Source organism: Centruroides vittatus, unplaced genomic scaffold (genome assembly GCF_030686945.1).
Source record: "Centruroides vittatus isolate TY-2023 unplaced genomic scaffold, ASM3068694v2 contig_1218, whole genome shotgun sequence".
Classification (NCBI taxonomy): Eukaryota; Metazoa; Arthropoda; class Arachnida; order Scorpiones; family Buthidae; genus Centruroides; species Centruroides vittatus.
The window spans coordinates 212,998-282,188 of NW_027120780.1; the positions used below are offsets into that span (position 1 = coordinate 212,998).

The 69,191-nt window shown below is 31.2% G+C and overlaps 4 protein-coding genes across 6 annotated transcripts in view; 2 read left to right on the forward strand and 2 right to left on the reverse strand.

Moving 5' to 3' along the window:
• The window catches only part of LOC136987392 (uncharacterized), a 14,545-nt gene extending 2,572 nt beyond the window's left edge, over positions 1 to 11,973 (forward strand). The window contains exons 2-6 of one of the 2 annotated variants that reach the window (XM_067285133.1): positions 173 to 238; positions 2,985 to 3,070; positions 7,289 to 7,406; positions 8,888 to 8,946; positions 11,866 to 11,973. In XM_067285133.1, the coding sequence (XP_067141234.1) occupies positions 173 to 238; positions 2,985 to 3,070; positions 7,289 to 7,406; positions 8,888 to 8,946; positions 11,866 to 11,971 (435 nt within the window). In that variant the 3' untranslated portion in view covers positions 11,972 to 11,973. The remainder of the gene's footprint in view (positions 1 to 172; positions 239 to 2,984; positions 3,071 to 7,288; positions 7,407 to 8,887; positions 8,947 to 11,865) is intronic. The other variant, XM_067285139.1, reaches the window with a different exon arrangement.
• Positions 11,974 to 20,363: 8,390 nt separating this feature from the next.
• On the reverse strand, positions 20,364 to 21,762 carry LOC136987474 (uncharacterized). The gene is made up of 3 exons (XM_067285212.1): positions 21,697 to 21,762; positions 20,664 to 21,608; positions 20,364 to 20,578 (listed from the first exon to the last, which is right to left on the reverse strand). The coding sequence occupies exons 1-3, from the start codon at positions 21,715 to 21,717 to the stop codon at positions 20,486 to 20,488; spliced, it is 1,059 nt and encodes a 352-aa protein (XP_067141313.1). The 5' UTR covers positions 21,718 to 21,762; the 3' UTR covers positions 20,364 to 20,485.
• A 975-nt stretch (positions 21,763 to 22,737) lies between these two features.
• Positions 22,738 to 60,515, reverse strand: Pgd (phosphogluconate dehydrogenase). 2 transcript variants are annotated; one of them, XM_067285083.1, is made up of 12 exons: positions 60,404 to 60,515; positions 43,730 to 43,805; positions 43,321 to 43,465; positions 43,034 to 43,253; positions 42,901 to 42,967; positions 42,696 to 42,830; positions 42,503 to 42,628; positions 42,365 to 42,428; positions 29,876 to 30,006; positions 25,598 to 25,731; positions 23,054 to 23,276; positions 22,738 to 22,993 (listed from the first exon to the last, which is right to left on the reverse strand). In XM_067285083.1, exons 1-12 carry the CDS (start codon positions 60,418 to 60,420, stop codon positions 22,874 to 22,876), a joined length of 1,458 nt encoding a protein of 485 aa, XP_067141184.1. In that variant the 5' UTR covers positions 60,421 to 60,515; the 3' UTR covers positions 22,738 to 22,873. The 2 variants fall into 2 exon arrangements, with proteins under 2 accessions (XP_067141184.1, XP_067141179.1); XM_067285078.1 differs by lacking the exon at positions 60,404 to 60,515 and adding an exon at positions 43,873 to 44,069.
• Positions 60,516 to 62,843: 2,328 nt separating this feature from the next.
• On the forward strand, positions 62,844 to 64,021 carry LOC136987381 (uncharacterized). Its single transcript, XM_067285123.1, has one exon. The coding sequence runs from the start codon at positions 62,896 to 62,898 to the stop codon at positions 63,670 to 63,672; it is 777 nt and encodes a 258-aa protein (XP_067141224.1). The 5' UTR covers positions 62,844 to 62,895; the 3' UTR covers positions 63,673 to 64,021.
• Positions 64,022 to 69,191: the final 5,170 nt, after the last annotated feature.

The window sequence follows — 69,191 nt, forward strand, 5'->3', positions numbered from 1 at the left end:
TGATGGCTAGATGGCTTAGATGTAAATGTCGACATCTTTACAATCCATTTTTATTGTAATATAAATAATACAAAAGCTATATTATGTAATAATTTATAAAAATTATACTAATTTAAATAAGTTTATATTATTAATTTTAAACACATTTTTTTAATTCAAAAATATTTTTCAGGGTAAAAGACAAAAAATTTTTGGTTTTATTGGATGCATTACAATGGGAATTTTATGTTTTTGTTTGGTAAGATATTTTAAATTTACATTATATGTATCAATAAACAGATAAGGTTTATCAGAATTTTTTATTCTTAATGTTTTTAAAATTAACAATGTCTTCATATTTCATTACTTTCTTAACTAAAAAAAATGATAAAAGTAAATTGAGTTATTAAAGTGAAGGAATATCAAATAACATAAGTAACATATTATTTCAATTTTTATTTATAAATTTTAAATATGGACTAAATATAGTCTTAATTTTATGCATTTTTCTTTATAACAATTGAATGATTTCTTTAATCATGGAGTTATATCATGATCTTAACTAAATTAAATAATTTGATATTTTTTTCCTCATTGTGGAATATGTTCAACTATTATTAAATATTTAATTTATATTTATTATAATGTAAAAGTTATAATTTATATTAAGTTTTCTTCAAAAAGGAGTTGCATGGAAAATGTTATACACTCTCAGCTCTAAGATTAAGCTATAATTTTAGTATTGAGATGTTTTTGAGCTGCAATTGAAAAAATTGTAGACCTATAAATTTCCATCATCTGTCTGTCTGTTGATCTGTATGATAATATAATGAGTAATTGCTTATTAATTTAATAAGTAATATAAATATAACAAGTAGTACAGTAGAGCGTCGATTATCCGGAAGGTGATCAACTGAAATGTCGGTTAACTGAACAGTCAGACTGTGTCATGCTGAATTGAATGTTTTTGATACTAGATTAACTTCTAAAGTATAATTTTTTTGTTTTTATATTTTTCAATATATTTATTTTGTTTGTACAAAATAAAGAAATAATTTTAACAATACAATAGCCACAATTATTATTATTATAAAAAATTTGGTTAGGCTTAACATCGATGAAAATTCAACGCAAAGAGACACACAATGGAGAAAAATTTCAACATGGGATATATTAATATACTATTATTGGGATATACTAATATACATATTAATAATGTATTTTTTCGTACATAATCGGTTATCTGAAAAACTGATTTTCTGAACAACCCCAGTCTCCAATTGATTTGGATAATCGACACTACTGTATAACAATAAGTAATTTCTCATTAATTCTATTTTAGACATAAAAAGTTTAATAATTTAACATAAATTAACAAAGCATAACATAAATTATAGGATGGACATTTAATAATGAATTATTTTATATTTCATTACTATTTTATTTATACATTTTGTTTACATTTTGAACAGAAGAGAAAAAATAATATTAATTTTTATGAGAAATAGATATGGTGATCATAAAAATTTTAAAATAAAAATATAATATACAGTATATTAATATATTGTGTTTTTTTGCATATAAGGATTAACCACTGATTTTCTTGCACCCCTCTTATTCAACAGAATTATAAGAAAGTCCTTAAGTCTGGCAGTTGCAGAAATTTTTTTTCACTGAGTGGCCACAGATAGAATTGGGTTTATCTGGACTGAACAATTCTTGGCATGCCAATAATTTTTTCCAGCATGAAACCCACAGCTTACCTTAAAAAGTAAATATACAAGTCAATGAAGATGTTGGATATTTTAAGTAAATAGAAAAAAATTTTATTGAGTAGAGTGATACTATTGAGACACACTACATAAAAAATGCAATGAAGAAAAACTAACAGTATCAACTATTTTAGTAATACAGCTGACCCTTGATAATCTGACGCTTTTGTAATCCGACATGCTCAGTAGTCCGACGCACCTCTCGTCAAAGTCACCGTAGTGCCCATCCCGTTACGTGTCTGCTTGCACAGAAGGATGTCGTGACATGAATCTCCCCACCGAATTCTTACATGATGACAGATATTTCTTGTGTTTTCCGTGAGCAGTTCTGTACGTACTGTATTATTTATGCCTATACATGCTGTATGTACATTTATTGTCTTCCATATTTCTTTTAATAAACATGTTTTAGTTAACTGAAATGGGTGTTTCATTTCCATATTAACCTAGGCAGCATTTTACTCATAAAATGTAGGAATATTGTAGGCTACTGCTAGCAAAACAATGCCAAATATGTAATCACTTTTGGTAATCTGACACCCCTTTGCTCCCATACCTGTCGGATTATCAAGGGTCAGCTGTAATAAGAAAATGAAATAAATATTCTATTTCCAAGACATAAATCTCTGCAATATAAAGACTTACAAGCAAGATTCAAGTTTTAGTGGAAGATCTGCTAAGTTTATCTTTCCCAAAGCATCATCTAGCCACTAGATTAAATAATAATCTTTTGAAAATTTCAGCTGGCACTTGAGAAAATTTTGCATCATAGATTTGGCAATTTTGGTACATAAATTTAAAAGAGTTGCCCTTCACTGATGTACAGCAAGTATTCATTTGCATTGTCTACATTATAATTGTTGGTAATCTCTATGTTGTAGGATTTTTCTCTCTTTATTTACATTTAATCATAGGTCTAGCATGTAAAAAAGATACAAGTGTTGGTGATATCAAACACAAACACCAGTCCACATTTAATATAGGCTTAATATATATTTCTAGCAGTCCGTAGTTCTTTAGAGACATTATAGGCATGTAAATAGTGCTCCTTCACCATATTGTTGAGTTGTTATCACATGACCTTAGTTAATCTGCAAAGTCATAAATTTGTCAATTCTGTGGAACCGAGCATGTTGGAAAATTCATATATAAATTAATTAAAATTAAACAAAATGTTCATGTTATGAAATTATAAGTGATACAAAATATTTATGAAATTTTTTTTATTTACAGGCTGGATTATATGTTCCTGTTTTGTTATTTAAAGCTAGAAAATTTGCACTGTTATACACAATGGGAAGTTTATTTGTCATAAGCAGGTAATTATAAAAATAAGAATATTTGTCAAGTTTTATAGCTTAGAAAAATAGTACAATATGCTAATTCTTCTAATAAATTGTTATTTAATCATAGATTCCATAATTACAATATTTATTTTTTCATAAATAATAAATGGATATTCCATTTTAAAATTTATAAATAAATAAATTATATATGCATTTGAAATATTGAATTCCATTTCAGATTTATTTTTTCTGCCAGTTTTTGGAAATTTTATTATTTGTATATTTGAATTTGTATATTATGAAATTTATTATTTGTATATTTGAAGAAGCTATTTTTGATGTAAAATTGTATGACAATTCTATTATTCTTGTAGGGTTAAAATATATCATATCATATCTAGTTTCAACAATTATTGTAAATATGAAATACATTTTAATTTTAAATATTTTCAATTTGTATTTTCTTTTGTTATTAGAATTAAACTTGATTACTTATATAAAAAAGAGAAAATACAAATAAACAAATCCCAAAATAAAATAAATTAATAACTAAAGGCTGGATTTGTATGTTTAAAATTGTAATATATTGCACATATGCATGTATTATAAAAATGCCAGATCATTTTGCACTGTTATATGCATATAAAAAGCCTGAAATGCATTATGCATGTTAAAAGCAGCAATAATACTCATATATGCTAAAATTTTGTAAGTTGAACTGCATACATACTTTACTTCTGTCTGCAAGTCATACTAATATCTATTATGTCACACTTAGATTAGAATTGATAAACATGCAAAAATAAGTGACAAGAGATTTGAAAATTATGACATCACAAAACACATATTGAAATAATGCTTTATGTAGGAGGTGTGCATTTAAATCAATTACAAATAAAATAACATGTTCAATAAAATTTCATAACTTTCTATGTTATCTAATCAATCATTAATGAATATATTTCTATATATACAATTTTTTACAAGATATTTGAGGATAACTGGATTAACCTAGTTTCTTTCTTCTTACATGTCACTGGTCTAAAGTAATAATATTTTTGTTTTTAGCCCTGTATGAATGATAAGAAGTGAGTAAACACTATTATGAAGTTATTAACAAATTATAGATTTAACATTAAAGTTGATATTAATGTTTAGTTCCAAAATAAGAAATTATATGTTATATTTAATTAAACATAACATTTGCACAATATTTTGAAAGATTTAAATTTAATAATATTAATTTTATAAATATAAAATTTACAGAATACACTCAAACCTGTTTTTGTGCGATCTATTTTTGTACGATTTTTTATTTGTGGGATTTTTTGTGTGCAGTATATGAATTTCAATCAAATTGGTATACTGCACAAAAATAATTGCACAAAACACATTACACGTATAAAAAATCGCACAAAAAAAAGACCGCACAAAAACAGGTTTGAGTGTAATTCTAATTCAAGTAATTCAAAGGATTTTGAGAATTTGAAAAAAAAAAAAAAGATTTCCATATCAATGCAAAACATGTTTGTTTTTGAGGGGCTTTAAAAAAGAGAAAAATGGTAGAAATTAAAAACATTTCAATTTTTTATGCTCATCTGTAATTGGATGGAAGAGTGATATTTCTCATATGAACTGTGTATGAAGAAAGATTTACCTCACTGATATCAGAAACAGGCTCTACATCATTTGAACAAAATAGAATTTGCAGTCATGAAAATAAGCTATAAAGTTTATAAAGCACTTAGTTAGTTCTGAAACTGGTCAAATCTGTAAAATATGCATTAAAAATCCATTATTGCATATTTTATATGCACTTTTGAAAATGCATATAAAATACTCATTGTCAAACAAGAGACCAAGTAAATCAAATTAAGGTTGTTACCTTAATTTGATTTACTTGGTCTGAAATATATTTATATTGAGGTTTCAACATCACAGCATTTAAGAAAAAAAAACCATGCACATGCAAATCTAGCCCTTAATAGTAATAATTTAAATCTCTGTTTAATTATAAAAATTTAAGACATTCAAAATATAAAACCCTATATTATACATCAGCAAAATTGTAATGTACAGTACAACAAAGCATTTCTTAAAATCATCAAAATATGTACTATATTCAAAATTAGAAAGATATTCAAACATTGTGTGAAAATCTAAATTCGGTAGTGAATGAACAAAAAATGGATATGATACACAATTTTGCCATATCTGATAATCTGAGTACAACTTATTAAAAAATATATTTTAATAAATTTATAATATTGTCCAAATAAAATAACTAAAATGTTTATAATAATGTTTTCTTTCAAAATGGATGATACAATTTTAATAGATTTTCCATCCTTTTTTTAAATAAAATTTATGTACAATAATTGATTTCCTGATTCTCCTAGGTTTTTGAAAAGTTTTTCAGATGAACAAAGTTGACTGACAGAATTAGAATATTTGAAACAGATTGTGGTATGTGAGATATAATCAGTTAAATTTTGAAAAAAATTACAAAAAAAGCAAAAAATATCAGTCACTAACAAGAGAGGAAGTTTAAATTAAAAAATTAAAAAAGAATATCTCATGTTATTTTTAGAAGTTAACTTAAAAGGGGGAAGAGGTTTTTATATGGTAATTAATTTTTGTTAAAAATATACCATTTGAAGTTTTTTTTGTTTATACATAAATTATAGTTATCTTTTCCATTGTTGTTGTTGGATTTTGCTTAAGCCCATTGCTCTTTGCTATTATGATGGATGTACTAACAGGACTGAAGGTATCATGATCTATGATCTATGATGTATGATGATGATGATGTTTTGTGTGCTGAAATAAGATAGGAAACTGAAGAGAGGATGGAGGATGGCACTAGAAGATAGAGGTTTGAGATTGAGTGTATCCAAAACAACATGATATTTAGAGTGGATGATTTGGGAAATGATGAACAGCATGTTAAATATGAGATATCAGAAACTGTCTAAGATGGGAAGATTCAAGTATTTGGGTTCTTTCATGGATTAGGATGCAGGTAGTAAGAGGTAGGTCAGTCATAGAATACAGGCAGGTTGGCAAGGTTGGAGAAAGGAGTCAGGTTCTTAGTGATAAAAAATCTCAATAAGATTGAAAGGAAAGGTTTATAAGTTGGTGGTACAGTCAGCCTGTACCACCAACTTAACTTACCATACAATCAAGGCAGACTTTACCAACTAAGAAAAATGCAAATAGGCTGGATATTATTGAGATGAATATGCTGAAATGGGCATGTTGAGTGACAAGAAGAGATAGGACCAAGAATACCATGGTGAGAGGGACTTTGGAAGTGGAAAAAATCTCTAAGAAAATTAGAAAGTCGAGATTATGGTGGTTCAAAATGTGGAAAGAAGTCTTTTGGATTGTCAGAAAATGTATGATGGAGATGGATCTTCTCGGGAGAAGAGGTAGACTGAGAAGACAATGGTTTGACAGTGTGTTTGAGGATATGGTTGGAATTGATCAGAACTTGGTAGAGAACAGAGTGAAACAGAGGAAAGCGATCTGCAGCAGTGACTCGACAAGAGTGGGAGTAATAAGCTGAAGACAATTAACATCTATTTATAAAATTGAAGAATTAAAATGAAAGATTTTCAGATTCATTTTTAGGCTTTTTATTTTTATAACTTGTATTTACAATAATATGATTATTACAATTTACAAACAAAGTATGTAAACATTTTAAATATAAAGTTTAAAATATTTGAAATATTTGTATTCATATTTGAATACAAAATAGTCAAAGTAAATAGTAATTATCCACCAATAAATTTATATTTACTTAATGGGAAATACATTAATTATGATTTAAACTTAAAATTTAATAATTTTTCTTTTTCTCTCACTTCCTTTTCTTTGTGTATTTAATAAAACTTGTGTAATAGTGTTTCTGGGAGCCACTCTCAACAAGAGATACTTTTTCAAGTAGAGTTATGCATATAGGAATTTCATATAGTGAAAATACCCACAATACATATTCCTACATGAAAGAACCTCTTGCTTGAGTGTGGTTTTTGGAAAAAACTACTACATAAATTAAGTTTATTGAATATAAAATTTATTATCTTTTGACTTATTAGTGTTTTATCATATGATAAATTTTATAGAATGTTTATTGATTTAAATATTATTAAAAAGATGCAATATTAAATTAAAATCATGAGTTTGTTTTTTCTTAAATTAATAAAATTTAGAATAAGCTACTTAAATATCACTTTTTTAAAATAGTTTCTCTTTCCTATGGGGACCTTACTATCATCTAAAACATCTTTTTTCTAAAGAAAGGTTACCATTTACAATAACATATTTTGGAACAATGTTATTAACTTTATATGGTGCCCTTTGGGTATGTATTCAAAAATTTATTTTCTCAAATTTATTAGTAATTTCATTACTGATTTATTTTTAATAATAATATAACTTTTTAAAAATATATGATTATAAAGAATATGTAATTCATTAAAATGATAAATATTTATTTTACTGATTAATTATAAACAGACAAACATAAGATAAAGATACTAATAAGTTACGCATGACATTCAAATGTATTGCTCATATTTGATTGAATAATTTCTGTTTATAACAGATTTAATCAACCCATTATATAAAGTTTGAATAGTTATAATTCTGATACATCATAATAATTATATAGGAATTAATTGGTTTGAAATTTAAATCTTAAATACACTTTCTTTTTTTAAAAAATACAGAAAATTTATTGATATGAACATGATAATTATATTTTTTATTCAATTCAAATAAACAAGAATGTAATGTTAAAATTAAACATTTGTTTGAAAGTTAATCTAAATATTTGCAATGAATTTTGAAATGCTTGCAATTTTGGCCTATTTACAAGCAACTCTTCTTACTCTGTGATTTATATCATGCTAAAGATATATTTTATTATAAAATTTAGTAGTTTAACTATGCAATTTTCACTCTAATATACATTTTGTCATTACTTATGTGTTGCATATAAAGTATATTTTAAATGTGCAATTTAAAATTAAATTCACATATTTCATTATTTACAATATGTTTGGATTCTCATTGCTTTATCCAATTATTTTTTATCTTCAGCCAGTTAGCAAAGCATTAATATTATAATCATTCTCTATGATAAGAGGAGATAAAATTATTAGAACTGGCTATGCTTTATCATTAAGCATCTATGTACGTTATTATGTTTCTTTAATTACATCAATAAAAAAAACATGCAGCTAACATAATTTCTTTTCTAGATGTTAGAATATTCCAGGAAATTTGTTATACAGCTGGATAAATAAGCCAATGACAATGTCCATTTCAATTATTGTGTTTAACATGGCTGTGAGTCAGAGTCGGGAAAAACGTGACAATTCCGACTCTGACTCCAGCATTTTAACTTTAATTTAAATAAAAAAAACTAAATTAAAGAAAATTTATTTTATATATAATAATTTTTTAAAATGTTTTTGTATTTTGTTATAATTCATTTATTTTAAATACAAAATGCAGCAATTTAATTTATTAAATATGTAGTTTTATTTGTAGTATTTGTGTTTAGTAGTAAAATTATTTTGACCCCAATTGAATTTGAGTATTATTGATTCATTCCTTTATTATCCCCACTCTAAATAAGTACTATGTTTTTCTGACTGAGTGAGACTAATTGATCAGAGTCTATATTTTTCTTTTCTGAACAAGGCTGCTGAAGTAGCTAGATTGCACACTTTTTAGTTGTAATAACTTTTCTGGAAAGGTGAAATTGAAGTGTTAAACTTACACTTACAAAATTATAGACTAAATTAAAAAGTGAAATTGATAAGTTGTGTTTTTCAGGCCAGAAGTACCTTATTAACAGTTATTTGTGCTGTGTTTCAAGTTATTGCACTTTTTTGGTAAGTTCTTTGTCTTTTAGTAATTGAATTGAAAATAATATATCTTAATAGAATTTAAATTTTATTTAACTTTATGTGTTTATAAATTAACGAATTAATGAACAAATTAAAGGGTTTTTAAGAAATTATTTTGACTGACTCAGCATTTAAAATTCCATTCTTATCTACTAAGTAACAACTTTAAACACAACTTTCATCATGTATGATATGATTATCAGTTTTCATTGAGTATTTATTATTTAGCAAAAGTTTTGATTCTAAGAATGAAGTTTAGACTATTTACAAAAAATTTTTACATTTCTTGAGTCTTTTCTTTTAATCCTTTTCACTACTCCAGAAGTAACAGTTGTTATGGTTATTTTGAAGAAAAACTTTTTTTACAAAGGTAAAAAATAGGTAAACAAATTCACAAAGTTAAAATCGATCCAGTGTCAGCCTTTTATTTGAGGTTCTGACACTTTACAATTAAAAACATAAAGAATTCTTCTCACCATATTCTCCTTTTCCAATTTATAACTGCTTCAAGCCCTCTGGTGGTAGATACGAGTTTTTTCACATCATTTGCATATGGTACAATATGCACCAGAGGGCTTGAAGCAGTTATAAATTGGAAAAGGAGAATATGGTGAGAAGAATTCTTTATGTTTTTAATTGTAAAGTGTCAGAACCTCAAATAAAAGGCTGACACTGGATCGATTTTAACTTTGTGAATTTGTTTACCTATTTTTTACCTTTGTAAAAGAAGTTTTTCTTCAAAATAACCATAATAACTGTTACTTCTGGAGTAGTGAAAAGGATTAAAAGAAAAGACTCAAGAAATGTAAAAATTTTTTGTAAATAGTCTAAACTTCATTTTACGAAGAAATAATATCCTGAGTTAACATTGAAGATTCTAAGAATGTTTTTCTATTCAACATAAATTATTTATTCTTCAATAATTCATATAAATAGTGAGATGTTAATGAGTGAATAACAAAATTGATGTTAATATGTAATGATGAATTGAGTGATTAATGTTGAATTTGGAAGTTTTTCACAAAATTGCAGAACTTATGGTTAAAAATTACTTTTAAACACTACTTCCTTCATATTCTGTTTTCAAATCTACTTTTGAACTGGAAATTTTTGAATAACTTCGTTAAACCTGTTTTATTTCCATAAAATTTGAAGTTTAGATGTTGGCATAATTCTGATGATATCATATTAATCATGAGATAACCCTATATATTTTTGTTATTTTGTAGATTTGATAGAAATATCTTATTTTTTTTAATGGGAAAGTGGTTCACTTGCTCATTATTATGTAAAATTGTACAGTAATGAACAGGATTGTTCCACATTTCATTTACTTAGTGTCAATTATTTAAAAATGATTAAAAATTCAACGTTCTTTGTAACAAATGAAACTTTACAGGTTGGAATTTAAAGTTATTAAGCTGATTTCTTAAAGACTGAAGGTTTGCAATCAGTTTATAGATTCAAATTCAATTAGATTCAAGGATCTCTTTTTCACTTTGATGATCTGGTGTTATAATTAGATAAATATCTGAAGTATAATTTGTTATTTTAGTTTATAAAAACTTTTAGTTTACTTTTGTGTGGTAATTTAGTTCACTTTTGATGATTAAAATGAAATAGTGTTGAAAAATAATTTTACCAAACAGAAAATACAAAAAAAAGAAAAAAAAATTAGGAAAATAATTAAAAAGAGAATTTAATAAGCTTGTTTAAAATGTTTTAGATTAAAACTTATTTTTAACAATTGTAATTTTATTTATGTATTATTAAGTTTGCTTCTTCAACTTTGATTTTGTATTATTATTTTTTAATTTTATCATTATGATTTTTCTAAAAGCATATACCGTATTTACTCGCATATAAGACGAGGTTTTTATTCATTTATCACAGCTTCAAATTCTTAGGTCGTCCTATACACACGAACGAAAGATTCTTTGCGTTTTTGCAAATAATTTTTGTGAACCGTGTATTTGCATTTTTACCGGATGCTTACCCTATTGTATTTAAAAACATAAGTATTTTATCTGGGTCGTTTGAATCGTTCTTGTATATTGTCAGGAGTAAAGATGAATAACAATAGGAAAAGCAAAGCTTTTGAATTGAATTCCAAAATTACATGGGAGCCCAATATAAGTTTTAATTCATTCCCACGTGAAAACAGATGATTATTCAGAAATTAGAATTCATAAGTGTACTCATAAGTGTAATTGACAGAGAGTAGATTCAACTGTTAAGAATTGGCAAAAAAGGTTCCCAATCGTCCAGCTTTACACGAACAAATTATGTCGATTTTACAAGATTTTTCCTTAAAGTTTAAAATTCCAGTAATTTTTGCAGGACAATGTGTGCATTTATGTTCATTTGATATTTTACTTGTGATTAAACAAAATAAAATTAGAATTGTTATTAATAAATCTAATTTTCTTTATTTTGATCTTTAAAGTCACACCTCATCCTATATGCGAGGTCGTCTTATAAGCAAGTAAATATGGTATATTTTTATTTTAAAGACAGAACTTGAACATTAACTGTTAGATTTTTTGGGGGGATAATCTAGAAACATGTTACTATGGAATTCACAATCAAAACTTAAGCGTTAAAAGTTAACCAATTAACAATTTAGTACATAAATACTTATTGATTAGCTTCAAACTTTAACTCTAAATTCTTGATTGTGAATAGGGGCATCAGTTATCGTATGTTTAAGTTTCCAGAACTCTGCACAAACTCAAAGTAAAATCACTTACTCATGAAACTTTATATATTAAAATTTTACTTTTAGCTTTAAAAATTTATAGAAATGTGTATATAAAAATTTTGCTATTTTGTGTAATTTTCAATATAAAAAATTCTTCATATTTTTTATAAATTTTCTTAATATTTTCAATTATTCTTGTTTAGGTATGTTTTGAGTTATATTCCTGGAGGCCAGAAAGGAATGAAATTTTTTACGAAGATATTTACAAGTACTGTAACAAAGACAGCAAATAAATCATTACCTATTTAAAATTTTGTATGTTTAATTTCTTTTTAACATTTAGTAAAATATATTTTTTTAATAAATGTACTTGATATATTTTCACAGCGAAATAATGTCTTAATAATAATCTTACAACTCTACTTATTTTACCTAAATCCATTAACACTTTTATATTTCCTGTCATATATTTAAAAACTGTGAAATTGAAACTAGAATTTAAGTGAAAAATATTTTATTATTTAAATTCATACTTTCATACAAATTTGATTTTTATTTCTCTGTAAAGATAATTAATAATTGAGGGACTTGATAGAAAAGCAGCACATTCCAAATGAATATTTTTGTTTCATTTCATTTCAACACACTTTAATATGCAATATTTTACTAATTTGGGTGTACAACCCATGGAGAATGTAACTGAACTCTGAAAGTTTCCTAGAAAACTGATCAATGATGAATAAATCCAAATTTGTTAATAACACATTTTCTGTACTTTTGCAGAATGTGCCATTTTTCCAGTAATACCCTCAATTATTGTAGTTACATAAAATGATGACAATTGAATTAGGAAACAGTAAATTCTATGAAATAATTTATTTTGGCTGGATGGTCCAGTGGTAAAGGTTATCCACCTGCCATTCTGGAGGATTTGGATTGAGTCCGGATCAGGTTTTTAAAAATTTTCATAAGGTGTCTGATCCTGATATTTAGATCACCAGGTGGCCAAGCAATTAAGGTATCAGCCTACTACTATATGGGACCTGGGTTGGAATTTGGCAGTTTTAGCTAGAAATTTTTTGGAAGGGTTGGTCTGTCCCTGATATTTTAGATCCCATTCCTCACAACTCACTCACCCCTATTGTGGACCTAGCAAACCACGAGTATGATAGCACCAAAATGACTTTTTTGTTTTAACAGGTTGGGAAAAGTCAAAAATAAAATAGATTCTGATATGTCAAGATCCATTTCTCATCATTCAATCTTGGTTTCATGCAAGTCTACATGGTAGGAAGAGTTTAAAAATAGTTAATAGTACAAAAGTATAATTATTAATTAGCTGCTATCAAAGTACCAAAATTATGTTCTTAGTGAATATTTACAATATACTAGATACCATGCCAGCATTTCTATTAGAAAATATGAAGTGTGCAATACTGTAATGTTGTATGCAAAAAAGCAAACTTTTCAGGAGGTAAAAAACACCTTTTTTTAGTGAATGAATTCATTTCAATTTTACAATAAAATGGTAAAAAGCTCATTAGGTTACAAATTCTCTGGAATATCAAAATGATGTAAATATAAGCTGTAATGTTTTAAGTGCCAAAAGTCATGTGATTTGCACTTTGGTGTTTTAAATGTTATGGCTTTAGATAAATTCACTTCAAAATATAGCCGCATACAGTGCCAGTATTGCCACAATATTTTCTTGCAGCAGAAAACATTGTGTTTAGAATTCAATTCTTCAATAAAATCTATTTAGAGAAACATGATATGTACAACGTTATTGCATTGCATGTTTCATATATTGTAAGTATCAAAGTATCGGAAATTTAAAGTATAGATAATTATAATATGTATGTTTATGTATTTAATTAACTTTTGAAAAGTTTATAATTTTATTTATAATAATAGATATAATTTGACTTTTTTGATGTGACTTGTTGAATTACGACCTACCAAGTATTGTTTAGTGTACTTTCATTCTGAGAATCTAAAAAAATTATTTTTGACCAATGATTTTCTATTTTCACATTTTTATTTTATTGTATTGTATCCATATTTTCAGAGTCATAGGGTATTTTTTATCCTAAAAGTGCTGTACTAGTAGAGACATTGTTCTTCTCGAGGTGTGTTGTATTTCAGAATAGCAGTGCCTGTTGTTCATGCATAGCAATAATCAAAAGTTTAAGCAATGCACAGAATGTGTCCACCTATTACACCGAGAAACAGACATGGACAAAGGATGAAGTACAAGCACATGGACACTATGCAATGGATTTGCCACGTGTCCTCTATGAGGGGGTACATGGCACATCTGGTACAAAGATTCATAAACAACTGCTGGAAGTCTAATGATCAGATGTAATGCCAGTGATGCAAATCGACAATCAGACTGAACGAGGAGGCATCCATGTTCCAGGCTGAACTGGTTCTTTTGGGAGAGTTCCTATAGATCCTACTCCATCTGGGTCCCGAGCTAGTCACGGTATATTCTGACAGCCAGTCATCACTTTAGGCCTTGAGTGAAAGGTACAGTACCATTGAGATTGATTGGTACTGATCAGAGATACTGAGGGCGAGGCACGTGTGACAATTTGACCTGAGGTAGGTTTGAAGCCACATCAGGATCCCAAGCAACAAGCGTGCCCATCGTGGCCAAGGCAGCAACCAAGGGCCCATTTATAGTGGAGAAGGTAGAACCTCCATCAAGTTACATAAAAGGTACTGTACTCTACTGCAATGATCAATGACATACTGGCAAGAGTGCTGGAACTAGGGATTGTAAATTTACCGAATTTTTCATTTACTGGTAATTCGGTAAATGAAAATTAAAATACCGGTTTACCGGTAGATTACCGATAAATTTTTTCTTGAAAAATAAAATTAAGGCAATAAAAAATATGTCATTTTGATTTCCATTTCACATTTTTATTTCAAAGATATAGAATATAAAAATTATAAAAATTAAAGTGTTATTCTAAACAAACTATAATAATAACTTTTAGAAACAGAAATAAAATAATACAAAAAAATAAAAATACAACAGAAATAATATATAGTACCTAATACCATTTTATTGATTACCATTTTAAAAAAAAATAACTTTTCAAGAAACTTCAAAATTAGAAGATAAGACTTTAAATAATTTATCTAATTTTTGTACAAAATAATCCAGATTCTGAGAATATCCTTTCTGATTCAACACTTGTTAGACGAATGGTCATTAAATAATCAAATACTATTTGAATATACTTCCCCTGTACTTTTTCTTGGTGGAAGTACTCTAATTCTTTTTTACTATTTGTTTCCAATCTTTCGTGTTTTTTGCTTGTGGAACCGACACTTCTTGACATTCTGTTTTTTGTTTGATAAGGTCATAGAGTTTCTGCTTCATTGATAATTCGACATTAGGTGTAGAAGTATCAATATTTTCGTTATCTGACTTTGAATTGGAATTCAAATCAGGATCATTTAAGTGCCTCTGACTACTATCAACAATAATCGAAAGTATTTCAACAATGCTTTTGATTATTGTTGCTTTATTGTTTATATTAAAAATGTCATAATTTTCTTGACCCGACAAAACAAAATTAGGGTCTGTCAAATAGTGTAATATGTCTGAATAAAAACCTCCTTCTCTCCTTTATGTTATATATTAATGCTTTTTTCAGTTCAACACTTAAAAATGTATTTTGGTTGGTTAATTCATCCAACATAAGTTTCAAAGTAACATCGGCTACATATAAATTAGTCTTTTCATTGCAGAGTGTTTCAATGGCTAACTTAATGGGTTGCAGGCTTGAGATTATATTTGTAGTAATTTTATTTCTTTGTCATTGAAATCTAAGTCCAGTTTCAAATCTATTAGACATTTTCGGACAGCATCTTTAAGTAATAAAAATCTTTCCAGCATGTTTAGTAAGCTATTCCACCTGGTTCTACAATCTAAAATTAAAGAAAGTTCTTTTTCAATAATTTCTTTGACATATTTTTGTAGTAATGTATTTTTGGTTGGCGATTTTCTAAAAAGTCTTACTATCTGCTGTATTTTTGTAATTAAAGAATTTAATTCTGCATTTTGTAGAGTAAGTTCGGTACAGCCAGTAGTTTCTTGGTTTATTTCAAAATTATCGTATTCAATGTCCGAATTATCAGAATCAGAATCTGTAGTAAGTTAGCATTATATTCATCATCATCCTGTACATCTGATGTGCTTATATTGTAAAGAACTTTTATGATTGCAATTTGCAATCCATGCACAAGACATAACTGATGGTTTTTATTGAGTAATTTCATCGTTTTCTTCATGACAGCAGCTCTGTTCGATGTTATGCAGACAATATTTTTCAAAGAAATTTGAAATTCTTTTAATTTATTTTCTATTAATTCTGTGCATACCTCAGCAGGCGCAGGTCCATAAATTCGACTAAATCCAAGATTACCAAGAAAATAGAGTTAGAATAATACATATTTTGCACAATTTTAAGGCATAATATTAGAATCTTGTAATAAATATTTGTATTTAATTATTTTAAACAGTTGTTAGAAGTAAAAAATTTATTTAAGGTTCAAATTTTAATGTTATTTTACAATAATATTGCATTAATGTCCTGTCATACATAATTTGGTGTATTCAAAATTGCTATTAATTTAAAAAATACGTGAAATATTTACGTATTATTATTTTTAAATATTAAAAAAAGATATTTACTTATTCTTTAAGAAAAGCGTTGATTGTAAAGATTTTAAACCTTTAAAAATTTCAAAAACTGCAGAGCACAAATCACATAAGATAACTAGCGCTTTCTGTACGATTTACAGTGCCTCTCAAACCCAAGAAAGTTTAAATTAAAATTAAACAAAAAATATCTAACATAAAATTAATACAGTAGTGAACCGAAAATCGGAATCAATTGGGGACGGGTTGTTCAGATTAGGGATTTGTTCCGATTACGGATTATGTACGAAAAAATATATTAACCTGTCCGATGTTCAAATTTTTTCTCCGTTGCGTGTCGCTTCGTGTTGAATTTTCGTCGATTTTAAGCCTAACGAAAATTTTTATAATAATAATCGAGGCTATCGTATCGTTAAAAATTATTTCTGCATTTTGTACAAACAAAATAAATATATTGAAGAATATAAAAACATGAAAATTATACTTTAGAAGTAAATTTAGTATCAAAAACGTTCGATTCAGCACGACACAGTCCGACTGAAAATCGTGCCGATTACCGGGGTTCCGATTTACGAGTCTCTACTGTAATTAGGTATATTGTTGCTTACACTTACCTGTTTTTTTTATTATTTATTTTCAATGTCCCTTTAGCCCTTTCAAATATCTATAAACACAATATTTTCTACATAAAAATTTCTAGTATGGATTTTTCATTTACCGAATTACCGGTAAATTTCAAAAATTTACCGGTAATTCGGTAAGTTCCAAAAAATCATTCGGTAAACTTACCGAATGATTTTTTGTCAATTTATCGGTAAACCGGTATACAATCCCTAGCTGGAACCTCAGTGCAGTAGGTAGGTCAAACTATGCCTTTGTGCCTGAAGTTGGCCAAACTCTGATCAGTTGTAATTGGACACTGAACCAGGTCCTTAAAGGACAGAAAGTTTCCCCATTTCAAGTCCAAATTTGGACATGGAGATGGTTGCTGTTCCTATGGGTGTCCCCACGGTGACGCGAGGCATTGCGTAGTTGAGTGCCCCCTAATGGATGACTTTTGTAGAGGGGCTACAAATAACAAACTAGAGTAATATATATATATATATATATATATATGAGAATGAAATGTTTGTTTGTTCTCTATGCATTCCTAGGACGTTCGACCAATTGGTACGAAACTCGGCAGTTACGTTTACATACTGTACATGCAAGGAATGATCCGCGATAATCCGTCTCTTCAGCGACAGAGAGGCGAAATAAGCATGAAATTCTGTGAAAAATCCCAACGTTTTGCATTAAATTTCACAATAAAACTCTGACAATTTGTCGCGAGCGGTTTTATTTTCAGTTCGTGCGATTAAGTGATTTATTTCAAGAGTTTTTCTGAGTTTTGCATCGTTTGCAGGAATTTTATTGGTAAGTTTACACTACGAAGTTTCTAAATTTACGTATTTTTGAACGTTATTAAGACGAATATCGCAATTAGTGGCAATGATTTTCCGACAGCTCCATTTAGACAACGATTGATGGGTTTCGTCACAGAGACGACGAATGGGGTCTTTCCGTTTATTTTAAGAGATGCTTTCACCATCTTTATTGTTAATTTTCGTTTAGCCCAAATTCAATTGAATTGTTGAAGATTTGTAATTGTTAAAGCAAAATGGAAATTAATAAATACATTAATCTGTTATTCCTCGCTATGGTTTATATACACATTATATCCCATGTGAAATTCAAACCGCTATACTCTAACCTTTAATTAGAATTTCTCTATTTTCACAAATATTTTGGGTTATGGCAATCGAAGGAATTATATAATTTGTATAAACCCATCTTTTAAATTATATATCGAACATAAAAAATCGTTGGAAAAATTAAAATTACTATATTTAATAATTAAAGATTTTATCATAATATTGATCCCTGACTTTGAAATTTTTATTATAATTAAAACGATCATTTTCTACAATCTTCTATCATAAATCTTTATTGCATTTTAAAATTAATTTTACATAAAAACTTTTTATATTTCTTACAATTTAGATGAAATTAAGACAGTAGGAATATTTTTTTATTTAATGAAGTTCTATTGTTACAATGGTCGCTTCTTTTTCATTGCAGAATGGATAATTTCAGAGTTAAGAAAGTGGCACACTTCAGAGATAAGCAGGAAGAAAGCGCCTCGTCCTCCTCCACCTCCTCTTCCACTTCCCTTCGACTGATTCGGGTGCTTCCGAAAGATGTTGAGGAGAGCGGAAGGCAATAGTCGCCTCCACCCGACAAGAAACGGGCGGTTGTCTTATCTCCGAACGAAAGCACCTCGTCTCTGGTGGAATACCTGGGACGACGATACCCGGAAGTTGAGGAATGGACAATGGAGAGACGGTCGCGCGAGGTAGGACTCCACGACAGGAGTCGAAAGGGATCCCGAAAAAATCCGTGAAGAATAAGAAGCCTTGGTGGAAAAGGTGTTTTTTTCTTTCTGCAGAAAATAAACCTTTTCTCCGCCGAGGTTTTCTTCCACCGAAGTCGACTTTGCCACGCGGAAATGACCTTTCACCCGACTACGACTTAATGAACTGGACTCGGCTTTTCATCTGGCTTGGTTTCTTTCCTTTCCTTTCCACTTTACGTGCAGACACTTCGGCGTCGTCCAGGAATTCGTTCTTCCACTTCGATTAAATTAAAGTCCATAGAATAACGACGGTGTGATGCCTATCGTCGCAAAGTGACGACGAAAACATAAGGCAGTGTTTCTCGAGTTTAAAGGCTTGTTTAAATGACTATAACCGGCCAAGACGTTATATTATGCAGACATTTACACTGTATTTAAACCGGTGTGCTACTGCTAACAAATTTCACAACAAATGGTAGAAAGTGGGACTCGTATGCACTACAAGTCGACGTTAAACTTCAATATAAAAAAATCAAAGAAAACACGTTTTAGTCAGTATATGTGCAAACATGAATAATAATGACTTCAACAATTAAATTTGTAAATAGAATTATTAAATATAAAAATTTTTCAAAATTAAGACAAAACTTAATACGAAATTTAATAACTGAAGATTCGATATTTATTAAAATAATTTTAAAAAATTACACATTTTTAGATTTATTTATAATTCTAGGAAAGAAAACTTTTTTGCCTCCGGACCGAAATTTCCTTGCGTGGAAACGGGTTCACTGAATTCGAAAATGACTATGAAAATGCTCTATCGCGCAAGTTTTCGATGTTACAAGTATATTTCAGTATGTAGGGAAATATATACAATTAACGTAAGGTGACGTACAATGGACTCTGTTATTTTCACCGTTGCTTTCTCTTTTGAGAGTCCAGCTATAATCCATGAGCATGGCTGGTCCCTGCTAACGAAATTTAATTTTAGAAATGGCCTGATGTTTCCCCTGTTCATCGATCCTATCACTCAAGTTGATTGGAAATATATCGAGATATGACGTATGGTAACACCATTAGCTCTGACACTATGAATTTCTGCGAAATAACCACGAATTTAGTCACCACAGCTTTGAATGAATGCCAAGTGACTAATTCGTCAGGTTTCAGCTTTCACTCAAAAATTTTTGAAGGTAAAAAACTTGAAGGTAAAGAAATTCACTCCCATCGTTTTCCAAGCACGGCGAAGTTTTTCGTTAATTTGTTTAATGACAAAGAGGGGAAGAGGAATGGCTCTTTAGTGGCACATATTTTATATTTTTTTCTCTAGGTATGTATTCTTGTTTCATTCCCAAATCTCTATTATCACAGTGTTTGTTTGTTTGCAGACCGTTCTACAGACGCAAAACCAGCAATTTTTCGTAAACACTTTTTGAATAATTTACAATATTTACTTTAGTAGTATGTTAACAGAATTGAAGAGTTTCATAGCAATTGGTGAACGACCTAGGAGCGCGTAGCGAACATTCTCATTTATAGATATAGATTTAAAATAACAGACCACGTTTACTTATATTTCCAATGATTTAATATCATAGAATTCAATATTTGTAAATCTTTTGTAAAAGTGTTTTTAATTACAAAGAAAAACAAATTTTATATAATTTCATTAATCTGTTTTGATTCATTTCTTAAGTATATTTTAATAGCTTTCTGGATAATCTTCCTTGTTCATTTTCTTTCCTCACGATTGTGTTAATTCGTACAGCTTCAAAATTTCACTTTGATCGACCGATTGTTTACGGGGCTTTGAAATTCGTTCTCCTTTCTTACGTATCTAAAAATTGTTTGTACGAATTAAATTTATTAAATTCCATTAAAACAAACAAAGAAAAAAAACTATCAAAATTGACGTGATTTACCGGCGATGGGGAAGATTCGTCAGTCGATACGGATTTTGGATAACGTTTACATTTGCGTTTGCGATAAATTTTCCTATTTCTTCCTACCGAATTTTGCTGTCGAGTTTTACTAGTGGAAGAAATTTGAGTTTTTATAAGTTCTGGACGAGGAGCATTCAAATGACTCTTCGCTATTGTCTTTGTCTCCGATGCTATTCGTTTTGATGCTCGCGCTTTTGAAATTTCTGAATCGGAATCACGTTTTTCTTGTGCTTTAGATAAACATTTTTGAACTTGCTTCAAATTAGTCGAAGATGCTTCAGGGCGGAGTGTTACCAAAGAGTCTTTATCGCCGATAGGCAATGGCTCTTGTTCCTGTAATCCGTTGCGACTTTGGCTTAAAAATTTATTCTTGCAGTTTTGAGTATTTCCTATATAATTACCCCTACGAAGTTTTTGATCAACGTCGTGGTTTTCAGAAAACATTTTTGATTTCGTACGATCGCCTACATATTCGTACTCGTGGTCGTAATCGGTATTGCTAAGAGAATCTCTTTCTGTATATCGCAAAGGAATATTGCGTACATCTTCGACCAAATTGTCAGATCTACTCGAATGAAAATCGGAAATAATCGAGTCGAATCTACGAGAAGATTGGAAAGGGGTGAACGCGGCTCTAGTCCAATGTCCGGATGCAGTCCTCCTCCATTTAATGCTTTCTATACTCTCCCCCCTACTGCTTTCGTTTAACGAATTACTACTACTGCAGGAGTATTCCCATTCAAAAGAATCAAAATTGTCTGAATCATGGCTTAAATAAATTTTCGTGCTGCCTACTTTAAATAAATTCCATTGATTGCCATCACTTTCTACAGACGATTCGTCGTCGAAAGATTTGATAGATAAATACGAGTAAAATTTCTTTGTAGAGTCGGCTTCGCTTCGAATTCCCAAAAATGTTAGTATCTATTAAAATAATAATGTGTAAAAATAACCAACAAATATCGAATAATAAAAGTGTGTTTTAATTAAGATAAAAATAATTATGGCTTACTTTAGAATTTACGTTTCCCATGACTTGTTTAATACGTGAAAGAGCGTAAAAGAGCGACAATTGTAAAGAAACAATAACTTTAGAATCAATTATTATTCACAGCTTTTCACTCAAAACTCAAATTTTGTTATATTTACAACGGTACCTTGATTGCCACTCACCCGAAACATCGCCAGCTTCTATGTTATCGATGGCGAATTCTTGTTCGAAGGAAGGTCACAACTGAATTCGAAATTTATTAACCAATTTCAAATCGCGGGCCAAATATTTAATTAAAAAAATAACAAAACATGCTTGCAAATTTTACTTTATATCAGAAAAATATCGATATCAATTATTTCGTTACTATTATCTAAATTGATAATAGTAAATTTAAGGCTACAACGTCTTTTAGGGCTACGTGGAGATCGATTTTCAGATTTTAGTTTTTATTTAACATTAAAATACAGGTAAAAATCTTGTGGGTACCGCTTCCAAACACCAAGCTTATCTTTAGAAAAGAAAAACTGAGTAGACGGTCAAAAATTTTCTTAATTGTCATAAATTTTTATTTGGCAATATATCCAAACGCGTTAAATTATCGGGCTATAGGCTAACTTTTTAATAACTAAGTTATTTAGTTAAGAGATGGCGCCTAACGTCCATCTAGTAGCAAATTACTTACTTGTCAGTAGAATCCAATGAAAAAGAAAAATCTAATTTGAATTGATACCGATGAATTTCCATAACGGTCATCGTGAGGTGTAAGAAAAACATTGTGGGAAACCGGCTCGTTGAACAGAAGATTAAAAAATACTTTAATTTTGTCGCACTTTGGACAAATGATCACGTACTTTCACTATTACGGAAACCACAAAACTCGCTAAAATTTCTCTAGTAAGTTTTTCAAAAGATTGCCACTTAGTTTTCAAAATTTATTGGCAGAGAGATAATACTAATTAAGCAATCACTTTAACAGATATAAAGGTCCAGATCCAATAATAGGCCCTATCTGTGTTTCTTACATTTAAAAATTTGCGTATAGAATATTTTTAAACAAAATACAAAAATACATCATTTTATTTCTCCAAACATTTTCATATATTTAAAAAAACTAACTCTGAAAAATTTCTCTAACAAAATCAAATAATTTTCAACTAATAACGTGATTCAGTAAACAATAATGGATATGCTTAATTTAGGCATTGTATGTAGTGGAGGCAACATTTCCTCCGTGACCCGTCCAATTGGTATGAACGAATTTTCCTGGACTGGATAAAAGCTCGTAGGTATGGGCGCCGAAATAATCTCTCTGCGCCTGAAATGACACACATAAATAGAGGGTAATTTATTTTTACTAACTCATTGAAATGCATACCTGTAGAAGATTTGCGGGAAGCTTCTCGGATCGAATTCCGTCGTAGAAAGCTAAGGCAGTGCTGAATGCGGGTGTGGGAATTCCCAATTTGACGGAGGTTGCCACTACTTGACGCCACGAATCTTGGCAATCTTGAATTGCCTTTTGGAAAAAGTTGTCCAGTAGAAGATTTGAGAGATTTGGAGACTTGTCGAAAGCACTTTTAATGTTACCCAGGAAAACACTATAAATATTTGCATTGTAAATATTTAGATTTATTTTAAATATTCTTAACTCAAGAAGAATGTGTAAACAAAATCCAGAATAAGAAGTTTCAAAATAAATTCTTTAACATTCAGAATAAATAATGCACGTAAATTAGTATTAAACTGAAAAATCATTTGAGCAGTTTAACAAAATCAAATCTACTCCACGGTTTTCAGCCTTACTAGAACCTTTTAAAACGTGTGAAAATTAAAATTTAACTGATACCGAAGCCGTTCCATTGATCTCTGTTCAGACACATTAGGAGCGTTGTCTTCACCAGCAATATACAGTACAGTACGCATTCCACTATCATCCAAGCAGAATTTGTTTTGTGGAACGCTGCTACATCTGGCTGACGTGAAACACAATCTCCATTCTGTTAGTGCTTCAAGAATGGGACTAGTCACTTGAAGCACTTCGAGTTGATTCAAAGTTTAGACGATGCGATGAAGACCTACGACCGCCCGCGAGGGCTTATGACTATTGACACCAAAACTTTCGTCGGGAATTTTGCGTGATGTTTGATCTTTACTTCTGGCATAATGTCCTTTCTTTTGCACAGTAACCACCTTTATCCTGGATGATTCTGAATGTCCACGAAATAAAATAAGACTCGTCGTCCAAAACAATATGCAGGTTGTTTTGGGGTTAAGTTGTCCTTTGTTCGGAACCTTGTTTGATTTTTTTAAAACTGCTTCACACTGTATCGGGTGCAGAAATCATTTTCCTAGTAACAATATTCTTTTACCCCATGAAAGCACGCGATGCGATAATTTTGAAATTTTGACCTAGCATACTAATAGTGGTAACGGTTTGTTTCTCATTTTAACCATTTTTCTTCCACTTTCTTCAGCTCTATGTACAAGTGGAAGAGAAGAAAACGCATAATTATATTATATAATGTATTTTTTTTTTGTTTTTTTGGAATGCCTATACCAGGGGTCCCCAACCTTTTTGTACCTAAGAGCACATTCTAGAATACCGGCTGGACGATGGGCACCATTTATTTTTTCAAGGTGAATTTATATTTGGACATAGTTAACAGCGCCGGATTAAGCCTCTAGCGGGCCCTAGACAAAATTTAAATTGGGGCCCCATTTAAATAAGTTGCTTCTAAACAAATCTTACATAATGTGACATTAGCATGGGTGACACCCGGTGGTGGATGTCGTGGTGTCACCCAGGAATATTTCTAGATGGTGCGAGAGATTTCGTGGCGGAGATTACTTCTGACACACGGATGGCTGTTGACCTTTTTTTTTTTTTTTTTTTTTTTTTTTTTTTAGTTAACGACTGCTGAAATTTCTAGGTCACTCCAAGTTACGGGCCCTACACGTTTCCCTACTTTGATTTTATGCTATTCAGAACGGACCGATTTACTTCATTTCAGGTATGGGAAATTGAATTGGTGCAGATTTGGCGGAGGGGAAAAAGAGATCGGTCGCATTTCGCTTTGTGCTTTCATCTGTGTTGGACGCCATTTCTACTTTTTTCACTTTGAATCATTCAAAGTGAAAAAACTTTTACATAGCATTTTATCGAAAACCGAAATATTTTTATTTTTATCGTGGTCGCACAGTGGCGGGCACACGTAAAACGATTGGCGGGCGCCATGGTGCCCGCGGGCATAGGGTTGGGGACCACTGGCCTATACATTTAAATGTTTCACAGTGAAAAGTTTATTCTAGAAATTTGATAAAAAGGTAAGATTTTCAATGATTTTTCTGCGTTCGTCTAAGGTTTCTGGAAGGTTTCTAAAGGTTGAACAATTAAAAAGAAAAAAAAACAAGAAAAACACCGAATCGTGGGTCTGAATAAATTCTGCACGTTTGATTTTGCAGGAGCAGGCACAGAAAAAAGTTATTTTGGATTTTTAATTTAAACGTCCGCATCATGGGAATTTGACAAATTCTTTTAACAAATTGTAAGTTATCTTATTTAATGATATACAACGCTACACATAAGCAAATGACAAAAATCAGGATTCCCCATTATCCCAATGTAACCAGATGTGTTACACGTTAGTAGACTAATCAACAGTTTGAAGAAGTCATTTACAATAATTTATGCATTGTTCCTCTAACAGAGATGAGAGATTTGTTAAATATAAATGATGTATGTGACTAACATGTAATCAAATAAGAGAAATTTAAACTATTCATTTTAAAAATGAATACTTCTAAAGAATAATCAGAAATGATGATGTCAGTGTTCAAACTATGGAAATATTTTTCATTTCAATTACAGAACGATTGAATTTTTACGAATTCGGCAGATAAATGAAATATATAAACGTACCTTCTGATGATGCATCCGCCTCGCCACATCAGAGCAATTGCACCATAATTAAGATTCCAATTAAAAATTTTTGCAGCTTCTTTTAACAACATGAAACCTTGTGTGTAGGAAACTATCTTTGACGCATAAAGAGCCTGACCATAAAATATAATAAAAATAAATTACTAAATGAAAACATAATAGAATTTAATGACAATGTTCTCGTAATATTTGATCAATAATAGATTATCAATCGAAAACATTTCAATAATATGTACATTTGACTACATAAAATACATGATGTAATTTATGCATTTTTTATCATGTAACATTTATAATGACTAATAGTATCATTAAAAAATTTAATAGATATATTCAATTTTATATATACATTAAAGAATTTTATTTTATTTAATATTTCATAAGATTATTAAAATATTAATTACATTATATTTAGAAAAAAATAATAATAAATTGCTTCTAACCATCAACAAAGAGCAATTTTGAAGTATTTGTTCAACTTTGAATACGTTTCATGCTAATTTTACCACTCGACTTAATCAAAACATAATGTAATCTATCGATTTCGATTGTTATCCGTATCTGACATTATCCAAAAATGGATGACAAAGCTTAAAATTCGTACTTTATTCACTCTATTTTGGATAAAAAGGGAAGAAAATTTAAAATTTGACTTTATCCGTATAAAGTAAGGTCCTTCCAAATGCAGGTTGGATACATAAAGGATTTTAAAAAAATTAAATAGAAGAATTTTTAATCAAGAAAAGGGTACAAAAGAGGGGGGGAAATGTTGCCAGTTATTTCAACAAATTTAGCTTAAAACATCGTCGCTTTAAAGAAAAAAATAATTACTTTAATTTTTTATAAATAGATCTTAAAAGATGTATATCAGGGGTTGATAATAGTAATAAGTAGGGTTTCTTAAACGGGATCTCGGTTGTTTTTTTAACCCAGGAAATATCCCGGGTTAATCTTATTTTGTGTTAAAGCTGAGGAAATTTTCCAAATAGAAAGTATAATTAACTCAAACTGTCAGAATATTGATACATTTGTATTTATTAATTTTAAACCTACTTATTACATTTTTTGGCATGTCACATTGTCAATAATCAATACGTAGCCTATTTGTGGCAGGACTCCAAAAATTCTTTACTTGTCAGAACCTGTAATATCTGGAATAATTGTGCTTATGCTGTCTTAATTTTTAACCATGCCCAGTAGCTTCAATAACTGCGTAACGCCAGGTTGTGAAAATTGGGCAAGGTTACAAACAAGTACGAAGTCTGCGAGTATGAAGTTTTTCTTCATAAACCTGATTATTAAAGACAAACGAACTGCCGAATTATCGGGCTATAAACTTGATGTTTCTATTAAAGCAGCCGAGGCAGACAAATCAAGAATACTAGAGAGCAAAAGAAGTACTACAATCTTGAAAATGAACTAGAAATCTTCCAAGCTACAGGTGAAAAAACACAACATTTGTCTTCTCTTCACTGCATTAAAGACGATTCCACCCACATGAATTGAATTGGAAAGGACATTCTTGGTTGTAGGCTTTTCATTAGTTAAATAAGAACCAGATCGAGTGATCGGAGTATTGACCAACTTTGCTTTTTAAAATCTTATTATAAAAATTTACAATAATATTTTGTGTTATGTTTTATTTAAAAACGAAAATTACTTTTTAAGTTATAAGTTTGATCTAAGTTCCTTTTTTTTTTTAAGTTTTCAACTCAATTCAAAGCATTTTTATTGTTGTTGTTGCATGTAGTTTCCAGCAAACTTTAATAAATTTTTTCTATTTGTGAAAATTTCTACGTAATTCAAAGGTAATTTTTAATATATAACTTACACCGCATTATTGATGTTATTTTGGAGGTTGCAGAACGTGTTAAATTAATGAAAAAATTTAATACGATTAAAAAATGAAAAATAATTATATTTGATTTCAAGATATTTTGTATATCTTAAAAATAATTACTTCTATCCCGGGAAACAGTTCACTTTTATCCCGGAATCCCGGGACAAGCAAAAGATCGGGAAATGATAAACACTAGTAATAAATACAAAAAATCCTCTGATAACGCGTTTATTTGATTTATTTTTCATCCATTTTTTTATGGCACTTAATCTCGAATAAAGGTATTCTGATAGTATGTTTTTGCGTGATACTGTGTATATTTGAACGGACTTTTGACAAGACTGAAGACAAACACAAAAATGGTACTTTATTAATATAATACAGTTCTTAAACTTCTGGAGTTTACAAGTGCGATTTTAATTATTCATAAGCATGAAAAAATCATCACCAAATCGCCAAATGGCTTGAAATCTGGGTGATAAATTACAAGGCTTGTTACTCATTAGATGTTGTTGCCCATAAAAACGCAACATATATCAAGACTGTAAAGGTGAAATTTAGACATTTAAAAAAAAAAAAAAAAAACATTTTATCGACAATTAACTCAACAACGATTACAATTTAGTCTGGTAGGTAAACACCGACAACTATCGATCACATATCGTCATTTGTTGGGTTTAGCTTAAAAACAAGCTTTAAAAACAATAAAACAAAATCTAAAAATGTTGATTTAGTTTTTTCCCCTTAATCGCCTTTTATCAGAGACAAAAAACTTACGCCAAGGATACTCAGAACAGAAAAACAATCATTTATTTTTCAAAAAATAAGCTATGCATTTCGGGTGATTTTTATATAAATACTGTCGCCCCTCTTCAGGCTATAAAACAAAAATAGCCTACATTCTTTTAGAGTTTACAAAGCATTATCATCAATATAACTTACAACTGACCTTTTTTTTCACTTTTACAAATTTCCTGTTCGTACGCCATCAATTAAAAGTCGGTTATCTCTGACGATATCCCATCATGCGCCTTCTATTCCGATTCCATTATTTAAATTAATAGTATTATTTGGCTGTACAATTGCCACATGTTCTTTAAATTTACGCAAATACATATCTTTCTTTATAGAGGACGAATCGTCCATAAATGGTGGAACCGCTACTTGGATGGAGTTGATCTTGAACCAATTGTAGGAGGTCTGTCCGTTGACTATCCTCACCAAACGCCTTGCAGATAAGATCGTGAACATTCGTTGCGTAGTGGCCACTTTTGAAGTGATAGAACAGCAGCATACAAATATGTTCTTCCGAAAGTTTCATATTGTCAGACATTGCCAATGCGTCTATTTCTAATGAAATGTGTGATGAAACGCTCTTTGATTACTCTATTTATATACAATTCTAGAACATTTTTTCCAGACTTTTCTAGAAAAAATCGAAATGTCTAAATTTCATCTTTACAGCCTGATACATTCAACTACCTAAACAACGACGAATAATTCCACATAATATGGATAAACTTCGAATTTTAAGCTTTGTTCTTGCTTATTCATCGTTTGTGGATAAAGTCAGCTTAATTTTAACTTTATCCGAATAAATACTTTATCAAATCTCTTGATTAAATCAAGTAACAAAGTCGACATTAGCCAATTAATGGACTTTAGTGGTAACATATGGCAGATCGGTTCGCGCACTTTGCAAGTTTGTCTCTAAATCGAGTTCTTAAATCAAATTGTTCCTTATACAGTATCCCTAAACTTCTAATTTCGAATGATTCTACGTACAGTACAGATAGTAAGTGGATGGGTTGTCTACTCTTTCAAATCTGCTGATCACCACTAGCCAAAAGCGTAAATCTCGCGAGATTTACGCTTTTGGCTAGTGGTGATCAGCAGATTTGAAAGAGTAGACAACCCATCCACTTACTATCTGTACTGTACGTAGAATCATTCGAAATTAGAAGTTTAGGGATACTGTATAAGGAACAATTTGACAAGATTGGAAAGATCGAGAGCAAGAATAGGGAGTTGGGGTTTGGACGGAAAGAAGGAAAGTTGTCTTTCCTAACCGGCGTGAAGTGTCTTGTGGAGGCAGTGGCATGCAGTACTGTCGGGTAAGGAGGGGGAATCGGTGATTTTCTTCCCGGGAAAAGTTTAGGGCACGCAATGCTTCCTACCTCTTTAAATTAATTATTTTATTTTTTCGTTAGTAAAAATAATAATAATACTTTTTAAATTAATAAAACAAACATTTTACCTATTTAATTTATTCAAAAACACGGCAAAGAGACCGCTCTATCCAGGTCTCCGTATAAGTTCTCTGAGGAGCGGTTTTCCACACATCCCAATGCCAAACGTGCTATTGCATTTTATACAGCCTTAAATCTACCACCGATTATTCAAGTTAAAAAACTAACCTTACGAATATGTTCGATAAATTCCTTTTTATCTCCATCATATTTTGTGTTCTCGGGTCCTTTTAAATGTTTACTGGCTTCCACACGTTCGTTTTTAAGAGATGACAGACATCTCATGAATACCGCTTCCCCTGAAAAAAAATTCAAAATTCATATCAGTCACTTAAAATGATTTTCTTTTAAAATCATACACCGCATTACGAATAGGCTACATCTTTTACGCGAGTAAGAAATTAATTTGAATTCGTTAAAGAATCTTCCCTACAACCAGAACATTAAATCTTTTATAAAATCACAAGATAAAACGCTTTACTAACACACAAATAATACAAAAAAAAAACAAAAAAAAAATCAAAATTAGTCTTAAAAGAATCGAAATAATTAATTACTGTTACTTTATACATATACGATTATCACTTTTATGCAAATGAAATGAAAACTCTTTCATCTTTATATATAAGCTACTAGAAGAACAACGTACACAGATGACAACGTCAACAAATAAAATAAAACTTTATGTAACTTGTTATTATTCATACAAAGCTTTCTCGATTTTTAACTGTACGATTGGAAAAATATTTCACAAATAATTAGCATTTTATTTGATAGTGAAACAAGTGAATGAAATTTGAAATTTAAAAATCTTGTCAGTTGACAGAAATTATATATCCAATAGACAGACTCTCACTTTTAAAATAATGCGTTCTACAATTTCCCTATAGGCTCGGTATCACAGATTGGAGTTCTATATACCAAGTACATCAAACATATCTAATGCCCTAATGGGAAAGATGCTCTTTTATTTTATAAAATTGTAGTGTGTGACAACCATTTTTCTTTATAGTTTTGCATGTAAATATTTTTATTCGTTCGATTTATTGTAACCATCACTGATAAGTTTGATATCAATTCTACTTAAATTCAGAAATTAACAGTCACTAAACGGGATGATTTCTTTTCGTCGAAATGCATCTGGCGTTTCCTCTTAATTTCCTCCAAGGGCGATTCAAATATTTTTCAACTACGAAAAAACTTAACTGATGAGCTATTTTTTTATATGGGAATAAACTAGAAAAAAGTTTAAACGAAAGGAGGAATATAAAATATAGAAAAACGGGCTTTTGTGGCTTGTTTAAAGACAATCACAAGAAAAAGTTTTTTGATATTTTTAAGATATCCAAGCAAGGCATTAACGCTTGTGTGTTTTGTACTTTTTATTGTTTCTTTAACGATAAAAGTTCGAAAGCGCAAATTATAAGAAATACTTAGTATTTTCAGTATATTGTACCGAATACAAAGCAAAAAGTAATGAAATTAACCGTTTTATAAGCTTAAATATGTTAAGAATACAAGAATAAAAGATTAAAATAACTTTCAAAAATATTTTATATTTGGAGAAATTATCAATTATTTATATTAAAAAATATACTGCATTTTTTAAAATGAAATACACTTAACTGTAGGATATCAAATAAAAATATAATGATAACCAGTTTGAATGAAAACAAAGAAATGAAAACGATCGCAATATTCCATTGCCATGTATAATAAATGACAAATTTTTAGATTTAGTGTTAATGAACCTTTTGTCATAACTGAATAATACGAGACACATGTTCAATAGACCTTCTCTTTTATGACTAATTTTCTTTTGTTTATGACTGCATGGAAGTATTTTTATGGGACTATCTTAATTTATTATTATTTAATTTAAAACTGTATTTTCACAAAAATGTCAATTTATGACACAACCTGTGAGAAACATAAGGGCTCACTTTACAACGGCTTTCCAAGAATTGGTTATTAGGATAAAAGCGGGATTTATAGCCTACTATATTAAACAGTATATTTACCTGTTTCTTAGCGGAATAATTATATATAATTAAATATAAAGTTTCTCATAAATCCGAAGTTATTTAACAAAGTTACTATAGCCTGATCAGAGAAAAATCTTTTAGTATTTAGTTTAGTGTAGTTTAAAATAGTTAACTTATTTTACGAATCATCATCAAGAGACAAATTCGTTGATAGAAACGTAAATATATAAATTCTTTTCTTGACAAATTTACTAATTTCGATGGAGTAAAATCATGGAAAAAATGAAATTATTACTAAATAAGCATCCGAAATTGCCCAACTTCCCTTACAAATAATATTTTCTTTATATTCCAATATCTGCATTTTCTGAGAGAGATTTTCAAATGTTTGAATTAACTAATTACACTAGTTATTTTATTTTATTAGCTAGAACACTGTCTGATGAACGCCGCATTATTCATTCAATGGTCATCAGATTTTCTGGAAAACTCAAACTTAAAAACCTAATTACTTCTGCCGGCAGTCATAATAAAGCATTATTCCAAATGAAAAAGAAAATATGCGTAATAACAACAAACATTAGCGAATTTAACGAATAAAAATAAATTCAATTCTCTTATAAGAAAAACAATTTATTAAATACAGGCTGGCACAAGTCAGTTAACAGAGAGATTTATTTTCAAGATTTTAAGAATGGTTAAAACAGATATGAAACATCTACATGTTCATAAAAAGAGACACAGTATCTTATATGGTTAAATTGGGAATTATCAATACCACTTTTTAATGAAATATGTGTAATATTATACGGATATCTTCCCAGATAAGCACACTGAAGGTCTCTTCTGCAAAAAAAGCAGGAAAAAACTTTTACCTTATTTAAATGTGATGATTAGTATAAACACTAACTATCAGTTATTCAGTTACTACTTATTGTAACATCGTCACAAATCCGGGCAGAAATTTTCATCACATTTTTAATTTATTTCATTTAAAATATATGCTCTCTATCTCAAATTGGTAGTGGCTTACCCCTGTACATCATACTTTTCCTTTAACAATAAGAGCCGTGCCGGTCATCTATCTAACACCTTTCAAGGGAAATTTTTGAATTGACATAACATGACTTCTTGTTTTCATCAGAAGTTTGTATATAGCTAATCAGAGCATCCTGTCCCTAAAGTTTCCATATCTCGTCTCGTCTTTCATCTATCTAACTCCGTTCTTGAGATTAAGGAAGGAGACACAACGGGAATTTATAGGTCTACAATATTTTTCAAATTGCAGCCCAATAAGAAGCGGCGATGGCCCGAGTTCTCTAGATCGTTGATTCTGCATTTCGCTGTGTGCATGGTCACGATTTGGAGACTCGTCGAGAAGTATTTTTGTGTGTTTTTCGCGTTCTTCCATTTAAATGGAAGATGCTCTCCTTCGCGGGTGATACAGGACCGTAACCGATGCTCAAAACCAGCGACCACATTCACCAGAACTTCATCGGGAATGGCTTGAATCTCAGCTTTGATAACTTTTTCGAGTTGTTCGAGATTGACAATAGGATTTATCAGAACCCATAGGATTGAGGTCCGGGGAATAAAGTGGCCATAAAATTCCTCCTCTGCCGCTCTCTGGGAACCGTTTAGCGATTACCCTTAACCCCAAATGTGATTGTAAGATGTTGAAGACATCTTCAGTTCGATGAGGAGGAGCTCCATCTTGCATGAACCACATTTCGTTGACGCTATCCTCATAGTAGGACCTGGGAAGGAAGTGGTCGGTCAAAATGCTCTTGTAGATTTCACTATTGACTGTTGTGGTCACGAGAAAAGGTTCGATAACAAAATCTTTGCAAGAGCTGCCCGAACAGTGAGTCTCTTAGGAAAAAGAGGCTTTGCGACGACAAACTCGGGCTTTTGGCTTCCCCAAAATCTGTTTTTCTGCTGACATATCCCTCGAGATGAAAATGAGCCTCTGACGAGGCTCATTTTCATCTTGGGGGATATGTCAACCTTTGGCCCAATTTATGGACAATGACGTTTCGATCATCATCAACTATGGCTCTTGCTGCCTTGATATTACCCTCTGACCTCGATGATCGTGGTCTGCCTGTCTGGTCTCATCATCATCCCTTATGCTGCCCGTTCTCTCAAATTTCTCGATTAAATTGGTAACCGTACCTCTTGTTGACTTTGGCTTGTTTTTGAAAGTTATCGACCATGTCCACAGTAGCACAGTGGGGTTTTCATCACATTTGTACCAATGTTTAACCAAAAAAATAAAAAAATGCGTTCATCCACTGAATACTTGCTCATTTCTAAATGTTTATACAAATTGGCATGTCAGCACTAAACAATTACCTTTGTTTACAAGATGACGGTCGCGAGATATAAGTGCTCTCGGACAGGTAGTTAAAAAGTTATCGTCAATCAAAGTTGTTAGTGACTTTATTACAGTGGCGTGCCATGACATTTGATGATAGGGAAGCTGTGTTTCTGTAAGAAGCCGACTTAAGGGGCAATCAATTAATTGCGCATCAGGGCCCGCTCGTACTCGTTTGTTCAATAAGCCAGTAAAAACCGTATACTTCTTTAAATGTATTTTTAATAGATTATCTGACGTACTTAATAAATAAGAAAGTTCAATATAATTACCTCCGTTATTAGATTCAATAAATTCCCTATGGCCCCTAAATGCCAATTCTTGCTTTGAGAAAAAACATATAACATCTATTAATTTAGATATATCTATTAATCGTAATTATCTTGTTATAATTTTCAATATTTATTTTATATTGTCCACCAATGTTAAATTCTATTCCGCTTTGATTTCCAAATTTCTTCAATTTTACGAAAGAATCGTCATTCGTCATAAATTTTATCGTCAAAATGTCGAAATTCTTTTGTCGACGTATTTATATTTAATTTAGGCATTGGACTTTCTCTTTTAATAATGTTTTCTTTTTCATTATATGGTCTTGAGCCAAAACTTTTTTAAAATAAATTTTTGAATCACTAGCCACGATATAAGGGCTAAAATTAAAATTATAAAAAAAATCTTACTTGGTAAAACAAAATGTGTGATGAATATACATACTTAGTACAAAAAATTCTTCAATTGTATGAATATACTTTTAAAGAAACTTATAATTAAATATAACTTTGTGAAGAAACGTACATAAAAATAACAAAATATTCTTTACTTTTTAAATCTTAAAACAATCCACTTAGTGAAATAGCTCCCTACGAGTGGTTAATGAATGGAATCAGAGACGTCCTAGTAGGTATGCGGCGCGCGCATGCACGCAGGTTGCCAAATCCCGAGGGTGCCGATACCGATCAATGTCAAATGCCTCTTTTGACGCATCACTAGTACATCTCAAAAGGACGCCACAGGGCTGTTGTAAATTTTAAACGTTTCTCGCCATAGATGTAAATATGTTAAACTTGATAGTAATTTGTTTTCCAACTACTGCAATTCGTTTTAGTACCAGGTGTACACGGAAATCAGTTCCCCACTGTACTGAACTAGTAATTGGTTCGGTTAAGCTTTTGCTTAAGTAAAATTCTGGATCTTTCAGCAGGGTTTTATTCATGTCCCCATTCCCTAATCTCTTAATTATTTAACTACTTCTTAGTAGAAATAAGTCGAAACCAGTTACTTTGTACCTGAATATCTGTAGTCTTGGGAAAAAAACATTGGAGAGACAATTTTTATGACAATGGATATATAAATCGTAAATTTAAGGAAAATAAATTCTAGAGCTTTTTTTTGTACCATTGTATGTCTCATTCATTAAATTTGGTTGTAAATGATGCTGCCAAAGTAACAGTTAATTTTTTAACATTATACAAGAATTGTACACGTTTTTTCTGCATCCTCTTACAGATGGGACATACTAAATCGTAATATCACCGGTTTAACATTGAAATCCGTAAGTAATATAAGATGGGAGAGCAGAATAAACGCGGAATAAATATATCAAATATTTTAATGGAGTTTTTTTTTTAAACTCCTGTCAACTATACAGAACTATCATAAAAACATACCAGTAAATTCCTATCAGTTGGGTTAAGTTATAAATCTAGTCTAGGGTGGGAAACCTTTTTTATAACATGGGCCAGAATAAATTTTACGTTCTTTCCGCGGGCCGTAGTAGTTAATTGACGCCTTCTTGTGACTGGTAATTTTTTTAGTCTGCAAATATGAAATAAATAAATAAAAAGTTAAGTACTACATTTATTTCTCTTATTGTTTTCGAAAATTACAAAGAATTGAAAAAATAACTATTAATTAGTTATTTTTCTAATTTAATAATCTATTAAATATCTCGCGGGCCGGATAGAAACTTTTCGCGAGCCGTAGCTGGCCCGCGGGCCGGGGGTTGCCCGCCGTTGATCTAGTCTGCTCATGATTCACATAATCGGGCGAGGGTGGCCGAATATCTAGCAGGTGGCTAACAGCCCAGAACCACTCCGGGATATAAAATTGGATGCTTTATGCGTGTGTTGCTTCTACCAGCTAAACCGGGTGAGGTTGGTGCTCTGTAAACCGCATGTGCCAATGCCTATATAATCTGGCTGATTGGAAACTGACCCGGTTTCGACATTCCTTCCGCCACTGAATTATTCGAATATACAATAGCAATCTTATTGTTTTTTTTTCACATGTAGTATAGAAATTTGTAAAAGATACATAATGCAGTTATAATAAAATATTAATTTTAATTAATTAAAAGTACTTTAAAATATGAAAATTTATATTTTATAAAATACAAGGGAAGGTCATTGGAAGGTGGAAGCGGCGCTTCCATCGCTTCCAATGACGGCACGCCACTGCTTTATTATATACAGGGTGTCAAATAATTTAAGAAAATTTTGTATTCTTATTCATTGACGTGATAAATAACTGGTTTATGTTAGGGCTTAAGTTATAAAAAACGTTTAATCTCTATAGATTTTATAAATTATTAATATTAACCCATCTAATAAGTTTAAAACTGCACGTAACGGCTGTTTTCAGTCTTTTTTTAATTATTAATTATGTACACGTGAGCCTAATTCAGTGACATGTCGAAATTCAGACTAACCACGGCCGAACCCCATCCGAATTTTCAAATATACAGTACGTGTAAACTGATATTTTACGTACTGTAAACTCCAAATGCACTGTAAATCAAGTTTAGGTGTCTTCACCTTAGACACTTAAAACTTGATTTACAGTGCAGGTTCTAGCCAGTATTTCAAAAGGAATGTAGGAATACTCAGAAAGATTCAAAATATAATTTACAGAATCATTATATTTAAATAAAAAATACAATTATTATAATTTCAAAATTAAAAATTACGAATTCTGAATGAATTCATTGAAATCATCGTTAGATCATCAACAACGCAAGGATGAAACAACAAAGTTGTTATTGAAAGGGGGTTATAATATCCATTTTTCGACGGCCGAATCTGGATTTTCGACGCTCTTTACTGTGATAGAAAATTTGACGGGCTAAAGGAGTACTTTTTGTTAGAAAAGTACAGTTTAAGATCGATAGAATAATAATTGTCTTTTTGTATTGTCACATTTAAAGAATGACTCTCTCCTGCTATAATTTGTTGTTAAAAGATCGTGATATTGCTTTAAAAAAATGTGTACTTATGTATTTTAATTACCTTTAAAAAAATTCGCAACTTATGAATGTATGTCTTGATATTTCAACTTATTTAAATAATCTATGTTTGGTGTTATCCTCGCTAGATGGCAATTAATTCATTTGTAATAAAATTAATTGAAAATATTATTTAAGGCTGAAGACAGCTGTCACGAGCAGTTTAATTTTGAAAAATTTCAAAAAAATTATGCATTTATTAAACCTATTATATATTTCTCAAAATTCGAAAATATGCATCGACAATTTGAATAGGCGCGATAACGAAAACACCATGGCTTCATTATAAATGAATTTAAATAAAATATGTAATATCTAAACTTCAAAAGTTCATAAATAGGCACAAAATACTTTACGGACCATATACTTCACCGTCAACCTTGAAAATACTTTAACCTATATAACCTATATATTTGCATACAATAAAAGGGTATGTCTTATCGTTGTTCAAAATCGATGTTATGATTATAGTGATTATACATTATCAAATTCCGTAATTGATATGGATTTTGCTCAAAATTGTTTTACAGAAAATCAGGTAACAATTTTACTAATAATAATTTGCAAGAAGTTTTATCTAATTTTCTGTACAATATGCCGATATAGCCCAATATTTTCATTTAACAATAGCAACAGAACATGTCAAAGCATCCCGTTACTACTAATACTGAACTTGGGCATCACTAAATTGATTTAATAAATATGAAACTATCTTTTCTATGTCAGTAATTTAATTCGCATTCTAAAGCGTTCCTAGATCCAGTGTAAGATTAGCTGAATACGAATAAGAGCACCCTAAACTAAGTAAAAACCAGTTCTTAGTCACGCAGTCTTAACAATTGTTCGAGGCTATTATCGAGTCGTGTCGATGAGGAATAATTCATCTTAACCGGGGTCATAAATAATAGATACACTAAGAATTTATCTCGTATATCTACGACAGGTGGATAAAGGTAAGATCATTCCGGTTATTATAATGGAAAATAGTTTATAAGAAATGAAATCATTGAATATGAACTGCTGTAACAAAAGCATATGAAAAACTTAAAAATTATACATATTACATATAATATCTTTTCTTGTATTTATAAAAAGTTCATTTTAAGAATGGTCACATTACTTTTACTTTCCTGGCTGTTATATATAATAGAGGGAAAATATGGCATTCGGTCAAAAATTGATCAAAGATTTTGATTTTAAAAAACGTTTTATATATCTTAACAGATGGCACAGTTTTAAACATTGTTGCCGGAAAAGTTAAGCAACTCGTTGCTGGCTTTTTTTTATAATTAAAGGCAGCGTGCAAGCTGCACTTTACTGATTAGTCAGTCCGAAATCGCAATATAAACCAATTTCAGAATGTTTAGTATTGATACTAACTGTTTCATAGTATGAATATCAGAATTTATCATATGCAGGAAAACAACTCATCTCAAACAAGTTGAAAAAATAAGTATGTAGAAAGTCCAAGGATTAGAAATATCCTAATAAATGAACAAGCTTCCCCAAGTAAATATTAATTTATATTTCGATCTGATTGGTTTCGTTTCATTCCATCCAATCAAGGATCTCCTGGATCAAATTTTGCCAAATATTAAGATCTGTGTAATATCCATTTGTTCCAACAAAGGAGTGATCCAATTTTCGTAGATAAAATCTATATAAACGTTATATTATTACAAATATTACTCTCCGAATATTAATTAGAGATCATAGTACGCGCATAGTCTCTCATTATGTAAATAAGGTAAAAATGCCGATCATCGTAAAAATATTTTAAAACGTCACAGTCCTACCGTACATTGCACACAGTGGCGCATTTAGAAATATGGCACCCCTAGACCCACAATATGCAGACGTCCCTCCAAACTAATAGTGCCACTTTCGCACAGAATGATTATATTTTATCGTTTTAATTCTGCAATAATTGCATTTTTACGAATTTTTAAATATAGAAAGGACAGAGGACACTGCTATTGAAAAACCGTCATTTGCACGAATAAAGTTTTAGTACTAAATACATTCATATATGAAAATACTATTCAACTGATATGTCTTATTTACTCCCTATTTGAGCTTTTAAATTTGCACTAATTCCTTTCATATTATGCAAAAAAATTATTATTTTGAATTTTTGTCCCCCAAATTCTTGCGCTCCTAGACCCGGGCCTAGTGGGAAAATTTATTTAGTTTGATATCAGACTAAATAATCCCTATGATAAATCATAGGGATTAACTCTTCCAAAAATCAAAATAGATATAGGGAAAAAAGAGATAGCTATCGGTCTTACCTATGTTACATTGAGTCGAGTGAAAAAAAATAACTGACTCAGTATTTTTAAAGAGTTACAATAAAGATCGCTACGAGTCAATCTAAGTCCAAGGCCCATAGTGATAGACAGAATTTCATGAGACGTTGGCATAGCAATTAATTAATGGCTTATTCTGACCTTATATATGTACAGTACCTTTAAATGATCCAATAGAAATCAAATATATTGTTGAGAACGAATGATTCTTTGTTTCTTTTTTCCCTCATAATCTAGAAAATAAAGGTGCGAGCAGCTTCGTTCCGACTACATGCTGATACAGCGTTACTTAACTATAGTTCAATAAATAAAATAGCTAGAAGTGTTCTGAGGTTGCTTAATATTCTTGAACAAATTTTTCCAAAAACATAATTAATATAAAGGATTCTTATCTTCGGGCATAAATAAAGCGTAATCTTCCTATTGCCTAAGGGATTTTCAGACCCTCAAATCTTTTCATGGACAATTTAGAATTGGAGTATTTTCTAACAGTCGTCTACGTCGACCTGACCGATTCCAATGAAGGTCAAGTCTGCTATAACGAGTGAAATTGGGATTAGCCATCGTTAACAAGTTAAAAATTGCTAATTTAAAATAGAACGTAAATCAACAAATCTGAAATATTACACCCCAAAAAACCGTAACCTTACAGGTACAGAAACTGCCGTCAAGCATGCGTAGATCAATCTTTTTCAAATTATCACAGTTTTATCCAGGATATACACGAAACACATTTTAGTAAAATTAATTCCCAAATTTTCACACATTTCTGAAATGGAACGATATAATATGTCGCGTTTTATCAAATTACAATCAAGACGTCAAGCAATAACTAAATTTGATATTGGGATTCTTTTTAAAAAATTTTATTTTCTAAATTTTTTTTTCTCAATTTCTATTGATATTCTATATTAACAATAAAAAGAGTAAGGAGGAAAAACATCGATCTATTTTGCTACTGTACGGAAGAGCTGGAAATTTTTATCGTTCACTACTAATTATCATAATTATCTGTATATATAATGGATAAAAACTTATGTTAATCACTACATATATTACGGCAAATATACATTATTATTATTATTTAACCAATTGGAAAAGGTTGAATTTTGGAACTGTCATATAATCATAAAATTATCATCTGAATAAAAGTCAAACGTAAATAGTAGGAGTACAGAAAAAAGAAAGCATAATACAATGAGGCAGGATAGGCTCAGCTATCACTGAAAAGCACACAAAGAGTATTAATTTTTTCCTACGCGTCTTGTCTGACGACAGTCAAATTCATTTGGTTAAGAGAGAAAGCATTCGTAAGTTACATAGATGGATGGATAAAGTTTTTAAATTTGGATACAGGTAAAGATATAGCTACAAAAAGATACATAAAAGAAAGATACAGCTAAAAAGCAAAAGATGTTGCTAGCTGCTTTAACGGATCAAAGTTCGAATCTAGGTTGTCCTTATTATTTATAAAAAATTCCTATGGCAGATCTCGTCCCTCACTACCTGTCTACTCCATTGTAGAACTTGATATAACCTGATATAACTTTTAATGACAAGAACAATGATATTTGCTAGAAGACATTTAACGTGGTAAAAATTTTTTACTAATTGTCTTCTAGCAAAAATAATTAAAAATTATCCAAGTTAGATTAAACATTTTTTTAACGCAATTAAAAAGACTTCCAATACTATCTTTTTCATCATCATTACGATTTCATTTAATTATATATCAAAGAACTGTTTTTTTTTTTTTTTTTTACATGCTTCATACCTGAATTTGCTTCTAAGTGGCATTTTTAATTAGACTTAAAGATGCAGCAGGATGGTATAAATCATAATGGATAAGATTGTCTAGTTCTACTTCAGTTAACTATAAATTACCTATACTTATTTAAAATCTCATTCAATTTATTTTTTCTGATACATAATCTTCAATTTGGGGGATCAAAACTCTTTCCATCCTGTGGGTACCGAGATCTTTATGACAAGTTCAACACGGGTTCGATAAAACTCGCAATGAAGAGGCTGGGTAATGAATCCGACATAGGACAGACTTAACATTTGGCAGGTCAATTAGTTTCCAGTGACTAATAGGTGTCTTTGCTACAAATTACTATTATTACTACCACGTATAGAATACATTCTGAGTTAGGATAGTAATTTGGAATAACAAACTTTTACATTAAGTGAATTATTAATCATTAAATATCAAATAAAGTTGCTTTACGGTTCTATGTAAATTCATTGCAAATTATTATTCGCTACTAATATTTATTATAAAAGGAGGAGGAAAACACTATGCCATAAAAATTCCTATGAAATTATAACCTTTTTTAAATGTAATTATGTAAAATTGGTCTGAAATATTCGTCTTAATAATGATTAGTGGGAAAAATACATACAATTCTAGAAATATAAATATATACGAAATAGACCTATTTCTCCGATTGTTCAACTATTATACAATGTATATACAAGTTATATATATATATTAATTTATTTATCATCTATCTTCAAGACAGTAGGCACACAGGAAGTTATGGTTAATTTTTATTTTAATATTTTTTCCACTATATCCCTATTATTAAAAATTCTACACAAATTTAATATTCTACAATAGAATTTAACATAATGACTAATAATTTTCTTAATGATCAAAATACATTTTTGAGCAAAAAAAAAAAAAAAATAATAATAATTTACCTATTAAAGTGACGGGAATTCCAAAATCGAGGGCTGCTATTGCTGTCCATTTTCCAGTTCCTTTCTATGAGCAGATTTTAGAATATGAAGATGCTTTTCGCTATTCAATCAGAACAGAAGAGAAAAATCAATTTTTACCTGTCCTGCCACATCTCTTATCTTCTCTAGGAGCGGTTCACCATCGTCGTCTTTGAACTTCAATATATCACTAGTGATTTGAATTAGGAATGAATCTAGCTCTCCTTTATTCCATTCACTAAATACCTGAAAAATAAAAACTCGTATCAATTTTAAAGATTCTAGAAAGCAACAAATAACGATAAAATCTCACCTCGCTCATCTCATCGTTGCTCAAACCTAAGGCACTCTTCATCAAATGATACGCTTCGCATATTAACTGCATATCACCGTATTCTATTCCATTATGGACCATCTTCACAAAATGGCCACTTCCTTCTTCTCCTACCTAATATTAAAGTAATGAAACCATGACGATGAATATATTTTGAAACGATTTCTGAGAATTTAATAATTACCCAATCGCAGCATGGTTCGCCATCAGCTTTAGCAGAGATGTTTTGAAATATGTCTTTAATGTAAGGCCTGTGTATATATATACATAAAAATTTAATAAGCCGTCGGATACGCAGAAAGATTAACGGAACTTACCATGCTTTTGGATTTCCTCCAGGCATTAACGATGGTCCATATCGTGCTCCTTCTTCGCCTCCACTGACACCCGAACCTACATACAGTAGGCCTTTGTTTTCCAGAGCCTTGCATCGCCTAGTGGTGTCGACATATTCGGAGTTACCACCGTCGATAATTATGTCTCCCGGTTCTAGCAGCGGAACTAATTTATCCACGAAACTGTCCACTGCATCGCCAGCTGCAATAAACAATAAGACAGGTCATGTGTGTCAGGATCACTACTGCGAGTAAAACAATTAATCCACCTTTTACTAGTAGCATAACACGGCGAGGTTTTTTCAATTTAGCAACCAACTCCTCCAAGGAATGTGCACCGATGACCTTCGTTCCTTTAGCTTCGTTACGCAAAAATTGGTCCACTTTTTCCGTTGTTCGGTTATAGGCGCACACCTGTCAAGAAATTGATCTAAGTCAACATTCCCAGTTACCACGAAACCACTAATTTTATATGACCCACTTTTCACAATCAAGTAATTATTAATGGCCCATTTGCCGGCAAAACACTAGTTACTATCGGAGAAGGCCGTCCGTTTACCGTAGCCACTCCTCGTACGTCATAATATTTTAATGAAAAATTCGATCAAAATTACGGAATGTGACGATTAAAGAACTAAAGTTTACATAAGAATCATAACGATGCACCGAATTACTTACGACGAATCCGTGATCGTTCATGTTTAGGATGAGATTCTGGCCCATAACCGCCAGACCTATTAATCCGATATCGGCCCTGAAAAAAAAAAAAAAAACCATTATATGCTATTCCATATTGCAAGCGTTTAACAGCGTTAACTTACGCGGGATGTGGCGTCCATTTGCGTTTGATTCGACAGAGTCCACTCCCCATGTCAATGTGCGCGAAACAGGCACCTGGCCACATGCAGTTAAACAGAACAGTGGCTCCGCCACTTTGCAGCCTCGAGGCTGTCCGCATTCCATACTACGATATTTCATTTCCGCATCCGTTCTCACCTAACAACACGTGGTTTGTTCCAAGTTTTACGATAACGCCACTAATCGAGCCTTACCTCTTTTACACGGTAACTATGCGTAACTACTCTTAAGTTAATACGCTCGATATAATACAAATAGTCGATAAACAATATTTTTTATTATTATATATTAAGAGAGATTAAAAACATTCATGCTAGCAAATAAAAAGATCCGTGATTTTGAACGCTTTATATATATTTATATATAGAGAGAAACATTTTAAATACTTTAATCTTTATTTATTAATTCAATTAAAAAATATTTAATGCAAGCAATTGTTAATGATGATTCAAGCTGAGTTTTCTAAAGGCCACGAATAATTAAGACCGAAAACTTAAATATGAAGAATAAATTCAAGCTTTAATATAAGAAAATCATCATAAATCTGAAATGATTATTTTTTAAATACACGAATAATAATTTTTAATTAGAGAAAAATATACCAAACTCACAAGAGAATAATTTTTAATTAACGAGTTCATCATAATGCGAATTTAAAGTGCTCAACACGTTTACGATCGATTCTTTCAAATATTTACCAATTTTAGTGTAATATAAACAAACCGAAAACGGAACGTAATAGTAATACACATGGCAATAAAATGCATCAATGACGTGTATATAGTTACGTCTCTAGACAACACACGATTCTCATTTTAATAAATACGAAAAATAATTAACTTTCTGCAGAAACACATCTACTCCAGCACAACCGGTTTGCTGTATTTATTCGAAAACGTTCCATTTCCTTCAGACTACGTATCTAGATATATATATTTTCATAAAAAAACATTCTAATTCCGATTTAGCAAAGATTAAGAAATATATTAATCGTAAAAACAACACAGTATGCGTTTTCTGTATTTATAAAATAAAGATAAAATAGTAATGAAGCAAATATTCGTTCCTCTCTAAACCAGGAAAAACGTCAACTTGTTACTGATTTTTTTTTTTTTTTTTACAATATCATCATCGTGGATACGATTATGGGATTAATAAAAAAAAAGTTACATTTTAATTTAGGACAGTTTTGTTTTCGCCTATTACTCGTATCAGTAATTATTTTGTAATTACTGGTAAATATTACTAAAAAATAATATATTTTTAAAAATAAATTTAATACTAATTCAAATGTGGTTATCATGCAATTTTCGAACTACAAATTGTATGTAGCTATGAATAGAATTCTTCGTGTTTTAAAACAAAATTTTAAAATGAAGTTAAACAACTACTAGTACAGATTTGGATAATATTTTCGTAGGACTACACCACAGAAAGTCAATGTCTTCATTTCAAAACATTTCCTACATTAAATTACTTTTCAGTTATAGTAAATAGACTTGCATTAAAACGGTTATAGGCTGACCCACACCGTTCATATGGTCAGACAAACAATAAGGCAGACAAGTTTCGCCGGTATCGCCTAGAAGCTAAAAAATGGCATTACGATTCTCAAATGTATTTCACTCTGTACGCAATATCGTTCTTTCAAGAAAACAATACTTTCATTGTATGTAGGTCTACAGCCTATTAAAGTTTATATAACTATAAGTTGTTATTTTAATATAAGCGCACAACAAATTAAATCCGATTTTTTTTTTAATCTTTTTGAAAACTTTTATCAAATTCGAATTAACCTAATTTTGTTTTTAATGCTATTATTTTCTGTAAAATAGTATTTAAGTTACGTAAGAGTAAAGTACCACGAAAAACGCAGTATCACGGTTAATCGTTGAAAGCAAATAGAGGAAGTTATCGTATAATAAAAGCAAATCACGGAGTTTGCACTAGAATATTTGTAAAAAGCTCTTTATATATTATTATTCGCATTTATTTCCGACATCATTTAAGCAATTCTCAATTGACTCTGTCTTTTTTCTTTGTGCAAAACAAAGTTTTCGAAAAATAAATAGGACTACATCTAAATTGCAGCATGATAACTGATACTTAAATACGATTAACTAGTGATAATAACTGCTAATTAATCTATTTTTTAATTAGCAAAAAGCCATTAAGATTCATTCAAAGTGTTACGGATATAGTTACGAAATTCAGCGACTGGTTATGGAAATTATTTGGAATTAAAAGTAATTTCTGTAATTAACTTTACTGAAGTGTTATTTATGTCAATAAATGACGTTAGAAATTTCATAGAGAGTTTAAACATAAAACTTTTTATCAGTGTTTTCTTTTTATATTTCGTTTTGAAATACTTAAATAAAGTAAATCAAAAGAAAAGGAAAGTCAATTTTACACAAAACTCCTTTAAAAGAAAGAAATTAATTTAGAAAAAATTTGTTACATATTAAAATCACTGGAAAATATATTAAAATTTAATTTATATGTAAAATTATATTCTATATGTTGATTTCTTAACAGGCAAAAGCGGTTATGCAGAACGAAAGAACAAACAGTACAAGGTACTTAATCACGGAGATAATTATTTATAACTCTTTCCACTTCTCTCAATTAAAATACGATGACGCATCATTTTCACTCCATCTGTCATCATCTAGCTTTCAGATATCGTTATAACAAATTTTATATCTAAATGATAAGTTCTACGGCTCGGTTCGACCTCTCTATTTTAATTCAATCAAAATTGAATTAACAAAATCTAAATTTTCACTCAAAAATGAGTGATATCAGAATTGATTATAGAATTTACTTTTTGATTAAAAAAAAAAAAGGCGAATGTCTGACATTGAGCTGATAAAAACTATGTTCTATTTTCATTAATTAGGAAACTCAACTTTTCTCATTGAATTAATTTTAAGAAATACTCTTACTCTTAAAAGTTTTCCATTTTATTTCTTCCTCAGATTATTAAAAAAATAATAATTCTGAAGAAAAAATAGAGAAGTCGTAGTCGTTTTGATTATTTCAAGGTGACATCCTAGAATAAGTTCACAAAAAAATTTTTGAAAATGTTCACTAGTTAATTTTTCCTAACCAGTTCTTAAAATTCTAGATAAAAATCTGTTAAAATAGATACACAGATGTTAACAAAGTATAAGAAGTACAGTTTAGAAAAGATAATTAACATATATAATCAGGAAAACAAATTAAGTTAGGCATAAAGAGGATAATAAACTTAAGATTAGAATCAGTTTAAAAAAAATAATAATAAAATGAGACAAAAGAATTATTAAAACATGTTTTGTCAATCATGTAGTGATAATTTAGAAAATTCATTAAAACGTTAAGTATTTCAGATTTAAAATACAAATTGAAATTTTTTTATATCTGGTTTTTTTTTTATTAAATGTTCATTTTAGAAAAGTTTGTGTAGGAAAATAAAAAAATTTTTTCATTCAAAATGAATAAAATAGCTTATAAATCCAAATGATAAGGAAATAGGTGAAAACAATAAATCAAGTTTAGTTTTTCTCTTTATACATTTCATGGAAAAAATGAATTTCCTTTAAATTTTATGAAATAAATTACAGAATAAATCAATATCTCAGTTATCAAAAATTATTACTCAATATCTCAAATGCAACTTTTTGTGGTCTTAAAAACTTTTTTCTACTGTTCATTACGATATACCTATCTGTTTCATTTAAATTAATATGAATTCGGTAGATAACTTATCAGTGTTTATTAATTCATAAACAATGCATTGTCAGAAGATATTTTGACGAACAAGAAGAGAGCTTCATGATTTTAAACAAGAAAATTGGAGATATTCAGTTAAATAAGAAACACAAAAGGAAACAATGTATAAAACAATAATTATGAGAGTTAACATCAAATAATTAGGAAACATACTCAAACAATAGTTCTAATCAATAGGAAAAACATTTTTTAATGTTGAATTAACTATTATGACCTATTTATATAAAAACAATGGTATTTGTCCAGGATATATCAATAAACTCTCTTTCCTATAAATACTGGAATTCTGTAGATTAAATTCCAAATTAATTCAAATAAAATTCAGTTTAGAAATTTAATATAACTTATATTAGCATTTAAGTTACAACATAAAAGTAAGGTATAAGAAAATGGTATAAACACAAAGTATTTTTGCAAATCTGAGAGTTTGAAGACTAAGAAAAATTTAAAGGACGTCATTTCCTTTTATTAGGATAAAACTAAATTTTTGCATACCCATTCAAAAAATGTAGGCTTACATATAACCTAAATTTTATTTCAGCTTACTGAAATCGTTGAATTTATGTTAGTGAGTTTAGTTTTTACTTTCTATTTTATTTCATTATAGATAAAAATAGCCTTTAAATAAATTTAAAAATTTATGTAGGTTTATTTCAAACTGTTACAGCCTTTATTTAAAATAATAATTACTAGTAATAAAACAAATATAATTAGAAGTAATTACAAGCCAAAGTAATAGGTAAAAAATATAAAAACAACAAACAATTTTTAAACAAAAAAAAAAGCAATAAGTTTTACATACTGTTTATATATCCCTCAAGATATAGAATATAATCTTTATTGTTTATAATTAAAGAAAAAAGTGAAGCAGAGAGGCAAAAACTATATTCTAAAAAATAAAAAACAACACTTAAGAAAGCTCCTCAAATATAAATCCATTCCTATTGCTTTACTAGAACAAACAGATTTACTAAAATGTTTTTGCTTAGAGTAAAACAATACCAATTAGATTATAAAAAAATATTTTGCCAACTACCCTTAATAAAAATTGAGGAAAACGACTAAAATCTTTTATAATGCTAATCAGACACCTGAATATAAAATTGATAAAAGAATCTGCCAATAAAAAAAAATTCCTAATAAAACAATCATTAAATCTACTTAAGAAACCTTGAAATATTTTGTTTAGTTTTTCCTTATGAATTTAATATATTGGTAATAAATTTATTTACTAAACCATTGATTTAAAATAGATTTTAAAAAAAGATTTAATCATTTACACTGATTCAAAATTATAATATTGTTTTTTTTTTTCAAACACATTTGATAAAAAAAACCTAAAATATGTAAATTATTATTATTCTCAATATTTTAAGCAGCGATTTTATTACATATTTTATAGATCAAAATGTCTTTTTAAATATATTTATATTGAATACTATTTAAAAACTACTTCTGTAATAAAAATAATTAATGACTGTCATTTTTATAATGCAATCCTTTTGCTCACCTTTGCAATTTTTAGACAATTTTTAAACCCATTTTTGCTTGTCTGAAATAGATACATCTTACATTTGCAGTCCAAACAACAATCAGCAATCATGGTGAGTAGACTATATTATACATTATTCTTCAGTAATAGATCTATACTGCTCAACATTTACAATAGTTCAAATTATCTTTGCTGGTAATTAGTATTTAAGCTTCTTTTTAATGTGCAAAAAGCTTGCAAAAGATTATTATTAATGCATTATTGATTGTATTGAAAGATTGGTTACAGATTTAGATGACTGAATATTACTTATTTCATGGGGTATTTGTACTATTTTTCTAACTTTGTTAATTAACAAAATTAATAAAAAAATTTTTATATAAAGGAAAACCTTAAAAAGATGCATCTTAAAATTAAGAATATAATATATCAAATTTTACCATAACATTTATTTAAGAAAATTTTTTTCATTATTATTTGCATAAAGATATTTAAGAAATTCTACAATCATAAAATCAATATTTTCTATTAAAACATTTTATCTTTTATGATGCAATAACCAAAATAAAATACAGTATTTATATAAATAATTCACAAAAGTATTTATTCATTGAGAGAAATACCAGTTGTAAAGCAAAAAATTTCTTCAATTATAATAATAATAATGAAGAAATATGGTAATCCAGTATTAAACTAATAATTTTTACCATATTGTTTTCAATCTGCTCCCAATTAACATTCAAAACTGTCATATTGACCCAGGAGGTCAATATCAAATAATCATATATGTTCATATATAATTAGAAAAACTGTGTTCAAAATAATATTAACAAGTAAGACTTCATTGTGATATTTTCAGTATTCATTATCCTAATCTATTTTAAAGCAATTATTATAAGTTAAGTAATAAAACTAATTTTTTTAGAAAGGCAATCAACAGGCCAGGGAAAATTACCAGGTTATCCCTTGCAAATTTACTCATTGTATTCATCAGCTGTACTCATACATTCACTCTTCTGGTAACTTCCCAGTCCATCCCTCCATTCCTATCAATCATGCTTCTCAAATATGTAAACTCATTCACTTATTCCAGTTGTTCACCACCCAGCCCAATCATGCAATCCTTTTGCTCACCTTTGCAAACACAATCACCTTAATTTTACTCATATTCATTTGCAGCATATTCCTCACACACCTTTTCAAAATTAGATACAAGATTCTGAAGCTCTTCCATGCTCTCTGCTAACAGCACAGTGTCATCTGCATATAACAAATGACAGATTTATTCATTTTCAATTCTCATTCCACACTCAAGCACCCTGGATCTCCTTATGCATGCATCCATGAAAACTTTAAACCACCACAAGGACATAACACACTCATCTTATACCATTTTCAACCATGAACCACTCAGACAGTGCCATCCACATATACGTATGGTCTACTATTTTCATACATTGCTCTCTTACATCTTAGTACTATATCTCTCACTCAGTAATCATGTAATACTTGCCATAGTTTCTCTCTATTCACTCTATCATATGCTTTTTCTAGATCAACAAACACTACAAACACTTTTCTACCCATATTCAAACATTTCTCCTTAATCATTCTCAATATGAAGATCTGATCCACTCACTTCTTCCCTTTCATAAATCCACACTGCATATTCATGTAATATTTTGTAAAATAATGAGAGTAATGTAAAAGGCCTACAGCTTGATAGTGGTTGATGTTTCCATGAATTTTTCTTAGAATAAAAAATTCTACAAATGTATGTTATTCAGACAATACTAAAAGACAATCTCAATGTTATAGAAATGAATTGCTGTGATGACAAAATGAATCTGATATTAGTATTATTACTTATTCCTAAACAATAAACATATTTCCAATACCAAAAATGATTGCAACGGGAAATAGAATTAAATACCAATTTTCTACTTTAAATGATGATGATGGTTAAATATCAACTACTGATAGCCCAATAATATATCAAACTGTAATGATTTTTGTTTTATATTGTATCAATTAATGGTGCAAGGGCATTTATTCAAGAATTAATTTTTTTTAAATTAAAATTATTTTTCAAGAAACACATGTTAAGTTAATTCAAAAAGTTTGAGTAGTGATTATGCTTGAAATTGTTTTTATTTCAGAATAGATATTTATGTTATTAGCAGAAATAGAATATTTTCTTTTTTAATGTGTCAATTATTTGTGCCTTTACTTTAAATAAATATGAAATGATTCAAATCATAAATAATTATATAAAGTTGTTTGTGTTATTTTTATTTTAATGGGTATTAATATATGCAGGACCCATTTAGACAGGAAGCTACGGATTTTTCTGAGCCCAGAGAATTACATAATTTTTTCTTTTTGACATTGCTCAATCCCTCCTGGCTTACATGAGGGTAATGAGAATTTAAAAAAAAATAATAAATCTGCTTCAGGTTGCATTTTTAACCATGTCAACACTTAAATGCATCAAACACTTTATTGTGCTTATGCACAGAAGCATTTGATGCATTAGAAGCGTGCACTCATTAATCATGCTTTTTTTATTTGTACTGTAATATAAAACCTAACACTATACTGTCAATACTGAAATAGTTCAATAGCAGACCTATGGAAGATTTCTAACAATTGTTGTTATATTAAAATTTTGTAATTTCTGAAATTAGTGAAGTGAATTTTAGTTAACTGATTTTTTGGATAATTGATTTTCAGATAGTTAATACTGTATTTTTATCATTGCTAAAACTTTAGCATATACTCCAAATCTTTTACTTCAGATCTAGACCATCTTACTTTATTTCATATGTTAACTCATTAAATACAGCTTAGTTCAGATAAACATTTTTTAAAATAAAATTTGGATGAGTCATAATTTAAATTCAAATTCATTCCATAATCCCAGAATAAAATAATTGCAATGTAGTATCGATTGTACAGAGTGTGGCAGAAAAACCTCTTAAATTTTAAAAGTAAATAAAAAAACATGATAAATGCTATTCAAATTTTTATTCCATAAATTATAAGTGCATTGAATACAATTTGTTTTCACTTGGTTTTGAAAATGATATTGTCCAGATGATGGTGACCTTGATTCACAACACATTCGTAGTCAATTTCTGAAGTTTTGCATAACCTGACATATCATTTCCAACAGTATTATGCTTGAAATTTCTTGGTGTATTGCAGGGGTTCAGATCATTAATGGCTGGTGTTTGTGGACTTCAGCTTTCAGATGGCCCCAGAAAAGTTACAAGGAGTGAGGATCAGGCAAACATGCAGGACATCCGACGTCACCACATAACAAGATCAAATATAATGTGAGTGATGGCCCTAAGCTGTTGAAATCAGATTTGCATTTCTGAGTGCAGTGAATTTTAAGTTCCAGAAAGTTTTGTAGCATTTCTATGTTACAAAGTTACTATGACTGTTTGGCCTTCATCTTCAAAAAGGTTATGGCCCAAACAACCTAGAACTGCACACCAAACAGTGACATGTTGGCTATGTAGAGGTCTTTCATGGAGCTGTTGAGGATTACTGTCCTACCCAATAACAGAAATTCTGTTTAGGCAGCCAAACAAATTGAAAGGGTTTCATCACTTGAGAGTAGAATCAGAGGATATCCTCAAACATGACTGGCAGCTTTCCCAGTTGTATTCAGTAATTTCCTGAACAATCCTCCTTTTATATGGATGGAACTTAAGGTCTGTTTGTAAAATTCTCCTGTTCAGTCAGACAACCCCAAAGCAGAAGCATGTTTATGGGAATTTGCAAAAGAGACTGTCTCACAGCTTTTCTATAAATGACCAAGTTGTTTGGCTTTACATTTTGAATGCAAAAATGTTGGAAGTAGAATCAACTTTTATTTTAGTAGCCATTGCCATAATGAAAATGTAAAGTTTATTCTACCATTTTCACAAGGTTCTTGGGTTCTTTTCTGTGCAGAACGTTCTCAAGTACTAGAGAATACCTAGCCATGTATTCTTTAGATATCCAGTAGAATTTCTACATATGATTGAGATGAGTTGACAGCTATCATATAAGTTAACATTTAATTTGAAACTTCAGAGCTGTAGTCATGCTCATCAGGAAACACTAAAAAAGGGTACGTTAATAGAATGTGATTAGTTATGTGTGGTATGTTTAACAAAACAATTAGGATTGAGAACCTGACAGGAAAACACCACAGAAACATTCACATGCTTCCTTGGATAGCATTAACTCCAAATGATGGATTTTTACAATTAAATTGCTTCAATTTTCCTATCAAGCTGGCCAGTGGCGTAGCGTGGGTGTCAGCCGCCCGGGGCGGAGGAAAATTTCGCCACACCCTTATTTAGGTATTATTATTATTTATTGTGAAATTTTGCTGCCTCCTTAAAGTGCCGCCTGAGGCGGGCCGCCCCTGCCGCCCCCACTATGCTACACCACTGAAGCTGGCATTTGCCATGACAATGGACAAAAGTCAAGGACTGACACATTCATTTTTATGCAATAAAGAGATGAATGAAAATAAATGTTGCCAGTTATGTCACCAAAATATCATTAGATTTAGCTAAAAAAAACTCTCACCTTTAAAGCTAAAATCTATTATTTTTAGCCTTAAAGTAACAAAAAGAAGTACAGTGGAACCTTGCTTAACAAGCACTTCGCACAACAAGCAAACAAATTGTAAAAATTTACCTCACTTAACGAGCGATATTTTGCATAATGAATGATGAGGAGAAGGGAAGTCCCGAATTGTGCGCATGCGGCATGTTCCATCAGTCTGTGTTTAGCACTAGTTCGCTAGCATCTTAGTGTCTCTTGCGATCACACATTTTTTCCAAACTTGTGTTCACACATATTACTTATAAACATCAACAACCGTAGCTCGTTATATAATAAACACGCCAAACAACATGCCAAATTCTTGGGTCATTAAATTTAATGACCGATTCCAAATTAAATTTTAGAAATGTCCGAATTAAAAATTAACTATTTATAATTATTGAATTTAATACGAGATGGAAACATAACTGCCTACCTCTAGTCAAATTAATTAATTTCTAGTATTTAATTATAGCATTTACATAACCCAAGAATTTGGTATATCGTTTGGAGTGTTTATCAAACATATTAGCTGTGATGTTTTTTTGTTTCTGCAAATCAAATTCTCACTCCAGGTTGGTTCATCCGTGCTAGAAAAAAAGATGATGATGATGATTCACGCTCCTTAACAGTGTATATTGTACAATTTTTTTTTGAATAAACATTATACATAAAACATTTGAGCATTTTTACGGCGTGAAATGCATTATCGTATTTTACATTAATTTCTATGGGAAAAATTGTTTCGCTTAACGAGTGTTTCTCATTACGAGTAAGACTCTGGAACAAATTATGCTCATTAAGCGAGGTTCCACTGTATCAAGTTGTAACAAATTCTGTCCATAAAATTAAAAATTTTATTGATTTTTTTTTACATTAGTTTATTTTTCAATCATCAATGTATTGTCCCTTATTAGATATAACTTCAAGCTATCGTTCATGCTACTTTTTGAAACCCTGTTGAAAAAATTCTCCTTGTTTAGAATCAAAACACACTGACACTGTATTTCTGAGATCTTCGAGAATTAAAGTTCTGTCCATCAAGATAATTTTGCAAGCTCTGAAATAAGTGATCTGAAGGAGCAAGGTGAGAATGTATCATTTTTTCCTAGCCAAGTTCCAACTTTTTTAGAGGTGATAAAAGCTGTGTGGACAAGCACTATCTTGTTGGAATAGAACATTGACCTCAGTGCTGGACATTTTTTACACAGGGCTTTCACCAAATGGTCCAATTGTTGACAGTAAAGTAATAGCTTCATTCTTTCTCAGCAGCTCAAAATATATCACACCATGGATATCCCATCAAACATTGAGCAATGTTTTCAGTGGATAAAGACTGGCTGAGTTGCCACTATCTCTGGGACAAAACCACTGATGTTTAATATTCTTATATTGTATTCATTTTACATCTCCAGTAATTATTTAATCCGAAAAGAGAGCACAGAGATAATGATGTGAAATTGTTGTGCTAGCAATAGCTCATGCAACATCAATTTTTCCAATTTCAGCACTTTTCCTAGCTGTTTCAAATTCTGTTGAATGGCCTTACAACCAGTTCTTGTGCAAGTTCACATACTGTTGTGAAGAGTTTATTTTCTACCAGAGTTTTCAGCACAAGACTGAATTTATGTTACAACCTGATAGTCTGATTTACAGAATACTAATGTGTAAACAGATCTTAAATGATACCAAGGATTAAACAGGTAAAGCCTGAATTTTAAGCTTCATCCATTTGTTTTTAGATAATGTCAGCTTTACCTGCTTGTGATTTGGATAAAGGATACTATTGTGAGATAAGCAGGGAGTCAGGGGTTAATCCCTTCTTGACCACTTACACTGCACAGGTTGGTAAAACCCGACCTCGGTATCGTTTCGGATGGCTAGAAAGGCAAAACGAGTGAGGAGGCGTCGGTAAGTCGACAGGTTCCCTGGGATAGACAGGAGACAGGCTTAACAAACAATAAAATAAAGGTTTATTATATGGCTAACACTAAAGGCTACACAGGGTAAAATACATATAGATATAGGTTATATAGGCTGGGTGCCGCTAAATGCGGTTAACATAAGGTTTCAAAGTCTATGAGTAACAACCGCTGAGTCTACTCTATGCCAGCTATGCCTACTTCTGTTACATGGGAGAGAGTTTGCAGTCCGCTAATAATTACCTCTAAAGTTGGAGGAGAGCTATATGCGGTGATAACAGTTCTTCATGGAAGCGGTGGGCATTGTTGATGTCTTCTACCGGTGTCTTTTCCTCTTCTTGGATCCAGTCCGATGTATGGAGGTCCGGGAGACGGAATACGCACAATGTCCCAATCTAACTTCCCATTTAATCACTCTCCCCGAGTTCTGGCAACTCTCGCTTTTATCCCCTTGTCGTGGGGAAGGGGGGTCACCTGACGGTCAAATGTTAATGCTAATAGTGCTGAGTTTGCACATATGTTTCAATTTTTCCATCCACTTCTTATCGCAAAACAGTGATAACGATCTACTTCTCATCTGGTGTGCTTCTGTAGGATTTGTTTCAATTTTCGACAAAGTTTAATGTCCGATAAATGCGTAAATTTGCAGACGTTACCCATGTATGGATAAAGTTCAAAATTAATAGATTGTTACTTGTTTTAACCAAAAGACTTTAAAAGGTTGGCATTAGCTGGTTAAATCTAGCTTTATTTGATTCACAGGCTTCAGTCAGAACATATATTATATATTATTAATTCTAATTTTTATGATTCTTTATAAAACTAATAAATACAAAATTCTACAATAGCATTCACAGAAGTGTTTTGTTACTTTGCACTCTCTTGTTCGATATCAATAACTTTTTTATTCCAAGTTCAAAAACTACTCTAGTTGGGCTGCAATTTGAAAAAATTATAGACCTATAAATTTCACTTTTGTCCATCTGTAAGTCTTTCCTTAATCTCAAGAACAGAATTAGATAGATATAAGACGGGACCAGATATGGAAACTTTAGGGATGCCCTGATTAGCTATATTCAAACTTCCAATGCAGACCAGAAGTCACGTTATTTGAATTCAAAAATTCTCTCCTGAAAGGCATTAAAAAGATGACTGGCACAACTCTATTGTTAAAGGAAAAGTATGATGTACAGAGGCAAGCCACTACTTATTTGAGGTGGAGAGCATATATTTTAAATTAAATAAATTAAAAATATGATTAAAAATTGCAGCCCAGCATTGTGATGATGTCAAATAAATAATTGCTCGTTATCTAAAGTTAGTTAAGTTTAAATAACAAGCAATAACTTAAGTTTTTTTTATTACTTAAATAGTATTCCATTTAACTTGATGAAAAAGTTTTATGTATAACTAAAAAACTTTAAACTTTATCCAAATGCAAGAATTGTGAGGATCATTTTAAAAATGTTGTCTTTTTTTTAATCATATTCAAAATAATAACCAAAAACTAAAATTTGGTATACATTTTTACATAAAGAATGAAGATTTAAAAAGTTTACTTAAATTTCTGACAAAGAATTCTTAGATGTTCTATCTATGGACACCAGATTTTACTATCGGATAGAAAGCCTAACTATCCATTGTTTCTTAGACAACTTCAACTGATTCAGTAGCTATTGCACAAAAACTGAAGACTAATACCATGTTTCTGCTACTTTTATCTCCTTTACTTATCTGAAAGATCAGAGCTGGTATCATAGACAAACCCAGAACCTGATACCTACAGCTTACTGTAAGTTAAATGGAATAATATTTAAGTAACTAACTCCATATGATAGCAAAATAGAAAGCAATCATCAAATTCCTAATAGTAGATAAAAAGAATTAAGAAAACTAAGGTCATAAATTCTAAGGTATATACTTAACTTATTATTTCCAAGTAAATCATGAAGAAAAAAAAATAAGTTCATATTATATCATTATAATGGCCCAGGCCTTATTCTAAGTTTTTTTCCCTCCTGAACAAATATTAGTTTTGTTTTGGTGCCAATAAATCCTATCATTAATAAACTGTTCTAAATGACAAATGGAAAATAAGGACAACACAAATCTTATACCTGTACAATTATTTATTAATTTCAATCATTGTTCAATCTTAACTGTTAGACATGCAGTGTGTACTGTGCACTTGCATGTGATATATGATAGTTGAAGATTATGGTTAAAATGATAACAGTAATGTTGTGGCTGCATTAAAAAAATATATACATACATTCAATACAAATAGTAAATCCTACTAACATTGCTTTCATAGCTCTTTTTTTATGGGTCAAATAAAATATATAGTAAAATTTGTGTAAACAAGAATCACACAGTATTAAATATTTTTTCCAGTTTGGCAGATTTCTGTTTTGGACAGGTTCTTTTTTAACTTAGATAACTGCTCCATTCCAAAAAATTTTTCCATTTAGGCAGGTTTCCATTTTTATTCTGTTTGGACAGGTTTTACTGTATATTATGTAATTTAAGTAAATATTTTAATTTCATCATAACCAAAAGAAAAAAATACTTATAAAACCCAAAATTGGACAATACATTACTGCAAAATATGGGATTCCCATTGCACAATTCAAAATTCCCATTACACATTTTGTGTCCAGTTGCATGTAGGATATGTGCTGTAAGAACCATTAGGAACACTAGAGATTTTCACTAGAGGTAAGCAGTGGTGCATCCAGAAGGAAGACAAGTGACCCTGGCAACCCCAAAGTAAAAAAAAAAACCTAGTAAATTTTCCAAAAATCTTTTCCAGATTAAAATTAATTTTTTTTTATTTATATTGTATTGTGTCTTCTACTTCTATATATTACATATGAATTAGCAGTCATGTAAGATGGGAATTTTATTGAATTCACATTTCTTTTTTTATCTGTTCAACTTGGTTCCCCAAGATTAAATCTTGAGTGCACCCTGGAGTACACAAGTACAGAAAAAGATGCCTATAATAGCTAAGATTACATGCCTGTAGCTAATATAAAAGCCAAATAATAACTATGCCTATAGCTAATATAATATTCCTCTCTACATATTAGCTAAAGCTAATATGTAGAGAGAAAAAATAATGTATTTATTTCATATCATTAGTATGTAGGAAAATAGAAAAAGAAATATTTGAATATTAATTCTATATATCTGCAACATTACATACATTAACTATATACTTAAACTCTGAAAATATCAAATTATCAAGACTTGATTACAAGCCCATATTTAACATCTGATAAACACACATTTCAAAAACTATCACAGAACTATCTTAACAATGGTCTAGCCACAGATAAAAACATAATATCTAATCACTCAGAAATATATACAGTATGAAAAAAATTTTTAAGCAGGAAACAGAATATTTTGAATATTAATATTATGTACACAGTTTAATCTTATTGGGAATTTTCTAAACAAATCTTTTTAGATTTAAGTTTGAAATTTATTCAATGATTTTGTCTAATTTATTTAATGATAAAATTTGATAGTCTTATTAAAGATTAATAAAAGAATGAGATTAATTCAAAAATGATTTAGTTTCAAAAATAATTGAATTTATAAATACTTTTAAAGGTTTTTTGCAAAATCAAAATAGAAGTTACAAACATATATAATAGTTATAAACATACTTAGTGCTCAAATTAAAGCAAAATTTAAAAATTTTAAATAAACCATTAGCCATTTGCATTTCATATATTGAACATAAATACTGTATAGTAATAATGAATCTATGATGGATATTTTTTGTTTTTTCTTTTAATTTGATCACTACAAATTCTGAAATTAAAATAAATAGATTAGAATTTAATTTTCTCCTCTAAAAAGAACAGATTAGTCAAACACTATTCATTATAAAAAGATGTGTTACGAAATTAATAACAAATTTCTTAATAAACATAATTTTATAATCAAAATTATTATTAAAAAGACAATTTAGAACTGAATCATGTGTATGCAAACTCTATCCTGATTATAGTCAGAATTGACTAAAATTTTAAAATATTTCTCTTATTAAAACAAATATTTTAATTTAAATGCGAGTATAGTGTATATTACGTTAAATTAACTCTTTAAATCACGTGTAAGCCAATAATAAAACACACAAGACAATAATCCTTAATTTTATTCAATCTTTTATAATTAATTTCTAAAAATCTATAAATTTCTCTCGATTTCCTTTATAAACTATTACTTTATATAAACTCTATGTAAATCCGGTTTATATCAGCATATTCGTTTTCCTCTAATTCTCGTTATTTCAACAGGAAAAATCCTTATTTATCACCAACTCTTACTCAACAGTCGCAATTTGTTTGCATTTCTCTACATTTAATTTACTTCCATTTCTCGATGCAGAAACTTTACTAAACAATTCCATATACAATTAAAAAACATAAATATTCTATATTAATTATATATTTTCTCTTGATTCCAGCATTAAGTCGATCGCTTAGCATATATAATTCTGTATACCTCTAGGCCCTTTAATAGTTTACTTTTCAGGCTGTGTATCGATATATTTTAACTATTAGAAATGAACATTCTGACAGCATAAGAGACTATTTTAAATGCATTCGGAGGATAACAGCCAACTCATTTATACTCTCTATTTATAAAGAATTCGAATAAAAGACAAGAAATCCTTACTTTTGTGAATCAGCCATGGTATCACGCTTTGCCGGTTACGCTACTGATCAATTTCTTCTGTTCTGCCAATCATTTCTCGTGGTTAAAATACATTGTTAGTAGCGCTAATAGCGGCAATTTTTGTAACTATTACGACAACGGCAGAAAAATTATTTCCTTATGCAATTGTGCCATACATAAGTGAATTAATTATAGCTTTGGCTATGTCATTTCTGTTACGCTTTTTTACTTCTTAAATTATGCACCATTTATAAGAAATCTGATTTATTGAGTAACGTTTATTGAGTAACTACTTAATTGAATATTTAGCCTAAATAAGAAATTGCGACTCGTAAAACAAAAAAAATTTTTTTTAACGAAGTTTAAAATGGTATTCTTTATATTTTCTACGAATAAATGACATTAAAAGTTTAAATGATTAATCAGCATTTTTTTATCAAATTGCAATCGTCAGCTTTAAACGATCGCTAAATTGCAGTAAAGATCCGGTTATTTTTACGAGCGATTTGGATTAGCCGCGCCCATAATATACATAGTGAAGATTATATCTGTCATATTTGGGGTGACTAGATGGCTATGAATGAAAAAAAAAACAAATGTTTTCTCAGTAACTATGGTTATATACGTAGTTTGTTAGCAAATAAGTTATGATGTAATTTATACTATAAATCAAGAAACGCATTTATTGTAAACTTTAATTATTTACGTTATTATCTCCAAAGGTCTTAAAATATAAGGTATTCGCAATAATTTGAAAAATTCCTCTTGGGCACTAACACAAGGCGAAAAGTACGTGTCCAGGAAAGAATAAGATGGCCTTGCCATGTCCATGTTGCGTTAGTTTTCGCGCTCATAAATCTGAACTAATTCAATATCAATTCTTTTTGTTGTTTCTAGTTTTTTTTTCTTTTATACAGTAGAGCATCGATTATCCGACTCAATTAAGACTGGGGTTGGTCGAATAACTGAAAAAACGGATAACCGAAAAGTATGAAAAAATACATTATTAGTATAGTGTATCCCATGTAATAAGCATATTAGTATATCGCTATTAACCTACTTCGCGTTGAATTTTTATCGATGTTAAGCCTAACAAATATATTTTTTAAAATAATAATAATCATCGTTAAATTATTGATTTATTTTGCACAAAATAAATACAAAAATAAAGAAAAATAGAAAATTAAGCCTGATTTAAATAGTCCTCCCTTTCATCGTCGAGCCAGTGTTTTCAGCTAAAACACGCAAAAATTTAACAAAAATTATTAAAGTAGCCAAGACATAGCCAAAAATTGTAGCGCCACATCACTAGCGGACATTTGAATTTGCCGACTAGAACGCGGTCGGTTAACCGATGTGACGGTTGATCGGGGGTCGGATAATCGATGCTCTACTGTAATTCAATTTTTTAAATAGCTCTCCCTCCAACTTTCACCTTTTCCCATTATTTAAGACCATATTATCCTCCGATCAAATTCATTTTATTCTCAAAAAATCGAAATACGATGTATTGAACATATCTGTAAAGTCGGTATTGATTTATCTATTTCGTTATCACAATATTACATGCATAGATACTCAAATAAATAAAACTATATCTATTTTTATTTAGAATAATAATTAATTTTTGTTAGAAAAAGAAAAGTAAATACTACATTTTTACTCTTCACAAATCATGTTTTCATCCATAAACAGTATTAAATGTACCGTACATTAAAAAAACCAAAACAATCTTCACATACAGCCTCAAATAAAGGTCGCCGCCGTAAGAGAGAGTTGTTTTGAACTGTCACTAGTGATTGTAATGACAGAAAACGAGGACAATTTTGTAGCTTCGATATATTTATATATTTTATACTTTAAAGTATATGTAAATACTGTCGGCCAAAATTACTGTTGATCAACAATATTAAATGTATTTAATCAACTAAAGTGCAGTAATCTTGATATAATTCTGCTTAGGTTTCGAAGCATTTTTGATTAGATTCTGACGATGGCATTAACCTACATTCTTTTTGTTTATCATAATTTCTTCATTGCCAAATAATGAAACATGTTCGACAGTGAAGAAATATGAACAAATTTTAAAATACAAAAGGAATAATAATCGTCATATCAGTGAACTTGACATTAATTTATTTTTTCCCACGTCGTAACGAACCCCAGGTGGTAAGAGTTATTACTTCCTGGAACGGGACCGGACTCACCCTGTGGGACCTTTTGGTCAGCCAGTTGCCTTTTGTTAGCCACATCGTCGAGTCATGTAACTGTTACGCGAGCAGAAAATAAACGTAGTTTTGTTACTGTTCGTCTCATTCGTTTTTAATCGCGCGGAGTGACGAGAAGCAAAATTAATAGCAGTAAAAACACTACATTGGTGACCCGAACCCGGACTAATAACGTAATTCAACTAAGAAAACTACCGAATCCACCCATTGGAACCTTCATCAGGTACGTCGTTCTTCCTTGTTCACGACTTCAATCGTCAGATCATGGCCGAGATTGGAGCAGTAAAAATCCCTCCGTACAACTTTTCCGACCCAGCCTTATGGTTCCACATGTGCGAAAGCACATTTGCTCTAGGATCTCCAAAGCCGATCACGGAAAGTGCCACAAAGTTCAACTACGTAGTGGCTCATTTACCACCGGAAGTCGCATCAACGGTTAGAGACATTATTATTTCTCCGGACCGTACAGACCCGTACGGTCACATAAAGGTGGAACTTATTAAACGATCCGGCGAATCGTCTCAACAAGAGTTACGAAAACTATTGGCCGGAGAACAGCTAGGAGACCGCAAACCTTCCGAACTACTACGTGTTCTAAAGCGTCGGGCGGAAAATTTTCAAATCCCGGACGCAGTTATACTAGAGTTATTCATACAACATCTTCCGACTTCCGTCCAATCTATCCTAGCCGCCATTACCCCACTCGACGTAGACAAAGCAGCGGAAGTAGCGGACCGCGTGGTGGAAGTAACCCCTGCAACGATAGCTTCAGTGTCGCAACCTGAGAAGCCCGATACCTTAACCAACAAAATACTAGTCGAAATAGATAAACTTAACAAGCGAATCGATAAACTAACGCAGGCACGTCGGGATCGCAGCGACCATTTTTCTCGACGCTCCCGCAGTAGTTCAGGACATCGCAACAATTCCACTCACCGCAGTATCAACAACTACTGCTGGTACCACAACCGTTTTGGCGCAAAGGCACAAAAATGTACTCCGCCGTGTAGTTTTCCAACAAACGAGAGCGGCGAAGCGTAGAGGCGACATGCACTTTGCCGGAGCAATCTCGTCGCCTGTTCATCCTAGACAAGAGAACGAACGTAAACTTTCTCGTCGACACAGGTTCCGACGTATCAATATTTCCAGCCTCCTCGTCACAAAAGAAGCGCGCATCTCAAATGACCTTGATGGCAGCAAACACAACTGCAATTCATGTCTACGACCAACGAACACTCACTCTCGATTTTGGGTTAAAGAAAATTTTTCGTTGGAAATTCCTTATTGGCAACGTGTCAACAGCAATAATAGGCGCAGATTTCTTGTATCACTTCCATTTGGTACCGAATCTTAGACGAAAATGTCTCACAGACGTTCAGACAAAGGTAAACTCTCCAGGCAAATTATTAGAAACCTCCATCCACTCTATCAAGATAACGACCAACGACTCCATATATCATAAGATATTGGAAGAATTTCCTGAGATCACCAGACCTCCACGTCCTAACCAACCCGTAAAACACAACGTTGTACATCACATAGAAACTGTTGGTCAGCCCGTAACTGCGAAACCACGTCGCCTAGCACCCGATAGGCTTAAAATCGCTAAGGCCGAATTCGATAAGATGATAGCTCTCGGCCATATGCGAACATCAAAAAGCAATTACGCATCACCACTCCACATGGTCACCAAGAAAAACAGTTCAGATTGGCGACCCGTGGGAGATTATCGTGCTCTAAACGCACAAACCATAAAGGACAGATACAGCGTTCCAAACATCGCAGATTTCACATCGGAACTGCACGGAACACAAATCTTCTCTCACATAGACTTAATCAAGGCCTATCATCAAATACCCATCTACCCACCGCACGTGCACAAAACAGCTATAACGACACCGTTTGGTCTCTTCGAGAGTACCAGGATGCAATTCGGATTGTGCAACGCATCCGCAACATTTCAACGGTTCATCGACGAAGTAACCAGAGGACTCCCCTTTGCATATGCTTTCGTCGATGACATATTAATAGCGTCACGCTCCCAGGAAGAACACATCTCGCATCTTCGCGACTTATTCCAACGCCTCCAAGAATATGGGTTAACCATAAATCCGTCGAAATGCACCTTCGGCGTACCATTAATCGAATTTCTCGGATTCAAGGTCTCGGGAAAGGGTCTGGAACCACTCCCTGATAGAGTCAGAGCCATCCGAGAATTTCCCAAACCTTCGTCTCTCACTCAACTTAGACGATTCTTAGGCGTAATAAATTTCTACAGGAGATGCATCCCTCGAGCGGCGCACACCCTCGCCCCGCTAGTGCAGCTACTAGAAGGAAAAAAGAACGGGAAACGTACGTCACTCACTCGGAAAGCAGAATCACGATCTCTGCAATGGTCAGAAGCGGCAGAACAATCCTTCGTATCAGCTAAGGAAGCACTGTCCAAAGCCACACTTCTCCACCATCCACTACCCGGAGCTAAACTATGCATATGGGTAGATGCGTCAGACGTAGCGGTTGGAGGAGCACTGATGCAATACAACAGGAAATGGGAACCCATCGCCTTTATCTCAGCGAAACTGGCACCAAATCAACGCAACTGGTCAGCTTACGACAGAGAACTATTGGCAATATACACATCAATAAAACGATTTCGCCACATGCTAGAAGGCCGTGAATTCACGATCTACACGGATCAAAAACCGCTCATATATGCCTTCAAACAAAAACCAGATAAATGTTCACCACGACAAATGCGGCATCTCGATTTTATATCCCAATTCTCTACGGATATACGTCATATTCCGGGCACAGCTAACACGATAGCAGACGCGCTCTCCCGCATCGAGATAGATTCGATCACCTCTGCTTCTCCTGTAGACTTCCGAGAGCTAGCCACAACGCAAGCTACAGATTCGGAACTTCATCAATTGTTAAAGGATCCTATGTCGCTCAAATTAGAGCCGAAATCCTTTCCACCTAACGAAATCGACCTATACTGTGACACATCATCCGGAACACCTCGCCCCTTCGTGCCGCATAATCTCCGACGAACCATTTTCGACCATCTACATGGACTTTCTCATCCAGGAGCAACAGCAACCACTAAGCTAATTTCGAGCCGTTATGTTTGGCCGGGCATGCGGAAGGACATCCGTCAGTGGGCACGACATTGCATCCCCTGCCAGAAATCGAAAATTCACCGCCACGCCTGGACACCGATAGGAAAGTTTACACTTCCGGAAGCAAGATTTTCCCATCTTCACATGGATCTGATAGGACCACTTCCGCCAGCTGACGGGAAACACTACTGCCTTACAGTGATCGACCGTTTTACCAGATGGCCAGAGGTCATCCCAATTGCCGACATATCTGCTGAGACGGTATGCCGAGCCTTTTTCTCAGGTTGGATCGCAAGATTCGGATGCCCTACTACGATCACCACCGATCAAGGACGTCAGTTCGAATCGAACCTCTTCCGAGAACTGACCAGACTTCTCGGCACCAATCGCATCCATTCGGCAGCATACCATCCCCGATCAAACGGTTTAATAGAACGATTACATAGACACCTGAAGGCATCGCTAATGGCACACGAATCCTCCAAATGGACCGACGCCCTTCCGGTAGTCCTCCTGGGAATTCGTTCAGCACTTAAAGCCGATATAGGCGCAACAGTAGCTGAACTGTTATATGGTACCCCGTTAAAATTACCAGCTGACATCATTAGCCCCGACACCCCACGAATTTCTTGCGAATCTTTTGTCAGCCAACTAAAAACCCACATGGCCAATCTGAAACCGTTAGCAACTTCCGCTCATTCCACAGAGAAAATTTTCATTCATCCAGAACTAAAAGAGTGTACACATATTTTCTTAAGATTCGACGCAAACCGACCTCCTCTTCGTCAACCTTACTCAGGCCCATACAAAGTGCTAGAAAAACACGACAAAACACTAGTAATTGACATCCAAGGTCGCAAATCCACCGTCTCAATTGACAGAGTAAAACCAGCGTATATCTTACAGGACGAACCACTTCAGAAATCTAGTATAAAACCCGTCCAATCAAGACCATCACAGACACCATCTTCATCTGCAACAGCGAATAACAAAAAACTGGAAACGACCTCCAAAAAAGATCAAACTGTTACCACGAGATCAGGCCGTCATGTTCATTTTCCTAAAAGACTAGTCACCATAATGTAACGTTAAGCGATTCGTTCGACATCAGTTCTATCGCTCGTCCCTCACTGGGGGGATACTCTGTGGGGAACGTCACTCTCCACATCTTAACAGTCGTAACGAACCCCAGGTGGTAAGAGTTATTACTTCCTGGAACGGGACCGGACTCACCCTGTGGGACCTTTTGGTCAGCCAGTTGCCTTTTGTTAGCCACATCGTCGAGTCATGTAACTGTTACGCGAGCAGAAAATAAACGTAGTTTTGTTACTGTTCGTCTCATTCGTTTTTAATCGCGCGGAGTGACGAGAAGCAAAATTAATAGCAGTAAAAACACTACAATCGTCATATCAGTGAACTTGACATTAATTTATTTTTTCCCACGCCCTGTGGGCACTAAGAGGACCTTTTTCAGGCCAATCGTGAGTTCGGCCAATAGTGAGGGATGGAATCCGACATATCCGAGACGGACCACCCCGAAAAATTTTGGAATTTTTCGATCGCCCTAATTAGATCTCGGGTACCTAGAGCGACAGGCTGACGCCTTAACCCCTTGGACATCCGGCTGGCAACATTTTAATTTATGCAATAAATACTCCTGTATTGTTCCGACAAACAACGAAAGGCTGCATCACCATTCCTTCTGATACTTGAAAGAGGTCTATCAGTGGGCGAGCGGATAAAACCACTGAACACAGATAGTTGGTCGATTTTTCGCGCCTGACCAACATCCGAGCCGCATAGAGTTTTTCTGGTTTTCTTCACCTCAATAGGGCCAGCTTCGTATAGAAGTCATCTCGGAAGGCTTTCTATCAGAAGGTGGCATATATCCCTTGGATGATCATCCGTGTATTGCACTATCTTCTTCCATCGATCCAATTCAATTCAATTCTGAAAGAGAAAACCTCCAATCTGTAATTTAAAAAAATTTTTTAACATTCGAACTTCGTAACAATTAAACATAAATTATTACTTTAACAATCACTATATCAACAAATTACAATATTGTTTATTTACAAGAGCAGAAGAATGATCCGTTCGAAATTATTTTGGTTATTCGTCGTTTCATTCTTTATAATTTTAGTTCTTTCATACGATTTCGAAGAAAGACAAGCAAGAAACATCATAAAAAGTATTAAATTTATATAATTTAAATTAAGAAATTAAATAATTTTAAGATTATTTAAAAATAAAGAATTTTCTTTTGTATATTTTAAGATTTTTTGAAAGACATATTTCAACAAGAGGAAAATGAGTGCTGCAGTTTCTTCTGTCGGTGCAGGAATTCGAAATTGAAGAAAGGTACGCACTTGAATATTTTAAAGAAATATTGGAAGAAGACAACCAACAACTCCAGAAACGTCTTTTGCGAATATTGGAAAGAAATCGTCTCCATTTTCGAACCGGAGAAATTTACAGATTTAGTACAAGTCATTCCCGGTCTTGCATCTAAAGTTTACAACTGGTTAATAAATAAAATTCATTACTGCATTAGTTTTACTTGCGATAGTATTTCGCATCCGTATCGACATATGAAATGTCAACTATCTGGTTATCCCTATTGCCAGAATAATAGCTTCTGTTTTACCATATCTCTTTTCCAAGACCATTGCTTGTACGAATATAATTTTGGAAATTTCAGACTTCGTGTTCCTCTAACCCTAACTACCACCTTCTGCTTGAACAATCCGCAAATTTTCTTCTTCCTTTTCGGCATCGTCTGCTCTGCTTTAGGAATTATTGCACTTTCAAAAATGATGCAATAAAAGAAGTAAAAAAAAAAAAAAAACGATCTGCTTTGAGACCAGTCCCGAACAAAGAATTGGAACTTCTTGAACGGAAATCGTCATATTCTGCAATAGATATTTAATTTTTTTAATTTAAAATTTAGTTTTTTATGCTATAATAATCAAATACTTTTCAGTATTATCTAATTGTTTGATTCGATTGAAATTAAAATATACATTTTGATTTCAAATATTTAATTTCTCAAATATCTGAAAGATTTAGAAAATCTTTTAATAAACGATTTTATATAAGAATTTTAATATATATATTTTTTAAAATTTTAAACAGTTTTATTAGTCATGTCTTTCGAGATTAGGGGTGGGTTGCGTGGTGGAACGACCCTACCATATACACCAAGTCCATTCACACACATCGTGATTAAATTCTACATTAGTTACGTTTATAGAGTTTCGACGAGGAGGATGGGGGTGAGACCATCCCTTAAATCATCATTAAGACATCTACTGCTCTGGGAAACTCGGGCATTCGAAAACCCCAGGAATTTTTCGGAAAGGAAAAATCCTGGATATGTCAGTTTGTTTAAGTTATGGCAACGCAACACTTTGGCGATCTGCCTAGGGGATGCCTTCC

Coding starts and splice junctions, on each gene's coding strand:
- LOC136987381 (XM_067285123.1), top strand. CDS start 62,896: ATGGCCGAGATTGGAGCAGTAAAAATCCCTCCGTACAACTTTTCCGAC.
- Pgd (XM_067285078.1), bottom strand. CDS start 44,009: ATGCGGACAGCCTCGAGGCTGCAAAGTGGCGGAGCCACTGTTCTGTTT. Junction 43,254..43,320: donor TGTTATGCTACTAGTAAAAG/GTGGATTAATTG, acceptor TGTTTATTGCAG/CTGGCGATGCAGTGGACAGT. Junction 22,994..23,053: donor TTCCCGCAAATCTTCTACAG/GTATGCATTTCA, acceptor GTGTCATTTCAG/GCGCAGAGAGATTATTTCGG.
- LOC136987474 (XM_067285212.1), bottom strand. CDS start 21,717: ATGGGAAACGTAAATTCTAAA. Junction 21,609..21,696: donor TGGGAAACGTAAATTCTAAA/GTAAGCCATAAT, acceptor TTATTTTAATAG/ATACTAACATTTTTGGGAAT. Junction 20,579..20,663: donor ACGAATCTTCCCCATCGCCG/GTAAATCACGTC, acceptor AACAATTTTTAG/ATACGTAAGAAAGGAGAACG.